We start from the raw sequence: 72,089 nt of genomic DNA on the forward strand, positions 1-72,089 counted from the left end.
CTTGAAATATTAAAAAAGCATTTAATAATTAGAATTTAACAGATTATTTGGCAAGAGCAAGGTCAAAGTGATCAGATTTCTAACTACTTTTCTTAGGATCTACTCTACATAAACTCTTTAGAATAATTCATAAAATATTTTAAAATTTTGTGATAGTTTTTATAGAAGTATTTTTAAAAGGTAGAATGATAGCTTTATCTTAGATTTGAAGATAAGAACTAATATTTTTATCTTAAGCTATGTTTTTTTAAAAAAAAAAACTTTCAAAATACAGTTGAATTAACTAGTCTTCTCAGAATGCCTGACCAGGTCACTGATCTTAAAAAGGCCAGAGCAATGAGGCCTGAAAATAATCAATGAATTTGGTTTCTAAACATGGTTGTTGCTGGGCGTGATAGCAGACCTGTAATCCCAGCAGCTGGGGAGGCAGAGGCAGGAGGACTGCAAGTTTGAGGCCAAACTCAGCAACTTAGCAAAGGCCCTAAGCAATCTGGTGAGAAACTGAAAGAAAAAATAAAAAGGACCAGGGATGTGGCTTATGTGGTTAAGCATGGCTGGGTTCCATCCCTCGTATTAAAAAATTTAAAAACTTAAAAAAATAAGCATGGTTATCTCCTCTAATCTTCACTCATACAAACATAACACAGTTCCAATTAAAAGAATTTAAGTTATATACCAAAATCATATAAGTAATTTGAGAAACTGAGAAAAGATGTGATCAAATATACATGACATGTAGGAAAGTCACGTTTGTTCATATACATGCATATATGACTAATTTTGATATCACACAGGCATGAGAACACTTTTAGCTGATAACTAAGTTGAAAAGCTATGCAGTATTTTCTGTCCACTGCTAACATGGGCAAAATGCTGACCCTCCCACATAGGTAAGGGAAACAGATGGTTTATTTTCAAGAAATCCCTGACAGTGGGTATGATTTATTTCACATATTCTGAAAACATCTGTCTTCTTTGCTCTTATTTCTCTCACCTTCTGATAAACACTGAAGCCTAATGACAAAATATAAGTCGTCCTTTCCTCCTTTATGAAGCACACTGAAGACAAAAAAGATCAGTCATTTCACATTCATTTTAGCAAAGCTGTTTTATGTGGCAGTTATAACACAGACACTGCAGTACAGCACAGTGGTGATTTCACAGCTACAACTTTCTCCAATTAACAAAATATTTCTTTATAAAAATTTGTGCAAGAGGTTTACATTCACTTCTTCATGTGTTATAAGATTGTAACAATGGTCACAGTAGATGCAAAGACAGAAAATTACTTATCTTAAACATCTGTTCTGGGGCTGGGCTCACAGCTCAGCGGTAGAGCACTCGCCCGGCATATGTGAGGCCCTGGGTTTAATCCACGGCACATTAAAAAAATGAATAAATAAAGTAGTGGTATTCTGTATAACTAAAAAAATATTAAAAGGGAAAAAATCTGTTCTGCAAAGACAAGAATTCCACTTGGATTTATTCAAGGTTCAGGCTTCCTGGACAGCTCAGGTCCTTGGTGTTGCTGAGCCTAATATCCCAAGACTCCCCGAGGTCTCATGGTCACATAACCAAGGGCCCATAACAAGGTCCCAAGCTGCCCCAGGGTTCACCACAGAACAAAGTGTACTCCACAGTTCTACTTCAGGAAACTTGGGTTTCCTGTGGGCAATCTCTTGTTCAGACAGATGCTCAGGTGACAGCCGCAGGAGACTTTCTCCACTGGTGCAGGAAAGCTGCTCAGGTTTGTGGCCTAGCTATTGTCAGAACTGGGGTGGCTGCAGCACAGGGATGGACTCTCCTCTGAGGGAAAAGTAAAAGGAGTAGGAAGAGATTCAAAGAGGCCTGTGCAATTGTTGACATCCACACAGGTAATGATCTCGAGCTGTCCCAAAAGTACCAAACTGACTGTTGGGAGTCTGCCCTATGACATAGCATAGGCAGAACACCCAGAATCTGGCCCCTCATCTGAATGGATTTAGCTGAGACCTTTGGGAAGACAGTCCCAGCAGCCTACATTTCTCACTTACAGGTCTGACTAGGATTTGAAGCCAGAACTAGACAGGCCAGGTGTGTCCCTCAATAACAACTTATTCCCTGTGAGATTTATGACTGTAAATGCTTGGGCTTCACCCTGCGGTTCTAAGTTAGTCTAACTGGAGGTCTGGATATTTTTTTTAATTTGTTTTTTAAATTTTTCGGGTAGTAATAACAGGCAACCAAGGTAGAGATCCCTGAACAGCAATTCAGGAGTATCAGGGCCCCTGCCATTCCACTGCCATTTCCCCACAGTGGGGAAGACACCCTGGTTGCTAAACCACCTGGTATAGCCAAGTCACCTCCATAAGGACAAAAGGGTGCATCCAAGAGGGGATGCATCCATCTGTGCTGTTTCCAGTTACATCTGCGATGAGACAGGGGAGGGAGCATCCACTGGGGTGCCATCTAAGGCCAGTCTCACCAGATTTCAGTGAAAATCCCAGAAACAGGGAGTTTGTCAAGCAGTGCACAGGACTGGTGTGGAAGGTGAGAAGGGGCAGGGTTCTGACACTGGGCGTGAAGATATCAGAGAAACTTCTAGAAGAGTGCAATCTCATGAAACTCACATAGTCCGGAGAGGACTCTCACTTCAAAGCATTTGTGACTGACATCTACGCAGAGAGCTTCCTTCCAAGCACTGCCTTAAGGGCTGCAAAGTTACCTCTTCAATGCAGAAAACCAAAAGCCTGGACTATGGCTGTGCCAAGGGCTGGTGCTGAGGAGGGGGGATTTTACTTGTCCCAAGGCCCAAGCATACCCTCTCAAAAACATGCTTTCAAAACACACTGCCACCAGGAACATTCTGATGGGTTCCCAAGTGGTCATGTGTTGCTGGTCTATACAGAATCGTCAAAAAATGACCAAAAAAGAAACAAATGACTTGTCCGAGTTGACACAACTGTCTGATGATTTCTAAGCAATTTAACCTGCATACGGTACTTTAACAGAACAAAAAGTTTATTACTCCGACTCTGATGGCAGAGTGGCCTGCTCCCCCTGAATGGCCTCACCTGAGAAGGAAGTCCAGGTGTTCTGAAACAGGCCATCAGGAGGGAGGCTGAGACCCGGCCAGGAAACCAGCACGTGCTTGTCTGGCCACATGCCCGCAGCTACTTGAGATTATGGAAGCTGAGAAGACAGCAAACCTGTCTCCCAGGCACACTTGAACACAGCTTCAGAAACTACGCCAGGTTTTACTGCTAACATAGCTGATGATCCTCTATGGGCAGGACTGGGTACTTTGTATTTATTTTAAAAATGATTTTGTGAGCTGGGAATGTGGCTCAGGCGGTAGTGCATGCATGCGGCCCGGGTTCGATCCTCAGCACCACATACCAAAAACGATGTTGTGTCCGCCGAGAACTAAAAAATAAATATTAAAAATGCTCTCTCTCTCCTCTCTCACTCTTTAAAAAAAGATTTTGTCTGACAATCTTAGGAGCAAATTACATTGTCATTGACCCGATGTCCTCTAATAGATATGCGTGTGTGTGTACACACCAGGGAAGTGTCCCAGGTTGAGGTGAGCACAGATATGAGGCTATGATCTGCCCAGGATAACTAGTGACATGCTTGGAGGCAGGAAGTCATCCCAGCATTGGCCAAAAACAACCCATCATGTAATTACGTTTATGTAATTTTGGGTGTCAGAAAACACTAATGAAAGGACTACTGGGACTAAGGAAACCTGACATTTAATTCTTAACTGGGGGCTGGGGATGTGGCTCAATCGGTAGGCTCGCCTGGCATGCGTACAGCCCAGGTTCCATCCTCAGCACCACATACAAAGATATTGTGTCAGCCGAAAACTAAAAAAAAATTAAAATTCTCTCTCTTTAAAAAAAAAAAAAAAAAAAAAAATTCTTAACTGTATTAGGTAACCATTCCTGAGTTGAGCTTATTTCCTCAGCTGTAAATGGATCTGCAACCTTTCCTTTTTACGGTGGCTTGGTGAATACCGTGGAGGTCTGGGGAACACTGTATGGCATGAAGTAAGGTGCTGTGCAAAGGAAGACAGACATCAAGTATTAGGAAAGTTCTGAATTCCAGGAAATATTTTCAAAAACTAAATCACATCACATGAAGGTGTTTTGGGGAAACCATCTTTCTAGTACTGAGGAGGATTACACAGGGTGGGGCGCAGCTCAGTGCTAGAGCACTGGCCCAGTGTGTGGGGGCCTGGGCTGGATTCCCAGTACTGCAGAGGTTGAAGGCTTTATATAAAGAGGTGTTTAAGAAGAAAACATCACAAAAACACAAAAGTGAGGCAAACTTAAAAAACTATTTTTTTAACTTCAAATTTCTCAAGGGTTCTGAACATCATTTACTATGAATGTCCAGGATCCAACCTCTATGGTCACCTGGCCATTTTCACATCACAGTGGAAGAGCGTTCTGTGGGACCAGCAGGGGAGGTGATCTTACTATATATTCTTTGTAATTCCCACTGTGTGCTTGAATACAAAAACCATAGGACATGTCTGCAATAAGAGTTTTTTGTTTGTGTTTTTTTTTTTTTTTAAACATCAACATGTATGAATGCATGCTGGTGAGCATTTGATAACTGGTCTATTCTAGCTCTAAATTCATTGTTAAAATTTCTTAAGACCAGGTCACTATCATATCCTCCCTTCTGGAAGGCTACACTATGACCGTCTCCTCAGCAGGATGGAGAATGACCCTTTGTGCTCTGCAGGAGATGCACACTCCACTGCTTTGGGCAAGGGTGTCTGCTATGACAGACAGAACCTGCCCTTGTCGGTCCAGCAGCAATTTGGCGAGGGCCTCTGGACCAGCCAGAATGACAATATGACTTCTGCCACACAGAAGTTTTTTCTCACTCTGAATCCCAAACAAAATTTGTACCTGATTATTAGACAAGACCTAAATTAGGTAAGAGGCAGCAACCCAAGGTGAGACTATAAAAAAACATGGCAGCATCTTAAGCTAAAATGTAAGAGAAATAGTGGCAGAATTGAAGTCTGACTGTAGGTTTCTGTCATGCTTATATGAATGCTATAAAGGATCAGTTTAACAGCTGGCAGCAATGGCCATCAAGCACACAGATTAGATGGGAGAAAGGATTACAAGGTTTGGCAAATAGCTTGCATGGGCCAAGAGTGGTCACAGACTGAGTAGCAAGTATTGCATCTGTTTAAAGAACGGACCTAAGAGGTCATTTTACAACTCTTTACTGGATGATGAAAGCATCTTCCTCTCCTCATGGGCTGCAGGCATGCATCACGGCTTCTGTGCCCTGGGACTCCTCTGACCAGCAAAACAAGGGTTTCAAGTCTCCTCGTGAGCTCCACCTGTGTTACACTGGACACCACAACATCATGGAAACAGAAGACTCTTCAGGAGATAGAGCAGAAACTCCATGCAAGGCTCTGGGAGCAGCTGCACAGGCTGGGAGAGTTCCTTATCAGTTAACAGGCTGGCATGAGGAACATGGCACTGACGTGGAACAAGGGTTAAAAACAGTGAGATCGTTCATATACATTTGAGAACATTCAGAGTTTCTTCCTGCCCATAGCTGGGATGTCATAAAATCCTAATGTGCTTCCATAAATTCCAGGTGGTTTTCCCATCTCACCCACCGTAGCTTACGTTCAACAGCTCCAGTATCTTGTAAAAGTGGCTACTGGATCAGCCCACATATGTCTTTGTCTGAGGAAGTTTGTCTCATCTCTTCCTCACCCTTTACAGAAATAATGTCACAGGGAAACCCAAATTCTCCAAAAGGTACACACAGTCACACTGATAATCACTGGGTGTTTCTAACTCCTCTTAGAAACTGGCAAGGAGACAAGAGGCCTGCTGCCAATCACCCACCCTCATCCACCTTCGTAGATAGAGACATCATAGCAACTGTGATTCTATACTAAGAATGCACAAGGCAGAGGCAAAAGCAGCACTGGCCTGTCTGGGTGTGGGCAGCAGTGCGTTGACTATCTGCCCAGCCACACTCTTCAGTACCTTTTGGTTATCCATAACTCTGCACTGGAGCTGCAGATCTTTGCTGTGGAGAACTTGGATGTGATGGAGCTGCTCCAGTAACTTTTTTCACAGTACTGAATGTTAATAATGAGAATGATTTCTAATCAATTTAAACTGCACACAGTACTTTAACAGAACAAAAAGTTTATTACTCCCACTCAGTAGTTCCTGGGGGCTTTGAAGTTAAATCATACATAATTCGAGAAATACCAGGAATCTTCTTAATCTCAGTGACCATCTTTAACACCACCTGTGATAAAAAGAAAGATTACAAACACAAGAGTCAGATTCCACTGCACATCCAACAATCCCAGAGGGCGTGCTTTGCAATTTAACATTCAGATGTCATCTAGTTTTACTACCATCCTTCATGAACATGGAATGATCTCTGAATAATCTTACAGAGTGAACCTATCTCACTCTATAATAGATATTAGTGACTTCAAATCAGTACTACTCAGTGTAGTCCACGGACAGGTACTGGAAGACAAGAGATGCCCGCCATCAGTCCACAAGTGCCTACATATACAGTGACCTGACACTGCTACGGCATCCAGCAAATGGCTCTACAAGTCACCTGTGGCTTACACGTGCAACTCTGAGCCACGCAGGGGACACTGATGCACTATCAACAGTCACTGTAAAGTGCACAGGAAGAGAGGATGGCCTGGTCACTTGATTGGCCAAAGATTCAGCAAATTTAAGCCACATTCCCCACAAGCCAGCTATTCAGCTAGAACCAGGACCTCACATTAAAGTCTGAGTTTGATTTTCAGTTGCTATTATGTAAGGGGCTCCTTTGGCCCACTGTGGTGGAAAGACAGAGGGTGAAAGAAAATGATCAAAATTGGAACTGGAAGCATGACAGGCAGAGCCTTAGGCGGTTCACACCTGGCCATGCACCATCAAACCTCATCCTTACAAACTCCTCTTCACTCCCAGGGTTTCCTGCACTTGGAGAAGTACAGGGGCTGGCAGGATTAGATAAAATTGTAGATTACAGTTGGTGACTTTCTACATAGCAATCAGACATCTACAGGGCATATTAAATTTAAGGGTCTTTTCTGCTGCCAAATATTAAATGGTCAAATAAACGAAGACAGGAAAAAAAAAAAAAAAAACAGAGAATCAATCCCAAAAATATCAACTTCAGCACAGCCTATTCAAGTCACCATATCATGGAATCACGAGGTCCTGAAATGCACATTAGAAAGAAACATGCATACCTCCACAGGGATCTCGTTGCCAGGTGTCGCAGGCACACCAGTCATGAAGTCACTTGTGATGAAGGTTCGAATGACCACAGACCTCTGGCATGAAGGCTGCTTCTGAAGTGGGTCTCGATCGAAGTGCAAGGGGGTCAAAATCACTGGCATCTGGCTGATTTTCCCAGAATACCCTAGGGAAACAGATATGCAGAACCAATCCACACACCAGGGAAAAGAACCTAGTTCTGTGACTCTGCCCACACAAGGTCAGCATGGGCACCCCCAGGCAAGATAGTCATCAGGCACTGGGTTCCTCCCACAGGGCTGCAGACTCAACCACAAATACAAATTCACCGAATTTAACCCCTACAGCACAGTTCCAGAGAAGGGACATCTAGAGAGGGAGAGTGGATTCTCATCCAAGGCAGTCACGCCATGTCCCATCCTCAAATCCTGAATCTGCAAACAAGGACTTGGTTGGTGCTCCTGGGAAAAACCAGGAGGTGCCTCCAAGCTACTGGGCACATCTCCATCGACTAAGACACGTAACCACTTTTTATGTGTGTTTCTGTTTGAAGACACCTCATTATTGTAGTTTAAAACCAATAGCACTGTAACTCAGGCCTGACTAACCCACCTAGCACAAAGGTTTTCTCGTAGGGTACATCAGAGCTTCATTGGGTTCAGGACCATGACAGTACTCAAGCAACATGCTCAAGGGTGACTTTACATAGCAAAATCATTTAGCAAAGCACGAAAATGTAAAAAGCATGGCACCGTCACAGTGTAAAGGACACCTGTTTACAGCCTGAGAATGGAGGCAGGCAGCGCTCTGCCTCCATCACACCTTGGCTACTCTGGGAATGAGCAGGCAATTCAGACTTTCAGCTGCTCTGGCTGTGTCTGCAAATAGCCACAAAGGTAAACACATTTTATTTAAAGGCAACATCAATGAACTATCAATAATAAATCATAAAACAAAAGTATTAAAAATCAAAAGCTACATCCTCCTGCTAGATACCGTAAGGCCAAGCTTCCCAAAACAGTGGGAGTGCAGCAGCCAGCAGAAGGAGCAACTCACCAGACTCCCTGAGGATGTTGTGAGCCTCAAAGTCAGCCTGACGCAAAGTGCTGAGCACCCCTGTTGTTAAGAAAGTGGGCGTCACGTCGGTAGGAGGTTCCTTAACTGGTGGGCCAAAGATGTAGACAACTCTAGAAGGAAAGGGGAAGTTCACGATCAGAGTTCAGTAGGAGAAGGGAGGCACAGTCCACCACTTTTCCACTTGCCTATGACCTCCGACTGGCTTCAGCTCCCAACAGCCAGGACCAGGACAGGCGTGGGGATTGTGAGTGGATCTTCAAATACACCTCCCTCCCAGTGTGCAGCCTGGATACCAGCACTCCATGTGCATAGGTTTATGTGACCACTACAACCTTTTCACATAATGTACTGGTTAGAATGTCCCCCCAAATTCATGACCAGTCAGAACCTGTGGGTAAAAACAGGTGTGCAGATGTCATCAAGACGAAGTCATATTAGACTTCAGTGGGCCCTAATCCAATGACCAGTGTCCTATAAGAACAGGGAAATTTGGATTTGTGTTGTTTTTTTGGGGGGGGGTTGTTGTTTTGCTACAATGCTAGGGATCAAACTCAGGGCCTTCCCCATGGTAGGAGAGCATTTTACCAGTGAGCCACCTCCCCACCCAAGAACAAGCAGTGTGGAAACAGACACACACAGACTAAAGTGTGCCACAGGAATATGGAGAAAGACACTGGACTGGACTGCCACAAGCTGAGGACCAGCAGGACACCACCACATCCAGGACCACCATAGATGCTTGGAAGAGGCAAGAGCGGATCTTTCTCTGGAATCAACACAGAGAACATGGTCCAGCCAGCACCCTTATTTCAGACTTCTGGCCTCTAAAAGGATAGGTATCTGCTAGGTTAAGCCCACCCAGTCTGTGGTATTTATTACAGGTAGCATCAGGAAATCAATACACATAGTTAACAAATAAATAGGTTTGTGGGAGACCAACCTCACACGTGACTGAGTCACACCCCCCAACTGGCTGCTGAGGCGCTCAGTCACAGAAATGTGGCAGAGCTTTCCCCACCCTTCTTGGGTTTGAGGGTCGATGTCTCGTGCATGGGTGTCTCTTGCTACAGCCTCATGAGTGAAGCTATGCTGACCTGTTATAATATAACCCCTTGCCCTGTTTAGATAGAATCTTCCATGAAAGTGCCTTGTGTGTGTATCCCCTTCTCTTACTGTACTCTTGGGTGTGGCCTACCCAGATGTCAGTCAACCTGCTGACAGTGGACTCAGCCCCCTGGAACCTGACCCCCTTGCCTCATTTGAATACCTTCTCCTCAATAAAAGGGGTCAGCGTGGGCTCTCGCTCTCTCTCTCTCTCTCTTCCTACAGACCCTTAAGGTCAGAGGAGCCGTCACAGCGACCTCAAAGAAAAAGGTATTTGTGTCTCTTGTGTGGTTATTTTGCGCAGCCCAATTAGCCCAATTTAACTGGAGTGACCCCTGAGCCTTTTAGTCGAGTGAACAGAAACCTAGCATAAGTTCTTTATGGTAAGACTTCAGAAATTGTAACATGCTAACATGCATTGGAAAAGCTCGAAGGTAAGACCAATTTCTTCAACCTAGTTAGCCCACGTTTTTTAACCCCATAATGAGAAGAAGTGCTCCTAGATTTTTATTTCCACACTATTAAAAATGTCACTCAAATAGTACTTAGTATCCTGCTACAATTTTCCCAGAAGAGTATCTTACTGACACTTTAAGGAAATATCTGTTTGAAAGACATGAAGACGCTGCAAGTGTTAATAAGGGTTTGGAGCATAACTTGAAGAAACCGGGACCAGAAAATTGTAACAGCCCAAAGTGTGCCTTGCCAAGTCACAATCTTTACCAGAAAAACAAGAGGGAATCAGGCAGAGATCTGAGTGCACCCAGTTTTCCCTATGCCAACCACAGCCAGCAGATAACTGCCGCTGGTCCTCAGGCCAGTCTACCATTAGCAAAGAAAACAAAAGTTTAATAATGTCTTTGCTTAATAACCACATGCAGCAAAATATACAAAAGAAAACTTTAGATGAAAACTACCGCTACCCAACTACTTCACTGACTCCCTCCAAACACACTGTAGAAGAAGGTTTTGTCCCTAGAAAGTAAGCCATACCTCATGTAAACACTGTCACTCCTAAAGCCCGTAAACCATCACAAAGGAGAAGGGAACTGGTTGAGAGCCTCAAACCTGCACTTTTCATCTTCTACTTTCCTACAGGAGAGGCTGCAACAGTGGACATGAAAATAGATACCCACACTGTGCAGATGAGTAAAACTGGAACAGTCCCTCCATGGGCAAAGGTTCCCTTTCCAAATTAGGAAAAAAACATCATGAAAACAGAAAAATATTTTAAAATTCCAATTTCCAAAAAGGAACTTGGCAAAACATGTAAACCCACTGAGACTCAAGGGCTTGCTGGGTTCATGTTTTAAGATCTAGTTGTTAACTTGCTGACCTTTTTTCTTTTTCTGAGGGGTGAGGGAAGAAAGGTCAAGAAAGGAAGAAATAGATAAGGGAAAAAGTAGCACCTGAAAGGCTAAAGCTTATAAGTAAAAGTGAATGTGCATTAGCAAAGAACACAAGCATGAGAAGAAGACTACCACTAAATAGGGAAGAGAGGTGGGAGGGAAAAACAGGGAGAAGGGGAACTGCGCGGAAGATGGAAGGAGAACCTCATTGTTATTCAGAATACATATATGATGTTGTGATGATAAAAAGGAAAAAAAAGTGTGTCACATTAGATGGGATAGAAAGAAATGATGGGAGAGGAGGGGAGGAACAGGGGGGATAGGAAGGGCAGCAGAATAGAATAGACATTATGATTGATATATGTATATAGGTGACTCTATGACCAGTGTGATTCTGTAATCTATACAATTAGAAAAATGAGAAATTATACCCCAATGATATGAATTGCCAAGATCATTGTAATGTCATGTGTAGATAAAAAAAAAATCACAAGACATAAATAAAAAACATGCTACTTATTAAAAGCAATCAGAAGACACTTAGAAATATGTTCCCCAGGTGCAGTGGCGCACACCTGTAATTGGTAGGCTGAGGCAGGCAGATCGAGAGTTCAAAGCCAGCCTCAACAAAAGTGAGGCACAAAGCGACTCAGTGAGACCCTGTATCTAAAAAGAATACAAAATAGGGCTGAGGATATGGCTCATTGATCAAGTGTCCCCGAGTTCAATCCCCAGCCCGTCCCAAAAAATAAAATGTTCTGACATACAAAGTTTATAGAGACTATTAGCATGCTTCAGAAGATAAATTATAATGTCCCAAACAACTTTCCCTATAACTCCTCATAACTATGCAGACTCAGCTAAGTTAATGCTAACGGGGAGTTTTCTCATTTCTATAGCAAACTTGAGGAAAATGAAACCCCAAGTGATTATTTTGGGTTGTTAACTGCCTAATACACATAAAAAATTGCAAAGTGCTAACAACTGTGAAATAAAAACATTTAATTAACAATCCAGCACTAAACAAGTGACAATTTTAAACTGTAGGAGTATCGGGAATAGTCTATAAACCATCTGTTGGTATTTCTAATTTAAGACATTGATGTAAAATGAAAGGAAAAAAAGATCTGAAAACTGCCAATCATACACTTCAATGTTACTATTTAATGATATCTGCCACAAGCCTATTTCTTTTAACTTTCCAATCTGGTATGTAATTCTAGAACCCAACAAACTTTTTTGCAATCTCCCTGGAAAACAGCATGTTACCATGAAACTGAGTTCATACCACTAATATGGAGACCCATGTTGTGGTCCACACATAAGGTGTCCCCCAGAAGCTCATGTGTGAGACAATATGACAATGTTTGGAGATGAAGCACTCACTGGGTATGCAAGCCTCGATACTCAGCAGTTAACCCACTGATAGGAATGGACTGGGCAGTAGCTGTTAAGCAGGTGGGGGTAACTGGAGCAGGCAGGTCACTGCAGGGTGTGCCGCTGGCAGTTATGTCCATGAGCAGAACTCTTGCCTAGTGTCATGTCCTGAGCTGCTCTCCTCCTCCACCCTTGTCCACCATGATGTTCTGCCTCACCTTGAGCCCAGGGCATTGACCATGGACTGAACCATGAGCCAAAATAAACTTTTCCTCCTCTACATTGTTCTTTTCAGGTGTTTTGGTCACAGTGATGCAAAGCTGACTAAAACAACATGCTTTAAAACTACCTTTAATATTTTATACTAAAATTAAAGTTCTTCCTATTTCTACTTTAAATAACAATAAATGAGGGCTGGGGCTAGGGCTCAGCAGTAGAGGGCTTGCCTAGCATATGTGAGGCGCTGAGTTCGATCCTCAGCACCACTTAGAAAATAAATAAAGGCATTGTATCCAACTACAACTAAAGAAAAATATTAAAAATAAATAGATGATTACATTGGGATGATTAAAACACGAGATAATACTCAATATCTACTTAACCCTAACCAAAGCATATAACTGAAATATAAACAGAGTCACTAGCTTTTCTTTATCTACACTTGAACCTTTTGGTCTTTCATCTAATAAGAAGACCTTAAAACACTGTCCTTCCTCGTACATCTCCGTGCTTCCCCCAACCCCACCTCCTGCAGAAGATACCTGTTTATGTTGTGACACATCCGAGGAATGAGCCGGGCAAGGAAGATGAGCGATTCCCAGTCAGGTTCATCTTTACTGGAGATTCCACAAACATAACTGTAGGACCGACAGTCACCCTGAAAAGAGAAATGTAATCCATCATTTCTAGTAGCTTTATAAAGCCAAAAAGTAAGCCAGAAAATGTTTTATGTATACTGACACTAACAGCATTTTTTGGTTTTGTTTTTTAAGAACATATTTACAAATAAAAGTACATTCTAGATGGTTCTTTAAAGATGGTTCTTTGAAGAAATCTGGGGGCTGGGAATATATATAGCTCAGTTGGTTAAAAAAAAGTGCTTGCCTTGCATGCACTAGGCCCTGGGTTCAATCCCCAGAACCACCAAAAAAAAAAGAAAAAGGAAAAACAATGATGTGAATAAATCCCATATTAAATTCCACCAGTTTAAAGAGAGCACCATGGTAATTTCAAGAATTTAACTGAAATATGCCAGAGGTCCACTGGGATTTAATTCCAAATGCCTGCACAATTATGGAGAGCCAGCTTGCTTAATCTAGAAGACAACATCTACCAACATTTATTAGGTAGATTAAGAATTTAAATGGTAGACCAAAAAAACCTTAAACATTTACTTAAAAATAAAAAGTTATAAACCTTATAAACATTTACTTAAAAAGTTCACATCACAGTTGAGAGTAGAACAGTGGTTTCTAAACCTGGTGTAATACTTTCACATTTCATTTTCCTAAGCAATTCCTACTCCAGGATTAGTGTAAGCAGCAAATGGCAGAAAAGTTCTACCAGTCAGGGAACTCGCACAACTCACCTGCACACCCACAGTTTTAATGGGCAGCAAGAAGGCACTCAGGGAATGCAGGCTTGTAATCTGCATCAGCTTCTCCTGATCCTCCTCGGTCGTGCAGGCCTTGACTCTTTGTAACAGTGTATGAGGCTGAGAAGAGCAGACACGGATTCAGGCTTCAATCAATAAGGCATCCGTCCCTCACGCAGCTACACTGACCAGCTCCTAACAGGGCCCATGCGGGGTGTCTCCTGACCTGCACATGCCACACACTACACCAGAAACTCATTCCTGAGAGCTGGGCCATGAAGGAGGGAAGCCTCAGGTACGAAACACAGACAGAATTTACACCCCTCAAGTCACCAGCAAGTGAAACACCTAAATCCAACTTGTACCTTATCCCTAATAACTTTTGCAACAAGATCAATTTTTTTTTGAAGTATAGCTCTGTCCAATTCTTTTATTTGCTTGTCTTTCTCTACTTTTTAATTTCATTCCTCTCCAGAAATTAGTAATATCTTATAAACACTATACTTTTCAGATTTATTGCCCATAACTTAGTAGAGATTAATCATTCATTCAAGCATCTATCCTGCAGTTCACATTTGTCCCATTTTTATGTCTATTTTCCCTTTTTTCACTCTCCTTTGAACTGGGGATTCCTCTTGGCTGATTCCCATTCACTGCTGGTGTGCGTGGGTAATGGAGATCAAACCCTGAGCTTCGCATCCAGCAGGGTTCACAGCCCTTACTGGTTAGGTTTAACCCACCGAGGCCCAAGTTTTCAATTCTATAAACATAATAAATATTCAAATATTACTTCACAGTTGACATAAGTAGCAGATTTGTTGCCTGATTTACGTTTCTACATGTGTTCTACATCTGGGACAATGGAACAAAATGAATTGAGGTTAATTCCTCTATTTTAGTACTTTGTCTCAAGTGTTAACAGTATATTGAAAAAGAGAATCATCTCAGTCCTGGCAAATAATTCAAGTATTTTTTGATGCTTTGAATATTGTTACACACTTGGAGAGAGATTTTTATTTTTACACAGTCCATGTTTGTTTCAACTTTCCCATTTTCCAATTTCTTTGCTTACCAATCCTTTGCATATCTAAGACCTTTCTACTGGAATCCATCCCTCTGCTTCTCCTGTACTCAGTTACTTTAGATCAGTTGTTCCCAACCACCACTGCAGAGGCAAATTACATGGGATGTTCAGGTCTCATCCCAAACCAATTAAATAAGAAATCATAGGGAGATTGGCCAAAGAATACGGCAAAAGTTCTCCCCAGATGATTCTAATATAAAGCCAGGGTTGAAAACATTGCTTTTAACTCCTCAACTAAGGGACTATTAGTAACAAATTCTGCTTATCTGAAAATGACTTTACTTTGCTCTCTTCTTACAAGGCAGTTTAGCTGCATATCAGTTAGTAAGTCTTGCTGTCACTCTGGCTTTCAGTAAAGGGGTCTTGCCTTTGTAACCGTCCATCTTCTCTGCAGCTTCTTCCCTGGCAGCTATAACTTCACAAGGACACGCCTCCTGGGTGTCACCTCTGCTTGAAATGTGTCATGATGCTGAATCTGAGACACTGCCTTCCATCAGCTTGGAAAAATTAATTAATTCTTGTCTACTATCTCCTTCTCTCCTACCCATATTTCTTTTTGAGGACTAATCCTACTTTGGGGCAACTTCCTAATATCAACCTTTGAATTCATGAATTCTGTTATAATCCCAGTTATTATTTTCACTCCTGGAACTTGGGTTTTTGGTTTTCTTTTTAATCTGCCCATATTTAGTAGCCAACCTCTTATTCCCTCTTTTTATCAGCAATGGGTTCTTTTATTTCTATTCATTTTATACACTGTTTGCTAATTTGGTATCATTTATTCTGCCAGTATTTCTGCTCTTATTCATGATGCCTTACTTCTATATGTATTTGGTAGTTTTTTGATAAGCTCATAAGTATGGATCTCTGTCTATGGGGATTTTTCAGCGACTAGCTGAAGATCATTTCAAGGAGAATTCAAATTACTACCAATCTAGGTCCACTTCAAATTAAAATTCTTATCTTGCAGTTTTCAGAACAGAGGTATAAATTAACACCCTAAAATTGCAGGACTAGGAGACTCTTCCACTCGCTCTCAATTTGGAGCTGAAGTGTTGCTCAGTGTGAAGACCTGATTCATTTTCCAGCCTTCATGGAACAGTTCTCCCATTGAGACGCCAATTCATAAATGGCCAAAGCCCTAGATCACAAGGGATTACTGGCTGCCTTCAGAGAAGGAAACAGCTCTGGCTGCTTGAACTGATGCTTCCAATTCATTCCTGACTCAAAGTATTTTCCTTACTTTTTTCCAATACACATGAAAGAATACTTTAAAATGCTTCAGTGTTTCAGAATATCATTTTATCTGCATCTAAGTCTCTGTAGAATACTTTCTCAGTCATTTCAAAGACTTATATTACTCTAAATTTTCTTTCTTCCCATTTTTATGATTATAGACATAATAAAGTAGTCTTTATATATTCATACATGACAATATAATTTGGTCAAGACTGTTCTCAGTAATTCCCCTTTTGCTCCCCTAATGGCCTTTCCCTCTGTGCTGTTCTTCCTTCTGTTTCATGAAAACCTACCCTGCTCCTGCTCCATGACCTTCCTTCCTTTCCAGCTTCCACACAGGATAGAAAGCATACCACCCTTAATTTTCTGAGGATGGCATATTTTGCTTAACATAATACTCTCTAGTTCCATCCACTTTCCTGCAAATGCCATATTATTCTTGAATGGCTGAATAAAACCATGTGTGTACACACCACAATTTCTTTAGCTATTCACCCACTGACAGACACCAAGGCTGGTTCCACAGTCTGGCTACTGGGAATTGTGCTGCCATAAACATGGAATGTGTACATTCCTCAGTGTGATGACTTGGATTGTTTTAGATAAATACGGAGAAGTGGGAAGCTGGGTCACAAGGCCATTCCATGCTAGGCTTTAGAGGAACTTCCATACTGATAACCACAGTGGTTGTACGAATTTACAGACTCACCTGACAGTGTAAAATGTTCCTTTTCTCCACATGCTCTCCAGCACTTATCATTGTATTGGGTATGGATGAGACAGGAATAAACCTGAGGGTATCATATTACCACATAGCTTCATCCTTAGACCTTTCCATTTTGAGATAAGGTCTTGCTAAGTAGCTGAGGCTGGCGTGGGACACACAATCCTCTCGTGCTACCATATCAAGCTGTTTTTTTGTATTCTTGACAGCTGCCATTCTAACTGGAGTGAGATCAAATCTCAGTGTAGTTTTGTTTTGTTTTCTTTTACTAGAGATTGAACCCAGGGATGCTTAACTACTAAGCAACATACCCAGCACATTTTTCTTTTTTGAGACAGAGTCTCACTAAGTTGCTGAGGTTGACTTTGAATTTGCCATTCTTCTGTCTCAGACTCCTGAGCTACTGGGATTCCAGGCATATACCCCTACACCTGGCTCTGGCTGTAGCTTTGATTTGCATTCCTTTGACTCTCAGGTAAGTTGGTCACTTCTATTTCTTCTGTTGAAAAATGTTTAATTAAAATTTCATTTGCCTACTTATTGACTGACTTGTTTCTTAGTATTAATTTTTTTTAAATTCTTTGAATATTCTAAATATTATTATTAATACTCTACCAGAAGAGTAGCTAGCAAAATTTTCTCCCACTTGGTTATGTTCTCTCTTCACTTTTTTTTTTTTTTAGTTATAGATGAACACAATTCCTTTATTTTATTCATTTATTTTTAATGTGGTGCTGAGGATCAAACCCAGTGCCTCACATGTTCTAAGCAAGTGCTCCACCACCAAGCCACAACTCCAGCCCCACATTCTTGTTTCTTTTGCTGTGCATAAGCTTCCTAATTTAATGCCATCAGACTCACTAATTCCTGATATTATTTCCTCAGTCCAAGTCCTATTAAGGAAGTCATTACCTACAACCATACTTTGAAATGTTGACTCTACATTTTCTTCCAGAGTTGCAAACTTTCTTGTCTAATCTCTAGGTCTTTGATATATTTTGAGTTGACTTTTGTGCAGGGTTAAATAGGAATTTAGTCTTATTCTTCTACACATGGATATCCAATTTCCCCAGTACCCTCTGTTTTAAAGGCTGGGTTTTATCCAATATATGTTCTTGGCACCTTTGTCAAGGATCAGATGAACAGATGTATGAATTCCTCTGTGTCTTCTATTCTGTACCATTGGTCTACGTGTCTGTTTTTATGCCAGTAGCATGCAGTTTTTGTTACTATTGCTCTGCAGAGTAATTTGAAGTTGGGTATTGTGATGCCTCCAGCATTGCTTTTTTGGCTTAGAATGACTGTGGCTATCCCTGCATCTTTTATTCTTCCAAATAAATTTTAGGACTATTTTCCCCCCGTTTTGTGAATTCTGCCCTTGGTATTTTGATAGTAACTGCACTGTATATAGCTTTTGGTAACATGGCCATTTCAGCAGCATTAATTCTACTTATCCATGACATGGGAAGTCTCTTGGTCATTTTTCCAGTGTCTTCTTTAATTTCATCAGTCTTTTAACAGTTTTCATTCTAGAGATCTTTCACCTCTTTGGTGTTGTGTTGTGTTTTGTTTTTTAATTCCTAACTTGGGGGGGGGGGTTGAGGCTATTGTGAATGGGACTGTTTTCCTGGTTTTTTTCTCAACAGATTTGTTATTGGTGTATAGGGAAACTATTGATTATGTATGTTGATTTTATATCCTGTTGCTCTCAATTTCCAAATAATGAAACTCCACTTAATTGTAAATACAAGAGTATGACATTCATTTCCTTACCATATAGATATGTCAAATTATTACCTTCTTAACACTTGCAGAAAAATCAGCTACTATTTTTAAAATATTGTTGGTTTCAGGAAAGTCCTTACAAATATAAGGTTCTTCAGCACATATCACTCTGATTGCCAGGCCAGGACCTAGGAAATAACAATAGTATTTAATATAAATTTTTACATTTAATATAAAAACACCAAAAAAATTAAAATGCCATTATTCCAAAAATATAAAATTCTTATAAAATGAAAATCATAAGGGAGCTGGGGTTGTGGCTCAGTGGTAAAGTGCTCACCTAGCACACGTGAGGCGCTGGGTTCGATTCTCAGCACCACATAAAAATAATAAAATAAAGATATTATGTCCAACTATGACAAAAAAATGAAAATCATAAACTTTTGTTTTGTTTTTCAGTGTTGGGGATCAAAAGCAGATGCTCATACATGATAGGCAAGTGCTTTGCCACTGAGCTATATCCCTGGCCCAAGTAAAGTTTTTAAAGAATTTAATTTCAGGATTGGAGGTATAGATCAGTAAAAGAGCCCATGCTTAGCATTTGTAAGGTCCTGGGTTCAATACCCAGTTCCAGAAAATAAATTTCAAATCACAAAAATTTTTGATAAAGGAATTCTCTAACATACACAAAATTAAAGAGAATAGTGTAAAGAACCACATGATATTCATTATCCAAATTCAACTACTAAAGAAAAATAGTATGCTCCTTAAAATAAATAATGACAGTGTTTAATTCCAAGAGTTGTGAACCAGTAGTATTTCTAGTTTACCAAATACTTTCTCTTTTTTCTATTTTACTAAATACCAAATACAGGTGATTAAAAAAAAAAAAAAAGACAGGTATACATGGATCTCATAAAAACTAGATTCTGTTGCTTTTCTACAACAGAAAAAAACATGACTTAAGGTATCTGGTTGTAGGTGAAACCATAGCAATTAACTATCAATCATCCTTACTCTCATTCCTCAGCTTATTTTAAGTTGTTTTTAAAGCAGCAAAATCCTTTTGCCAGAGAAATTTTATAGGACAGAAAACACAAAATATAAAGTAGATTTGGAGAAAATCAAATGATCCTACATGAAATGACAACCAAGGACACAGGACCACTTGACTACCCTCCACTAACATTAACCAACCATCTTTCACCAGCCTACAAGTTGGGGACTAAAGACGTAAAATTGTTAAGCTTGATAATGTGCTATTCACCACATAGGTTAGACACTTTAACTACTGTTTGTGGAGGCAGTTCAGTGATTAAGAACAGAAACTTTGATGTAAAGACTATTGAGGATATAACCCTGACACTAAACCTTCTATTTTGTGTAACTTAGGGCAAATTAGCCTCATCCTCATCTGGAAAACAAGGTAATAAATACTATTTTCTATTGTGAGGATCAAATAAGAATGTTTAAAGTATTTAGCAGAGTGCACAGCACATCAAAAGTACTCATGAAATAGTAGCTATTACTATGTTTTTAATTAGACCATTCTCCCAACTTACCACCTTACACATGACTACAGAAAGCTAAAACTGAGATTTCAAGACTTGCCCAAGCTCAAAACAAAATAGGTTAAGATTCTCAGTCCTAACAAATACCTCTATTTTTTTTTTGTGATGACAGTCAAATGACTATCTAGAATTTTGTTATTATTCATGAATTAGTTACACAGAGCATTGTGCAAAGAGCTTTGCAGGTGAATGAAGCAGTCCAACCATTCAGACAATTCAGACATGGATAATAATGTAAGAGCACCAAGCCAGCCACAGTGGCATATGCCTATCATCCTAGCTGCCAGCCTGGGAAACATGATGAGAATCAAGTTTATTTTCACTTCTATAGTACACATCAGGATACATCGTATGAAGAACATATAAATCCTACCTCAACCATTAAGAATCGAGTAGCAATGTTATTAAAATATGCTGGACTCCCAAGGATCACTTAATATCTAAATACAAATATAGTAGAAAATGAGAATTTAATACAATAAATTTAGTAGATATGCAACAGAATTTGTTCTCAATCCTTTTCTTCCTCATATTAAAAACTCCTCAAAATGATAAATTATTATTTTTTTTTAAAGAGAGTGAGAGAGGAGAGAGAGAGAGAGAGAGAATTTTTAATATTTATTTTTTAGTTGGCAGACACAACATCTTTGTTGGTATGTGGTGCTGAGGATCGAACCCGGGCCGCACCACACGCATGCCAGGCAAGCGCGCTACCGCTTGAGCCACATCCCCAGCCCTCAAAATGATAAATTATTCAAAATTGACTTTTCTTTATCATGAAAATCTAAAGACAAATCAAATAAAATCAATTCTGTTTTTTACCTGGAAATGGATGTCTGGAAACTAAATCTTCAGGAAGTCCAAGTTCTCTGCCTAAAATTCTCACTTCATCTTTATGAAAATCTTTCAGAGGTTCTATTACTTTTCCCTAAAGGAAGGTGGAAAAGCCAGTCAACATAGTTAGCAATCAAAATGAGACAGAAAACAATGGGAAATAAGTAAATAGTGTTCCTGTTGGCATTTTCCTTAGCTTAAAGCATTGTCTTTAAAAACACATCTTTTCAACTGGTGATGTAGTTCAAAGGTAGAGCACCTGTCCAGCATATGCAAGAACCTGGGTTCAATTCCTAGCACCACAAAAACAAAAACATTCACTTCTTAAAGTATTTCCTCCTATGTGCATACAAGGAATCAGATGAATATTTCAGTGGTATATGTACTTTTCTCTAAAATACATTAAAAACTTAAAATATTTAAAATAAAAATCACACACCTACCATCACTCATCTTGCCCTCAAGGCAAATAGAAAATATCACACAATATTTCAATATTAAAATCCTCCAAATGAAGCTGGGCACAGTGGTGTACACTTATAATCCCAGCAGCTCCGGAGGCTGAGGCAGGAGGATCTTGAGTTCAAAGCCAGCCTCAGCAAAAGCGAGGCGCTAAGCAACTCAGTGAGACCCTGTCGCTAAATAAAACACAAAATAGAGGTCACATCATCCTTTGCAGGACTCAGGCTCACAGCAGGCCTAGGTTCATCCCCTCTAGCAGTGGGGCAGACACCCACCGGGGCCCAGCCTCTGACACAGGACTGCCTCTTCCGACCAGCAGACAACTGTGGGAGGTTCAAGCCTTAACACAGGCTCAAGACTACCACAGGAGCCCAGGCCTAGCCCAGATCTACCCACACGGAATTGCACAGGACCCAGGTCCAGGTGTGCATTTATTTATGGCCTGATTTTCTAATGAAGAAAACCTGATTGGCAGAAGCCCTTATTGCATTTTAAAAATACAAATCAAATTGTGTCACAGCAAGTCAGTGGGCTCAATTTAAATGCTTTTCTTTCTTTCTTTTTTGAAAGATAACACAGATATTTTTATTTTTCTTATTTTTAACTAATGTAAAAGAAAACTTGCTTCAATTACTAATGATGACAATGTATTGTAATAACCAAGCTGTTTAAAAAAAATTACAAAACAGGGCTGGGGATGTGGCTCAGTGGCCGAGTGCCCAAATTCAATCCCCATTACGGCCTCCCCACCCAAAATTCTCCAAATGATAAGATGAAACATCAACTCACAAAATGGGAGTATATATCTAATTTAAAGACTCATAACTGGGATATATATAAGGAACACTTACAAATCAATAACTTTAAAAAGGTCAACTAAAAATGAACAGACATTTCTTCAGGATACATAAACGACCAATATACCCATGAAAAAGTATTTAACATCATCAGCAACTGGAGATATGCAAATCAAAATCACAATTAGGTACCAATTCACACCCACTGGGATAACTAAAATCAAAAGCAACCACCCATGGCTACCACCAAAAGAACAGAAAATAAAAAATGTTGGTGATTATGTGGAGAAACTGGGAACCTTCCATAATATTAGTTTGACTGAAAAATGGGATAACTGCTATGGAAAATAGTATGGAGGTCCCTCAATAAAGTTAAAAATATGACTATCATGATCCAGTAATCCCAATTCTGGGTATATGTGCAAAACAACTGCATTTACATGTATGTGTTCATATGGCACATTAACTGATATTATTTGACAGATGGAGTAACCCAGATAACCACCAATGAATAAATAAACAGAATGTAGCACCTGCACACAATGTGTGTTATCCAGATGCAAAGAGGAAGATGATGCTGTTGTGCCCCACTTGGATAAACCTTAAGAACATTATGCCAGTTCTGCAGGACGAAGAAGTTTCACAGATCCGATTCACAATAATATGAATGTACTTAACTCTACTGAAATGTATACTTGAAAATGGTTAAGATGGTAGATTTTATGTATTTTTATCACACACACAAAAAAAAGACATTTAAGAACAAATCTTGGTGAGGATATAGAGAAACTGGGACCCTCACACACTGCCAGGGAGAAGGTAAAATGGAACAGCCATTGGATAGCAGCCTGGCGGTTCATCAAAACTCGGAACAGAGTTACCACATGACCTAGCAATTATACTCCTGGGCACACCCTAGAAAAAATAAAATATACATTCACCAAAATCTGTACACAGCATCACTTTAACACTAAAAGGTAGAAATGACCCAAAGGTCCACCAGCTGATGAATGAATAAATGCAATTCTACATGATGAATATTAGCAATGAAAATAAAGTTCTCAAAATAAAAATAATGAAAATATAATGTAAGTGAAAGAAGCCAACCACAGAAGATTGCATATTGTATGATCTGATTAGACAAAACATCCGGAAGGGACGAAACTGTAGAGACAGAAAATAAATTTGTGGTTGTCTAGAGCAGGCAAGAGGAGGCAGGGGAATGGTTCAGGCAGAATTCAGGTCAACTGCTGAGTATGAGGTTTCTTTGGGGGGTAGCAAAAATGTTCTAAAATCAGATTGTGGTTATGATTGTTGTACAACCCTGTGAGATTTGGGAGGGAAGAAGGACGGGGAGGAGGCAGAGAAGGTACCGGCATCACTGTAAGTCAAGAGTCCTCTCAACCTTACCTCTTCTCTCAACTTTCTGATGAGCTCTGTGTCATTGTGATGGGTTTTGATGAGCTCAGCTTTGCCACTGGCAACAAGGGATGCACTTTCAATTAGATCAGGTCGTAAAGTACCTTGGGCAAGGAAAACCTCCTCTGGCTTCAGATTCATCTCTCCAATTACCTCATTGGCAATCTATAACCAACAAGAGTGAAACAGCCTTAGAGATGAATCTTCTTAAAAAGACAGCAACATTTTATACTTAAGCTGAATGATTCAGTCTTTTGCAATACCAACCAGGATATTAAATTCACCAGCCTTTAAGAATATATGCTTCATCATTCAAAAAGTATGTGAACTTCAGGAGCTTGAAATCTAGCTAGAGATACCCAATAAATTAAAATCCAATATCACCTGAAAACATCTATTTTTAAATTTTAAACAATAACCTGGCAACATACATGTTTTTAAACATCACAGTTTCTAATAATTTGTAAAAACAATATGTAAAAGTCTCAGCCACAGAAACAGACATCCAAAATTAGCAATTTTTTTATCCGACACAATGACAAAAAACCAAAACACCAAAAAAACTAGAACAAATACCAAGATCCACATAAAAAATAGCCCAGGGTAACAAAAAAGAAAGGTACCTTAACAAAAGTGTCACCAATGATTTTTCTTTTCTCCTCAGGACTTGTAGTCATATTTAATGTTTTGCTAATTCTTTTTCGAGGGGTCCTGTCTTCATCTGATATTGGTAAAGTAGTTGTTCCATTGTAGAAGGAATGAGCAGCATTAATCACTAAGGGAGAGGAGATAAGTGTTTTAACCAAGAGACTAAAAATTATAAGTAACAAGTTAAACAACAGAAAACCTAGGTGGCTCCTCTGATCTCCCCTAAACCTGCCTATTTGTTCAAGAACTTTCAAGCGGGGGCTGGAGTTGTGGCTCAATGGCAGAGCGTGTGCCCTTGAATGTGTGAGGCCCTGGGTTCGATCCTCAGCACCATATAAAAATAAATAAAGGTATTGTGCCCATCTACAACTAAAAAAATATTTTAAAAAAGAACTACCAAGCCAGCCAGGCACAGTAGTGACCACCTGTAACCCCATTGGCTCAGGAAGCTGAGGCAGGAGGGTTACCAGTTGGGAGGCCAGATGAGGCAACTTAGCAAGACCCTGTCTCTAAATAAAAAAATAAAAAGGGCTGGGGATATACCTCAGTGGTAGAGCACCCCTGGGTTCAATCCCCAGTACCAGAAAGAAGAGAATAAAGGGGGAGGGCACAGCTCCATAGCAGGAGTAAAAATAGAAGCAGGCCACACAGGCCTCACCAATGAATCTATGGGTCTTTCCCTTTTGTTGGTCCCTTACCCAAGCAAAACACCTCCAAACTCCTGTTTACCAGCCTTCCAGCTATGGAACAGGGGATGTGCTAGGAGGCAATCAGTCTTCAGCATACATATTTTTACTTAAACCTCTTCATAGTACTATACCCAGTACACCAAGCCAGAGAAAAAAATCCAGTCTTCCAACAGGGAAGGAAAGCAACACTTTGCTCCTATATTCAGGAAAATGATGTACTTCTCATATTTTCAATGAACTACTACTTAGGCTCATCCAGAGACCTGTGTCCCAAAGAAGCCCAAGGCTTCCAACTCCTGAGCCTCTCCAAAGTCAATAGTGATAAGAGCCATAGCTGAGTTGGAATGGCATTTTTGCCAGAAAGGAGTGGTTGAGAGGTGATGCCAGCAAGCCATTGAGATGATGATGATTATGTTAAGCTGTGTATTCAATTGTATATTAGACCCCTGCTGTCCACCTCAGCCTGCTACTTTGGAGTTCTCTCAGGGATTCCTAGAGAGTTCCCATTGGTTGGGGAAGTGCCGGTTGGTGTGTGGTGTGTCCTGGGCCGCTTGTGTGGCTGGAGTTCGGAAATAGTTTGTTCCTGCTTGAATGGCTCATGATTTGTGCCCAGCCAGACTGTGGCACAATAGCACAGACCTGCTTGCTTTTGTTGTAGGCTTTCCCCCATATCCTCCCCAAGGACTCTGAATTCCTCATACTACTACACCAACCACCAAGGACACGTTTGTGTGGGTTATTAAAACTTCTACAATTTGAAGACCCTCTTCAAGAAAGAGAATAATAAATAAGATACCTTAAATATCACAAGTCACACTAGAAAGGCTAACAAGAGCTTGGATACACACAGAAATAATTAGAAATCATATATATACCACTAAATCCAAACTAAATATATCTCCAGCTCAATGTTTTCTTAGCCTGATCCCAAAAGGCCTATAGCCAGCCATGCCTGTACCACCCACCAGAGAATAAATTTGAATGGACAGAGATAATAAAGTCAACCAAATACAAATTACTAAAATATTTGCCAATTTCACAAAAACATGGTCTTGTGAAGATGCTGCTGGGGTTCTCCGCAGGATTTTGCAAGAGGGCTGACTAGTCAGGGCCTCTCAAGCTTAACTCCCTTTCGCTTAGCTGAGGAAATCCAGCAAGGCCTGTTTTCTACAGTCCAACAAATCCTGACTGTTATACCTGTTCCTTATCTTGCAACACTTGAACTTGCTTTATGTGTGCACTGCTATTTTAGTGAATTTCGAAAAGATAAAATTATGAAAAACCTTTTTTGAAAAGTTTTTAAAAGAAAAATTATTAAGTAGACTGTGTCTACTTCATACTTACCTACAAGTCTTCATTTTACACTCAACCTTTTGCCTTCAATTCTAATTAATTAAACAATATTTACAATTTGTATTATTAAACTACTGAACTCATTTCACTGTAACCATCAATAATACCTTGAGTATAAATGATATCTACAAATGTCAATATCACTAAGGACTAGAAGTCTACTGGTGGTTACGATTGCCGTTTAAAAGTATGAGAGTGTGGATTTTTTTTTTTTTAAATATCTTTTTAGTTGTAGATGGACACAATACCTTTATTTTATTTGTATGTGGTGCCGGGGATGGAACCCAGTGCTTCACTCATGCTAGGCAAGCACTCTACCACTGAGCCACAACCCCGCCCCCCCCCTTTTTTTTTTTAAGATGAGGTCTTCCTATGTTTGCCCAAGCTGGATCCAAACTCCTGGGCTCAAGTGATCCTCCTACCTCAGCCTCCTAAGTAGCTCACACTACAGGTACATATCACAGTGCCCGGATGACTACACACCTAAATCCTTCTTCTCTGTACAAGCCTTCCTGTTTGCAAAATAATCTGTGTATTTGTACCTGTTGTAGGAGGGCTTGGGCATTCTCATGCAAGAATAACAATACAAAATCATTTGGGGAAATATAATTTAAGAGGGAGCATGACTAGAGAACAGAATGACAGCTACAAAATGGTTAACTTACCCATTTAGCATAACTAGTAGAAATCAACACTTCTGAAAATTTATACAGGGAACACTCCTGAACCAGAGGTAATTATAGAAATACGAAACATTTTCAACTTCGAGCTTATGGGAAAACTACAACTGATTAAGGCAATGTGCTCCGTTAAGCACAAAGCTGGGTCCCATTAAACAAATCCCGACAGGTAAATTCACTTTCTTTGGCCCATTAATACCTTTGACCTGAATCCCAAGCTTTTTGAGGGCTTCCTCCACGGACTGGCTTTCTCGTTTCCTCATGAAGCCATTATCAATGTGCACAGCAATGACTTGATCTTGGTTCAACGCACGATTCAGCAAAGCTGTACAAACCGTTGAGTCTACACCACCACTGAGTAAAACCTACAAAGGAAAATAAAGGGGGAAAAAATCAAACTGAGCAAAATAAACAGAAAGAAAATAAACACCAACCCTTCCCCAGATCATCCCTAGAAGCACGGTTTATATTAAAGATATTAACAAGTGCTGACAAGCAATGCAGCACACCCGACTCACCCAGTCAACACCCAAGGCTGTTAAGAAATTCAGCTATGGATTCCAACATCACCCACATAACCATGTAGCACTGTCAGATGATAATTGCTTACCAAGACTTTTGATGTGCCAACTTGCTCTTTGATCTCCCGAATGCATTCACGTTCTCTGTTCTGCACAGTGAAGTTCCCACTGCACCCAGCAATATCATAAAGGAAATTCTTCAATATTACTTTCCCATTTTCTGTAAGGCCAACTTCAGGATGAAACTGTGCTCCGTATAATTTTTTAGACTCATTTGCTATACCTTTATAGAAAAAATAATCACAAATTTTTTTTCAGGTTGCAAAGACTCAACCGATACCCATAATTCATCCTCAAAATCTCTCTAAAAATGTTTAAACTAATGTACTTTACTGGACTTTTATAGTTATATGGAAAGACAAAACACAAAACAAAATAACAATGCCACAATCTTTAAGGTTTTTTTTCTTTAATATAACAATAAGCTATAGTACACTGCAATGAGTCTTCAAGATTGTTTCACAGTACTGTCACTTCTCCACCAATACTTTATTTTTTTAATATTTTTTTTAGTTGTAGTTGGATACAATACTTTTCCTTCAACCATGTATTTTTATGAGGTGCTGAGGATCGAATCCAGGGCCTCACACACACTAGGTGAGCGCTCTACCACTGAGCCACAATCCCAGCCCCTCCATCAATACTTTAATTGTCATGCAGTTAATGCAATAACTTAATTTTGGTTCTTAGTCCCATATGGCTTTCACATATAATGTGCAATGGCCAATTTCTTATATAAATGGAATCTCACAATTAGCATTTCAGAACATTTTAAGTGTTTCTCTTGAATGCCATTCCAGTGTCAGTCCTTCCCCCACTCTTCCCCTCATTGTACTGTCACCTTGAAATTAGATGAAGTCTTTCCTTTGTTCAAAGCCTCACCTAACTAAAAAGAGTGGAAGACTACAATGGGTCAAAAGACCTGTGCTGTGGACCACAATTACCTAGTCTCTACCTTGTACCACTTCTTCCACATTACTATGCTCTATGTTGACTTCCTTTTTTTTTTCCCTCCTTGCAGGGGGAGTCGGGGGGTACCAGAGATTGAACTCAGGATCACTTGACCACTGAGCCTCATCCTCAGCCCTATTTTGTATTTTATTTAGAGACAGGGTCTCACTGAGTTGCTTGGCACCTCGCTTTTGCTGAAGCTGGCTTTGAACTTGTGATCCTCCTACCTCAGCCTCCTGAGCTGCTAGGATTACAGGTGTGTACAACCTCACCTGGCTGCTCTATGTTGTATTAAATGTGGTCCCATCCCAGGGCCTCTCTACTACTATTTCTTCCTTCATCAGATATCAAGAGTGGTCACTTCATCTTCTTCAGGTCCATTATGTCTTATAGGAATACCTTCTCTGAATATCCTAGATAAAACAGTCATGTGCAAGCCAGGGGTGGTGGCACATGCTTGGAATCCCAGCTTCCTAGGAGGCTGAGGCAGGAGGATCTCAATTTCTTAGTGCTTCAGCAAAAGTGAGGCACTAAGCAACTCAATGAGACCCTGTCTCTAAATAAAATACAAAAAATAGGGCTGGGGATGTGGCTCAGTGGTTGAGTGTCCCTGTGTTCAATCCCCCCACTCACATTAAAAAAACCAGTACCATTCCTAATCACCTTCTGCAACACCCCCCCACCTGTTTTCGATGTTCATACTATCTAACAGCTCACCTATTCTGCACTGTGTTGTCTACCCTCCCCACTCCCCAGGTTTCTGCCCATTTTGTTCATTCCTGATCCTTGACACCTAGAATGTGCCTAACACTAAATAGGTAGTCAAATCTGTTAAATGAATAAAAACACTGAGCCCACCCTCCACTGTACAGCTTTTACATGAAGAGGACAACTGTTCCTGATCACTCCTTTGCTAAAGTATGAGTTCTTTGAGTAAGTACAGGCAGATTACTCGACTCAGTTCATCCATGACAAATCATTTCTCAACTTATCAATTAGGTTTGATAACTCAAACAAAAAGAGCTTCATTGGGCTGGGACTGGGGCCTAGTGTAGAGCACTTGCCTAGCACGTGGGGTCCTCAGCACCACATAAATAAATAAATAAAGGTACCATGTCTGTCTACAACTAAAACTACACATATATAATAAAAAAGAGCTTTATTGATAAACCCATTTTTTTCTTTTACTGATTTCCAGGGATATCAGTGATTATTTATATAACAATTTTTAAGTAAATAAGTCCAAACTCTGAACTGCCAAAATCCCTCTTCCTCAAACAAAGTCCAGCATGAAAATAGTTTCTAGAAAGTACAAAACACTGAAGTATAAAGACTTGAGGGACATATAGGGTTCCTGTGTTTTATTAAAGCCCATTAATAACATAAAAACCACCCTTATATGGACACCCCCAAATCTAGGATACACGCTAGATTTGACCCACAGGTCATAGCTGGCCAATCCTGGTTGAGAAAAAAGTCTTGAGTGCTTTGGTATTTTGTAAAAATCTAAGACTTACATTTAAAAAGCATTAAAAACAAGCAACTGTGAAAACAGCATGGAAAGAGGAGAGGCAATGTTTCCTGAGTTATGCAATACAGTGATCTATATTTGAAAAGCTTCTACTAGGACAACCTTTGTCAAAATGTTTTAAAGTAAGCTAATGTGATTTCTGGATAGTTCTTCCAATATTAAATTCCCTACTAATTAACAGTTTATCCTACCACATCTGCAATATCTTTAAAAAATAAGATCAAAGAGGACAACACACAGAAACATATGCATACTCTGCAGATATGTAGATGAGATCTACAAATGTAGATTTCTACCTGCTACAATGTTTCCAGAACGTGCCACAACCTTAAATCCATCAGCTACTTTGTCAACACTATCTCCATGAGTAAGCAGAACAATTTCCTCCTTTTGAAGGCCCCTAAACATAAAAAAGTAAAACATCACAAATCTCAATTATAAGTGATTAACAGACTCTTTTGCTTTAGAAATGACATGCGTGGATCAAGAAAATAGATGCAAATATATATACAGTGCAACACAGTTGGAATTCAAATTTATTACATATAAGGCAAATAAAGGATATCAAATCTTAACAAAAAACTAAAAAGGAAATCCATAAAAACAGAATATGTGAAGTGGTAGTTTAACCACACACAAAATAATTTCTGGAGTCTATGAAACAAAAATTTCAACATTACAACACAAATGGGTTTAACTTAAGAGAAATATTTCAAACACCTTCATGCTTCACTCAGTAGCATGGTAGTCGTACCAAGAATGACAGTACTAACACTGATACTGCTATCCTACAGCTGAATGTAAATACAAATATATGTGTATTGTCAGTTTAAAAAAAACATAACTATTGCAATCAGTAATCTAAATGTTCAGCTTAAGAGTAAGGAGATTAAAAAAATTAGAGTTAGGTAAAAACTATAATCTGTCATTTTAATTAGAAATTATATATACTGATAATTTTCTCTTTCTAAAAGAAAACATACTGCTTCACTCCATTCATTGAAAAGTCCTACAAACAATAATAAACTTGTAGCAATATGGACCTCCAGTGCCAAGTGAATCAGGGACAATTAAGGTGGGAGGAGCTACTATAGATAAAGAGACTTACATAACATTATACACATATAATGTGTAGATTTTCTCTGGACCCTGAGTTAGACAGACCAATATGAAAAGATACTGCTTACATTACAGGAAAATTTGAATGAAGACTTGGTATTAAATAATGGTAGGGAATAGCACATGAACCAGAAAGACAGGAAAAAAGATCTCTTAATTTATGTATAAAACTTCTTGTGCCGGCACAAAGCGTAGAAAATCCAAAAAGAAAAAGAGAGACTAAAATACAAATGTCTGGTCTTTTAAAAAAACAATGAAAATTCAAGCCAATCAATGATTTGAGGAAACTTGTAAGCAGCTAGTTCACTTTTGGATGGGTGGGGCCGGGGAGAGAAAGGCAGGTTGAACCCAAGACCCTGTGCATGTCAAGCACACACTCCCCTCACCAACAAGCTGCACCAGCAGCCATCATTCATCAAGTTTTAAATAGATTAGAACTACAGCAATCTTATCACCTAGCAACAAAACCAAATGCATTCATAGAATCAAAAAGACTGTACCCAGGCCACAGTTCTGCCTCCACATAAAGAAGGTGAAGGAGGAATAAAGAGTCCGAAAATTGAATGGCTTGTTAAGAATCAAGAAACAAAGGAGTGCATGCCTGGGGCGGTGGCATATGCCTGTAATCCCAGCAGCTCAGGAGGCTAAGGCAGGAGAATGATGAGCTCAAGGAACTAAGCAACTCAGCAAGGCCTTGTCTATAAATAAAATGTAAGAGAGGGCTGGGGATTTGGCTCAGTGGCTAAACACCCCTGGGTTCAATCCCAGGTACCAAAAAAATTATCGTGGGGGGGGGGGTGCAGAAGGAGGTTTGTGCCTGCATACAGTAGACCCAGGACAGTTTAAGTCATGACTTTCTTGCCACATGCGGCACACTAACACATAAGATCCACAAATGCTGGCATCACATGACAAGGTGCTAAACCACACAGGTGCCTTGAGGGCACGTCCTAAATATTCTTCTTAGTCCTAACTAGCTTCCGGCTAGCCTGTGCTGCCTTGACATGCACCTGGGAGGCACACACAGCAAGCACAGGGGCTGCAGAGGATGAATTACACAGTCTCCAATTTTGAACAACAATAATATCAACTTTTTAGTTAATCTACAACCATTATTCTTCTAAAAATACCTGAACAATGAGCATGTATTGTCCACACTGATGTTGAAGACTCCATCTTCTCTAACACTTTTTTTGTGCACCGTACCTCCAAATACCTTATTCATCATCTATTCAAAGAGAAAATTAATTGATGTTAATGTGAAAAGAAAAACACTCATTGTTATGCTGATTTAATCATTTATATTCTGTTTTCCAGATTATTGTTATATTTGTACCCCCAAAATACAGGGAGTTTGATAAATGTAGATAACTTTATATTTTACATATAATTATATAGTCATTAAAAAGCATGATTATAACAAAATTGGATTAGAAATTTGACCTGAGGTTAATTTCTGTTAAACACTGGAAGACTTTCTACTTAGTATACTTTAATTAATTCATCTTTTAAAAATAGTAATTTTGGTATTTAAATCACTTTAATTTAAAAAGTGACTGAAACTGGGCGTGGTGGCTCACATCTGTAATCCCAGCGGCTTGGGAGGCTGAGGCAGGAGGATCACAAGTTCAAAGCCAGCCTCAGCAATGGCGAGGTGCTACGCAACTCAGTGAGACCCTAACTAAAACCCAAAACAGGGCTAGGGATGTGGCTCAGTGGTTGAGTGTCCTTAGTTCAATCCCTGAGTCTTAAAAAAAAAAAAAACACAGTTACTTTGAGCTGAGAAGAAAAGCAGAAATCACAAATTTAGACAAGTATAAATTCCTCCAAGCTTTTAATTCTTTGGCACCAAAGGAGCCATCTTAAAGCTACAGGAACTGTACTGCAGATGGGGTCAGCAAGAAAATCTAGCCTTTCAATCAGCCATCTGTTCAAATCCCATACACCTACAGACTTCTTAATTCAAATGGTTTCTTCATTCCACCCTTCCTTATGTTCACCTTATTTTTTTTTTTTTTTTGTATTGAGGATTTAATCCAGGGGTGCTTCACTACTGAGCCACATCCCCAGCCTTTTTTATTTTGAGACAGGATCTCACTAAGTTGCTTAGGGCCTTGCCAAATTGCTGAGGCTTGAATTCAAGATCCTCAGCCTGCCTCAGCCTCCCAAATTGCTGGGATTACAGGGTGTGCCACCATGGTAGGCATTCTTTTTATTTTTTCCCATATAACCCGAACCCTCCACCCACACTAAACACACGTAAGATTGTGCAAACCTCAAATCTGCACTGCCAGACTCGCTTCAACTCAGTCTGCCTTCTGCACAGCAGAAGCCTAAGATGGTGGCCTGACAGGAGCCACAGATACCTGCCCTCCAAGGTGAGAAAGGCAAAACACAGGCTGACCAGCCCCCCACAAAGAAGCAGGCAGAGAGCTAAGGAAACATTCCTAAAACTCGGAGGAGTATTTTTCAAAACCCTGAGCAAATGCTGCCACCTCTATAATCTCTCCTAGGGATTCACACTAAATCTGACCACAATAAAGCTTCAGATTACATCCAGCAGTAAAGGAACACACTTTGTCTAACCTGGGATTTTTCAAACTAAAAACTCAGACATATAAAACTGACAGCAGACTGGTTAACATGCAATTTAGGAAACACTGGTGGTGCCTTTGGGGTTTCTATTTTGTCTCTGGGGAGCAGACACAGAGTCTCTCTGCTTCCTGGGTGCTACTTCTGGAGCTGCTTTCCTCCACCACACCCTTCTGCCATCATGTGCTGTCCCACCTAAGACCCAGAGCAATGGAATTGATTGAACTCTGAAACCAAGAGTCAAACTTTTCCTCCTCTAAGTTGTTCTTGTCAGGTCTTTTGGTCAAAGAGACAAAAAGCTGACTTATCTAATTTTTTCTTTCACCTCTCATTTTCCCCATTCTCTAATCTAGTCATTGAAACTAGTAAAATTGTCTGCAGGTCTCTTCACAGTCCAGGGGCCTATTAAAGTTTATGGCCCATAGCTGTCCTTTAACTTTGCTGAATCAGAATGAATACTTTCTTCTTTAGCATCAATAAACCTCATTGTACTTCTGCCTTCCATAATTTGCAACTATAATTAGAAGACAATTGAAAAACCAAAATAACTAAGACTGTTGGAACTCTACATAACTCAGGAGTCTCAGGAATTCCTACAAAGCCCAGGGCTTGCAACAGCACTTAAAACTGTTCTACTTGGCAGAAAGCTTTTGTGCTTCTTTCTGGTTCTGTTAATCAGGACTGAAGGGACAGAGGGCAAGCAACCAGGAAAGTGTGTATTTGGAGGAGCAGGGAAACTATGTACACTAAAAAGTACTTTGTAGTTATATTTAGGTTTTAATATTCTGACTTGAAGTATGGATTTCTGAAAACACCAAAGTTTCATCTCAAAGAAACCCTATAGTTCCCCAAGTCTACCACCTAAAATTCAGGTCAGCTCCTCTTCTCTGTCTTAAGACAAAGTTCTACAATAAGGCTCTGAATGGGGGAAAGAAAGGGAGGGAAATTCTAACAACAAAAATAACCGGACAAAGCAGTGCGTCACATCTGATGGCACATGCCAAGTTCCAAGCCAGCCGGAGAAACAGAGCAAGACCATGCCTCAAAAATAAAAGTGACGGGAAGTTATACTCCTTGTATGCATAATATATCAAAATACACTCCAGTATCATGTACACCTAAAAAGAACAAATAAAAAAATGAAAAATAAATAAATTTTTAAAATTTAAAAAGTAAAAATGACTGCAGATGTAGCTCACTGATAAAGCTCCCTGGGTTCAAATCCCCAGTATCAAAAAACTAAAACATAATAATGTCATAAAACCTTGTGGGAATATCAAAGGAGAGGGGAAACAAAATAAATTGCAATCTGGATTACAATTCACACAACAAGCAAAAGTTCCATATTCGGTATCTACAAAGAACTCCCACAAGACAATTAAAAAGGCAGTTCAGGGCTGGAGCTGGAGCTCAGTGGCAGAGCACTGGGTTTGATCCTCAGCACGACATAAAAATAAACAAAATAAAGGCATGCTGTCCGTGTAGATAACTACAAAAAATTTAAAAAAAAAAAAAAAAAAGCAGTTCAGAAAAATGAGCAAAAGTCACAAATAAGCCTTTACAGTAAAGAGGCGGCATGAGTGGCAAATAAATACACTAATAAGGAGAAATAAGGAAAAGAACATCCGGACTACAATATCTTCCCTAAAAGTGCAATACAAAAAAAACTAAGTTCTGGTCATGGCAAGGGTTGACAGGGATACAGACAGAAGATATTTTTATATACTACTATAAAAAATGCAAAATTAGAAGATGACCAGGAACACAACTCTGTCCCGTATGTTGAGATGTAGAAATAATTTGTGTTATATTCAAATGAATTCAGTGAAAATGAAATTATAATTAAATGTATTAAAATGAATAAACCTCAAAACTGAAGCTGAAAATACAGGCAGTATGATTTCATGTATATAAAGGTCAATGAACAAAACTAAACATATTATTTAGAGATATAAACATGAATATGGCTATACAGGAAGAGAATGGGGGCTGAGGTTATAGTTCAGTGGTGGAACACTTGCCTCGCAAGTGTGAGACACTGGGTCGAACCTTAGCACCACATAAAAATAAACAAAATAAAAGCCAGGCATGGTGGCACACCCCTGTAATCCCAGCAGCTGAAGAGGCTGAGGCAGCAGCAATGCCAAGGTGCTAAGCAACTCGTGAGACTCTGTCTCTAAATATTTAAATACAAAATAGGGCTGGGGATGTAGCTCAGTGATCCAGTGGCCCTGAGTTCAATCGCCAGTACCAAAGAGAAAAAGAGAAAGAGGGGGGCGGGGAGGGAGGGGGAAGAGAGAGACAGAATGGGTAAATTTCTGCCCAAAAGCCTAATTCCATTATCATACTATGGAAGTTCAGATAATCATAAAAGACAACATTTTTTTTTAAGAGAGAAAGAGAGAGAGAGAATTTTTTTTTTAATATTTATTTTTTAGTTCTCGGCGGACACAACATCTTTGTTGGTATGTGGCGCTGAGGATGGAACCCGGGCCGCACGCATGCCAGGCAAGCGCACTACCGCTTGAGCCACATCCCCAGCCCAAGACAACATTTTTTTTTACACATTTAACATCAGCAGGCCGGCTTCTCTCACCATGACAGAAAAATCTGGTCTTGTAATTATACAGAAAACTGATGTAACGGGGAAGTACTAAGCCACTGTCTCTTACATTAAGGGATCCAATGACCTACACAGATTTCCTAACAAGCAGATTTTTTTTAAAAGCCTCATGAATGCCCCCCTTATATAATGTTATAACCCTCCCAACATTCCAGCAGCCATCCCACTTTAATTACCAAGTTGTACTACATAGTTAAAGTGGACCACTCAGGACCCGAGATCAATACATCACAAGCTGAGTGGGACAAAGGCATACAGAAAGAAAAAAGCCAATTTACAATATTCAACTTAATCAGGATGCGAACTCTTCTAAGACTACAGATGGACTTTTCAGAGAACATTAAATTAGAAAAAAAAAAAAAATAGCGGGTACACAGTGGCACATAGGAATGAGACACAAGGATGGCAAGCTCAAGGCAACCTAGGAAGACCCTGTTGCAATCTTTTTTTAAAAAAGGGCTGGGCACCCCTAGATTGATTTTTCCCATATTACCACCAAAAACAAGGCAGAGGATACTAAATATTTACTATAAAATATTTATTGGCTAGAAGATGACTCAGCAATTTAGCGAGGCCTTAAGCAACTCAGTGAGACCCTGTCTTTAAATAAAATATAAAAAAAGGCTTAGTGGTTAAACACTCCTGGGATCAATCCCTGGTACCAAAAATAAAAATATGGACTGGAGTTGTGGCTCAGCAGTAGAACCTAGCATGTGTGAGGCCCTGGGTTCGATCCCCAGCTCACCGAGTAATAAATAAATAAATAAAATGTATTGTGTTCAACTAAAACTAAAAAATACTAAAAAATAAATCTTGCTTCTGACTTTTTGAAAAAGGCAAAACATGTAACTGTAACATGTCAATTAATAATAAATTACTTAGAGACTAGTTTCCTAGCTAACTCAATTTTCAGATAATCTAATGAAGTAAGATACATTGTTAAGTTTTCTTAAGTAGATAACCGTTTTTCTTATAATCACCAGTAGTAACTTTTTGTAAAATTATCAATTTATATTCCTATCCTCTTTGTAAATAAATCTTGATCAATATCATCTCTGTTAAGTGAGAATTTCACATGTTACTGACTCATTATTATTTTTCTATCATCCTAACCAATGACATTGAACTTATCTGGTAAACATATACTGTATAAACTTAAAGCAAGCTATATAAAGGCCCAAATCTAGAACACTTTACATCACCAAATGTTGGCAAAAATGTGGCACAGAACTCTCATTTTAAAAAATGAAATGCCTGTTACAAGGACTGGTATGTGAAAAATGTTGCAAAACTTCAAAGATCATGACTTATGAATCAGAGAATTTGTAGGGAAAACAAGCTCTACAAATGAGAACATCATGCCAACACATTTAAGGATGGTTCAACCCTATTCCACATGAGAGGAATCATAGCAGAGAGAAATTATACCAATGTAAAAAAATGTAACAAAGTCTCCAACAGCTTTTTACACCTTACTCAACACCTGAGAATTCATACTGGTGAAAGATGATACAAGCGGAAAAAATGTCACAAAGCTTTACGCCACTGCTGAAACATTACTAAACACCAGAGAATTCATATCCAAATTCCACGTTATTGTTTCCTTTACTGAGAAGAAGCTTTTTAGTTTGAATCCATCCCATTTAATAATTCTTGATTTTATTTCTTAAGGAGTCTGATAAAGGAAGTCAGGCCCAAACCAACATGATGAAGATTTGGGCCTACTTTTTTCTTCTATTAGGAGCAGGGTCTCTAGTCTAATGCCTAGGTCCTTGGTATACTCTGAGTTGAGTTTTGTGCATGGTGAGAGATAAGGGTTTAATTTAGTTTTCTTGCATTTAATTTAATTTAATTTAGTTTTCCCATCACCATTTGTTGAATTTCTCCAATGTATGTTTTCAATGCCTTTGTCTAGTATAACTATTTACGTGGGTTTGTCTCTTTGTCTTCAATTTTGTACCATTGGTCTACATGTCTATTTTGGTGCCAATACCATGCTGTTTTTGTTACTATAGCTCTGTAGTATAGTTTAAGGTCCGGTATTGTGATGCCTCCTGCTTCACTTTTCTTGCTGAGGATTGCTCTGGCTATCCTGGGTCTCTTATTTTTCCAAATGAATTTCATGATTGCTTTTTCTGTTTCTATGAGGAATGTCATTGGGATTTTAATTGGAATTTTATTAAATCTGTATAACGCTTTTGGTAGCATGGCCATTTTGATAATATTAATTCTTCCTATGCGGTCTTAATTTCAAACTTTCTTCAACCTCCAAAACCACGTACATGTAAGTAAATGTAGTAAGGCATTTGTCCAAAATATATGCCTTAGACAACAGCAAAATATTTACCACAAAGACAAAACCTTGAAACTTAATTTAAAAAAGTCCTTGTCAAGACCTCACATCTTGATGTATATGAGAATTATTAAGAGAAAGAAGGCATTTAAATATAGAAATTGGTTAACTGCCTTTAACTTTTGCTTAAAATTCATTAGATATCACTAGACAATGTGTCTGAAATGCTCACAAATTGCATTGTATACTGCAGACAGTTCATCTCTGAATGAATATAAAAAAAAAAAATCAAAGACTATTAAGTATCTTCACTTTTGAAATTGGAGGAAACCTAATTCTTACAGTCCATTATTTCAAAGGAAGACTTGTCCTGATTATTTTTAACCTGTGTTTTCGAAGATTTTATAGATTTTTAATTTTAATTTTTGTACGGAGGATTGAACTCAGGAGTGCTTAAACACTGACATCCCCAGTCCTTTTTTAAAAGAAGTTTGAGATATGTCCTACCTAATTTGCTTAGGGCCTCAGTGAATTTCTGACGCTGCCTTTGAAACCACAACTATCATGTGTCAGCCTCCCAAGTCACTGCAATAGGCACCTGCCATCATCATACACAGCTAACTGTAAGATTTTACCATATTCACATTATTATGCTATTTGTTTTTTTTTTAAGAGAGAGTGAGGGGGGGGGACAGAGAGAGAGAGAATTTTAACATTTATTTATTTTTTCTTAGTTCTCGGCGGACACAACATCTTCGTTTGTATGTGGTGCTGAGGATCGAACCCGGGCCGCACGCACACTAGGCGAGCGTGCTACCGCTTGAGCCACATCCCCAGCCCCTTATTATGCTATTTGTTACTAAAGAAAAGTAAATGTCAATATATTCACACACAAAAAAGGTAGTTACTTTTCTGTAGATTCCCTATAAGGTCCATTCTATCACACTAGTATAGCAATTCATACACAGCAGTAATATGCAACCCAACTAAATAGAAATATAAATCATGAAAAGAATAAAATATAAGTGGACATCATAGCAAATTTATAGATGTACCTGCATGCCATAGCAAATCCCAAGAACAGGCTTGCCAATGGTGAATATTGCTGGGTCAAACCAGGGAGCATCTTCTGCATACACAGAATTAGGTCCTCCAGAGATGATAATGGCACTGCAGATTTAAGGAAGAGTCAGTGGATACTCCAGTAGAAACAATTTCTTTATATTCTCAGCAATTTCCCCTGAGATCCAGGAGAGGGCGCTAATATCAATTTTGCCCCATTTTCTAGGCTCTCAGAATTTAGGCCAGTATAATAATTGGGCTAAATACAACTTGCAGAGCATCCTCTGGGTTTTACTTAGCAGAGGAACTTTGTGAATAAAGAAGAGGTACAAACTCAGGTCTATGTTCCTCACTTGGACACTGATCTTATTTTTATTTGGCCCTCAACGTTCACTCAAAAAAATTAAATCATTTTAATAATGAGTATCACTTAAATATTCATATTTCTGACAACACCAGGCACCACTCCTCCAAGCTACAAGAGTGTAGTCACAGCAGCTTTGTTCCTTCAGACTGCACTGTGAAGGTTTGCCTTACATGGTGACTCACAACCAAGGCATACACGCTCCCTGTATGAAACTGAAAGTACCAACAGGTTTGCAGCTAAATCCAATTCATCTAATTCAGTTTCAATTAAATTAATTCATCCAATTCATCTAAAAAAGACAAACTGCAAGATCTAACCAAAAGTCTACATAAACCTGGGTTAAAATTTACCCTTTACCTAGGGGCTGCCAGCCATGTAAAGACATGAAATATACTGCTAAGCTTCTAATAATTCAAAATAACATAAAAAAGCAACTCAGTGGGCTGGGGTTGTGGCTCAGTGGCACAGCGCTTGCCTCACATGAGGCACTAGGTTCAATCCTCAGCACCACATAAAAATAAACAAACAAAATAAAGATATTGTGTCCAAGTATAACTAATTTTTTTAAATCAACTCAACAAGCTAGGGCATGCAAATATATATTAAAAAACAATAATCTTTGGGAGCTCAAAAATCACTCTCTTAACTCCGTAGGTAACATGAGATATAGTATTCAATGTTTCCTGTAAAACAGAGGTGCAAGACAACCTACTCAGATAATAAATGTGAAGGGGTGTACGATTAGCCCTACATGTAGATCTGTAACCTAGATCCTTAAAAATATAGAAGCTTAAATTCTATAAAACATTTTTACCATTCAATAATATTAGTAAGTTACTTTTTAGTTTTGTAAAGGGTAACCTCCACTCTGGGACCATCCATGATCCTTCATTAACTTACTGAACAACTCAAGGAGATAAGATTCTTAGTACAATTAAAAATATGATGGCCTAAAGCCAGGATAAAACCTAAGCAGTACTTAAACCAATTATGAAACGTCTTATCTCAATAAATCTTGAGAAGAGCTTTCCGAGTTCTCAATTCCTACTCTATTTTGAAACTAACTTGCAATTATAAGGCACAACAAGCCATAAGTCATTATAAATACCAATGCTATGTATCAGGCAGATCAAGATCTTTAAAACAATTAGAATGTCTCTCATGCCACAAAACTAACATTTATTGTATAAAGGGGTAATCAGAGAGCAATGCCAGCAGGAGGATGACAGTGACCTGAAAGGCAAGGTGCTGTAGCTCTTCTCCCGTTGCAGAGAGCATCGCTGGGTAGCTGCACCTAGCAACTGTTAGGAAGTATGCTTAAGAATTTGGTGATCAAGCATTTGGGTCTCCATATTTTAAAACCTTTGTAGTCTGAGTTAATTTAACCGGGTATTTTTCTGTGTTTCAAATGAGGTGAACAATGAAGCTTGGGTTTGACAGAATGTTTCTGATTTCTCAATTCTTACTGGTAAATCAAAGACAACAAAGTTAGATGAATTCAAGGATTCCTTCTTGCCCTACAATACATTTCAGAGAGAGTCATCTTTAATCTGTATCCTAAAACTAGAACAGAGTTAAGTTTAAGCCTGCCTTTTTGATTTCCAATTCATTCTACTTCAGAAACCAAAAATCTCACAGGATAGCATATACATATCGGTGAGGTCTTCAAAAATTCTTTGAACCATTTTTCACTTGAAAAAATTAATTTTTTACCGCTCAAGCGGTAGTGCGCTCGCCTGGCATGCATGCAGCCCGGGTTCGATCCTCAGCACCACATACAAAGATGTTGTGTCTGCCGAGAACTAAAACATTAAAATTCTCTCTCTCTCTCTCTCAAAAAAAAAAAAAAAAAAACACATTTGGGGAGAAGCACAGCACCTCCAATATTAGATTTAAGGACAGTTACAGGCAAGAACTGCAGCCGCCTGCTTCTGGAAGACTCTTAACCAAGAAAGGTGAGCATGCCATAAGAAAAGGCACAGCACTCACCAAAGTGAGGCACTGAAGGAAGGAACCACATATAAACCAAATGCTGCCTAACCACAAGGGTACAAGATGTTGCAATTGGCCCTTATATTAGACAAAGATCTACAATTTTTTCTTTGCTTTTACCCCAAATCAAAGTCATGGGAAATTTCTTGTAAAACCACTCTGCATGGTTTTCATTAAAAAATTCAGTGTCCAAGCAAACTAATAACAAAATATTCCATCCTACAAAGTCAAACCCCTCTTAAAAACATCAATGAAAAGTCTACCGGAATCCTTGTTCCTTTATGGCAAAGGCCGGTGTTTCCAAGGGGAATATTTCAGACTGTACGAAGAGTTCCCGCACTCTCCGGTCTATGACTTTCCCATACTGAGCACCGGCGTCCAAGATGACAACAGCTCCTTCGTAGTGGTGGCAGCCATCCTTGAGGTCTCCTCCAGCATTCTCCAGCTGCAAACATTGACACAAACATCTGAATTATGAAAATCACAGCTACTTAAAATCACAGCTACTTAAAAAAGGGGGTGGGTGGGATGGTCACTATCAGCTCCAAAAACACACAGAACTGTTATCTTAGGACAATGAATTGCCAATTTAATTTTTCTTTTCTCTTTTTTTTTCCTTTTTTTTTTTTTTTTTGAGGACAAGATACTTTATTTATTTTATGCAGTGCTGAGGATCAAACCCAGCGACTCACACATGCTAGACCAGTGCTCTGCCATCAAGCTACAACCCCAGCCCATCTTTTAAAGGGAAGATTTGAATATTGCCAATATTTGTTATTGGCATCCAAACCAGATATGAAGACCAATGGAACAGAAGACACAGAGACAAACCCATGTAGTTATAGTCATCTGATACTCAACATAAGTATCAGATGCCAAAAACATGTTGGAGAATAGACAGCCTTTTTAACAAATGGTGCTAGAAAAACTGAATATCCATATTTAGAAGAATGAAAATAAATCCATATCTCTCACCCTACAGAAAATTCAACTCAAAGTTATCAAAGACCTAGGAATTAGACCAGAAACTGCAACTTTCTGAATAAACATAGGGTCAACACTCCAATACATTGGCACAATCACTGATTTCCTTAGCAAGACATTTAAAGCTCAAGAAATAAAATCAAGAATCAATAAGTGGGACAACATCAAATTTATTTTATTTTTATTTTTTTAAAGAGAGAGTGAGAGAGGAGAGAGAAAGAGAGAGAGAGAATTTTTTTTTTTTTAATATTTATTTTCTAGTTCTCGGCGGACACAACATCTTTGTTGGTATGTGGTGGTGAGGATCGAACCCAGGCCGCACGCATGCCAGGCGAGCACGCTACCACTTGAGCCACAGCCCCAGCCCCCACAACATCAAATTTAAAATGTTCTGCACAGCAAAGGAAAGAGCATGAAGAGAAAATCTAAAGAAGAGAAAAATCTTTGCCAGCTACTCCTCTGAGAGGGAATTAATATCCACCATATATACAGAACCCAAACTTTTAACACCAGAAACAAATAGCCCAATCAATAAATGGACAAAATAACTAAACAGATATTTCTCAAAAGAAGAAATACAATGGCCAACAAATATATGCAAAAAATGTTCAACAACTCTAACAACCAGGTAAATACAAATCCAAATTGCATGGAAATTTCATCTCACTCCAGTTAGAATGGCAATTATTAGAATACAAATAATAATAAATGGTGGCAAGGACATGGGGGAAAAGGTACACTTATACAGTGCTGGTGAACTACAAATTAGTACGACAACTCTGGAAAGCAATATGGAAATGCTACAAAGGACTAAGAATGGAGCCAGGCACAATGGCGCACTCCTATAATCCCAGAGGCTCAGGAGGCTGAGGCAGGAAGATCACAAGTTCAAAGCCAGCCTCAGCACCACTATGTTCAATCCCTGGTTCAAAAACAAAAGCTAGGAGCAGTGGCTCCAGAGGCTGAGGCAGGAGGATGGCGAGTTCAAAGTCAGTTTCAGCAATGGTGAGGCGATAAGCAACTCAGTGAGACCTAAATAAAATACAAAACGGGGCATGGGATGTGGCTCAGTGGTTAAGTGCCCCTGAGTTCAAATCCCTGATACCAAGAAAAAGAAAACAAAAGACTTAAGAATGGAATCATGGTAGTGTGACCCAACTATCCTATTTATCCTATTATCCTATCCAAAAGAACTAAAATTGCCATACTATGGTGATACAGGAACATCAATTTTTGTTTGTTTCAGTACCAGGGACACTTAATCACTAAGCCATATACCCAGCCCTTTCTATGTTTTATTTTTAAGACAGTGTCTCACTAAATTGCTGAAGTTGGCCTCAACTTGTAATCTTCCTAACTCATCCTACCTAGTCTCTGGGATTACAGTTGTGCACCACCATACCTGCACAGAACATCAATTTTTATAGCAGCACAATTCACAATAGCTGAATTATGGCTTCAACCCAGATGCCCATCAACAGATGAAAGAATTAAGAAACTGTGAAACTGTGGTATAAATACACAATAAAGTTTTAGTCCATCATAAAGAATGAAATCACGGCATTTGCCAGTAAATGAATGGAAATAGAGAATACTATGCTAAGTGAAATAAGCCAGACTGGAAAAAAATCAAAGGTCATATGTTTTCTGGTCACAAGGGGAAGCTAGAGCAAAATAAGGGTGGGGAGGGTTGGCATGTAGCTCAGTGGTAAAGCGCCCCTGGAAGGAAGGAAGGAGGAAGGAAGGAAGGAAGGAAGGAAGGAAGGAAGGAAGGAAGGAAGGAAGGAAGGAAGGAAGGAGAGAAAAGCAAATATTAACTTGCTTGTACAAAATAATAAATAAATCTCAGAACAAAAAAAGTTCCAATATTATTAATAAGATCAAAACAATGATGTATCTGCCAATATTTCTGTTCATTTAAAATTTCCTAAATTAAGGGCTGCTCATCTAAAATTTGTTCAAAACAGGATGTCAGAAACCTTAAGTCCTAGCTGGGCATGGTGACCACAGACTCAGGAGGCTGAGGCAGGAGGATCAGGAGTTCAAAGCCAGTCTCAGCAAAAGCAAGGCACTAAGCAACTCAATGACACTCTGTCTCTAAACAACATACAAAACAGAGCTGGGGATATAGCTCAGTGGTTGAGTGTCCCTGAGTTCAATCCCCAGTGGCAAAAAGAAAAAAAAAAAAGAAAGAAAGAAAGAAAGAAACCTTAAGTCCTAGATTCAGTTCTAATGAGACTAAAAAGACTAATCTAAGTCCTAGATTCAGTTCATAATGAGACTAATCCTGAGATTAGTTCTCCACATTTCAGATGAGGTGAAGATGATTTAAATTACATGGCATACTGTGAGGTTTTATTTATTTTTTTAAAGTTGTAGTTGGACACAGTACTTTTATTTATTTATTTTTATGTGGTGCTGAGGATCGAACCCAGGGCCTCACGCTTGCCAGGCAAGTGCTCTACCAGGGAGCTACAACTCTAGCCCCAAAATGTTTAATATCTTTAGCAATAAGGGAAATGTAAATCAAACCTACACTGAGATTTCATCTCACTTCAGTCTGAATGGCAAAAATCCAGAATACAAATAATAACTGCAGGTAAAGATGAGAGGGGAAAGGCACACTTAGTCACTGCTGGTGGACCCTGAATTAGTACAACCACTATGGAAATCAGTATGCGGTTCCTCAAAAGACTAGAAATGAAACCACCAGGGCTGGGGATGTGGCTCAAGCGGTAGCGCGCTCGTCTGGCATGCGTGCGGCCCGGGTTCGATCCTCAGCACCACATACCAACAAAGATGTTGTGTCCGCCGAAAACTAAAAAATAAATATTAAAAATTCTCTCTCTCTCTCTCTCTCTCTCTCCTCACTCTCTCTTTAAAAAAAAAAAAAAAAAAGAAACCACCAGATGACCCAGCCCTGCCACTCCTCAGTATTTATCACAAAAAATGTAAAGTAAGCAGAGTGCAGTGGCACACACCTCCAATTCTATACTCAGGAGGCTGAGACAGGAAGATTCCAAATTTGAGGCCAGCCTAGGCAATTTAGAAAGACTGTCTCTCAAAATAAAATGAAAAGAGCTGAGGATGTAACTGGGTAAGTGCCTCTGGGTACAATCCCCCATATCAAAAAAAGGAAAAAAAATCCATTTATTAAAAAAAAAAAAAAGAATTTTAAAATCAGCATACTATGTTTAATGCAGTATGATCCACAATAGCCAAGTCATGGAACCAGCCTAGATGACTGTCCACAGATGAATGAACAAAGGAAATGAAGTATACGCACACAATGAAGTTTTATTCAGTCAAAAAATAATGAAATGTGGCATTTGCAGGAAAGTGGACAGAACTTGAGAGCATTGTGTTAAGCAAAATAGGCCAAACTCAGAAAGTTAAGAATTGTATGTTTTCTCTCAAATGTAGAAGCTAGAGAAAAAAATGCATGAAAGGCGGGGAGAATCTCATGAAAACAGAAGGGAGGCCCATAGAGGAATAGGACTGGAGAGGTGTGAGGAAAGGGCAAGGGGAGGCAGCTCGGCATAAACCAATCAAATATGTGTGTATGAATATGTCACAACTATCCCACTATCATGTTTAATTATAACACACCAATAAAACTGATTTTAAAAAACAAGTAATTTATGACCTCAATTTTCAAGAATTTTATAATAGCCTTGTTATTAGCACAATTATTAATTCAAAAAATAATCCTAACATATATACATTAGGTTTGAACTTTAGCCAAATTGTAAATACACTTCACTAGAAACCAGAGCCAGACTCAGAACAGCAAGTGGTCCACAGTGAAGTGACTACGCAGACCAAATCACCCAGGACTGTCCAGTGTATCTCACAACTTAACATTTGTCTGAGATCTTCCATTTTTAACAACATATTATCATGTAAGATTGCATTAAGGCAGGATGAGAGGAGCTTGCTGGACTTTCACTATACATTTCCACCTCCTGCCAATGCCTCAGCCCTCTTTAACTTCTGGTTCAGTCTGAGAGCCAGACAGACAACACAGCTCTTTCTGTATACAATACAGCACACTTGGACACTGGCATTACACTAGGGGTAGCTAGCTACCTGGTCTCAGGTGAGAATGGACACATGAGAATTTGCAGTGCCCACGAGACAGTGGGTCCACCTGCCAGTTGTGGCAGAGCCATTCCACAGCGTGCAGATGCACAAACCCTCTAGGCCATCATATTCTGGGTGGAGTGGAAAAGGTCAGATTTTGAGAAATACAGATAGGAAAGATGCTGAAGGCTCCTGTGCATTGTACAGAAGAGAGTAAACAAAGCACTCTTGCAACAGGTGTTTTGCCATTTACTGAATTGCCTAAAGCCACAATTATTTATTTTGTTTGATAATATTTTATTTTGCAGCGATATTTATCAATTATTTCCATACTTCTTTTTATGCTTGTGTCTCCATTTAGGCACTGAGAGTATATAGTCATGCTGCTACAACCACTTTCTTCCTAGCACATTATTTTACTGAATAATCTTGAGTATAAAGACTTAACAACAAAAAAGTATCACCTGGATCCTCAAAACATAAACCTGAAGCCATGGCAAGGGTCCAACAAGAAAAACAACTGTTAAGGTATTACTATAGCAAAGCTATATTTATTAAATCACTGTGATTTTGAATACAAAAAAGTCTTTATTCCACAACAAGCACAAAAAAATAAAATTCTACCTAACCTGTCGTTAAATATATGCAAAATTTAAAACTATGAAAAAATTCCTTTCTTGATTCAGAATTATGTATTAACCCTGAGGGCTTCACTCATTTTAAGCATCTATATAGAGTTTAGATAGAGGCAAAAAAAAACAAAATTTAAGTACCATAAGAGTTTATTTTGCACAACAAATAATCATTCCTTACTTCAAATAGTATCCTCCAGATTATACTTCAGTTTATCTTCAAAATAAGTATAGGACAAGTATATATTTAAAAAACATACCAGGAGCTGTGGCAGATGCCTGTAATCACAGGTTGAGGAAGGAGGATGGCAAGTTCAAAACCAACCTCAGCAAAAGCGAGGCACTAAGCAACTCAGGAAGACCCTGTCTCTAAATTAAACATACAAAAGAGGGCTGGAGATGTGGCTCAGGGGTCTTCGATCCCCAGTACCCCACCAAAAAAATAAAAAGAGCTAGGGATGTAACACAGTGGCAAAGTGTCTAAATTCAATCCCTTATACCAAAAATAAATAAATAAAAATAAAATAAAACCCCAAAATTCTATAATTTTATAAAAATAAAACCTAAAATTCTTGGGTTGGGGATGTAGCTCATTGGAAAGGAACATGACTACCACATACAAAGCCCTTCTTGTTCAATCCCAGCACTACACACACACAAATTTTCTTAAAAAGACAATTAGTTTTCCTAAGTGACAAGTTGGCCTACTCTAAAGGTAATGTCATCTGAGGTTCCTGGAAAACTTTCAAAATCTTTCAAATCTAAGAACATACTACAATAAAAAAAACATTCTTTTTGCAATATACTTATGGAACAAAACAAGAAGGTAAAAAACTCCATCTTTGAACTTTGAAATTTTTTTCACATAACACATTATTATAAAAGGTGATAACTGGGCTGTTATGGCTCAGTGGCAGAGCACTTGCCATGCACTTGTGAGGCACTGGGTTCAATTCTCAGCACCACATAAAAATAAACAAACAAAATAAAAATTTTTTAAAGGTGATAATTGTTTGATTCCCAATACATCCCAGATAAAAAATCCAGGTTATAGCTCCATTAAACTTAAAACCTTAGTTTTGGAAGTTTCAACTTTAAAGTTAACATTATTAGGGCTGGGGATATAGCTCAGCGGTAGTAGAGTGTTTGCCTAGCATGCATAAGATCCTGGGTTCAATCTCCAGCAAAGAAGAAACAATAAAAATTCACACTGTTAGATAACATTCAAGAGTCTATATTACCCAACCAATAGATAATACCTTTAATCCAAGCCTCATACACACAGTCATAACATCTCAGGGAAGGTACCACCCTACTCCAATCAAGAGCCTTCAGCTTAGACAAGGGGACAAACAGCAGGAAACTAGACAAGTCATACAAACAAGCCCACTGATAATGCTGTCTTCTTTATATACAACCTTGCCTTAGTGAGAAAAAGTACTTCGAGAAACACTCTCTATGCTTTTGTTTATATGAAATGAGATCTTTAATTTAATAACATTACATCAGTTCCTTAACTATAAACAAACTAGTCTGCCTTGAGGTTAACCAAGTAGCCTGGAAGAGAAAAGAAAAATAAGCTAGATTCTAATCCCAGCTATGACATACAGGTCCTTCCTTCCCAGCTCTAAAATGCTATGTACAAAACCAAAGAAAATATCCGAATTATTTTACAGCATTTAGGTCACTCCCTAGTCTGTACTGTACAAAAATGCCATTTTAGAAAACTCTGATAAATGTACCAGAAATAGAAATCAAATCCGGCCCTTTCCCAATTTTTAATTTATAAACTAGGATGTGCATATAATGTACAGAAGCATAATTAATGTCCCTTTTTTAAGCCAGAATTAAGTTCCTCAGTATTTTACTGGTATTTTAGTCTCATGGGACAGTGGTTCAGTGGTAGGCTCTGGAAAAGTGACTCCTACTCAGACTTCCAGGTGGGTCTCTTAGAAAATCTTACTTCAATTATTTACTGTGCATATTTCCCTATATTTAACATATCTTTACTTTAAATACTTAAAATCAGGCATCAGGGATTCTCCCTCGCCCTTAGTACATAAAAATTACAGATTTGATTAAATGTGTTAATTCCCCAATTACTCCTCTTGAAAATGCTTCCAACTTGATCCACATCCAATTTTCAAAATACTTTTGTGAAATGGTTCATTACATTATAAAGATATCGAGAGCCTTGAAATAAAACTTAGTTCACCTTGGGCTCAAACCTATCAAACTGATCAAGATTCTCTTTAAAATTCCCGGTCAAGTCAAAACAAAAGGAGGGGGCCTATCTTAACGTCAGTCTTCCTCTTCTGGAACGCACTAGGTAATTTTCAAAGCATGAAAATTAGGTCTGAGTCCTTCTAATGCTAACAGTTGATTCATCTGTGAGCCTAAAGATGGATCTTTCCGCGAGTTGTAAAGATCAAAATTAGGGCAAGTGGAGAGAGCTGCACTCGGGTTCACATCAGCTTCTGAGATATGAAACTAAAGGGTTGAGCGTCTCGTCTGGCTTTAGGATCGGAGGAAGCGCTCCAGCCAGCCTGCGCATCACCAATACCTCATGACCGGTCTCGTCCGTTCAGCAAACAGGTCGTGATCAGGTACCGAGCGCCCGTCCTCCCACAGCGGCCCCACCAGGACCTGCAACCAGGACTGGACACCGCAGCCCGCTCGGCCAGGTCACCTCCATCCAAGCCAGCCTTCCACGCACCCCAGCGACCTTGACCCACGTGCTTCCGAAAGCCTGGCCACAATCGTGCACCAAGCACACCTTGCCCCGGGAAGGCGCACCTCGCACCCGGGCCAAACGCCTCGAGGCGGGGCTGGGCGGACTCCGGGCCACTGAGCCCCACGCCGCGCGAGAGGTGGCGGCAGGCTCGCAGCGGGCAGGAGGCCGGTGCCCGAGCAGGGCGCGCGGACGGGGCGGCCCCGGCTCACCTGCCAGCGCGCGGGCCGCGGGGAGGGGCGCAGCGGCAGAGGGCGGCAGGCGGCGCGTGGCGGAGGAGGCCGGCCCGAGGCGGCGACCCCGCCAGGCTCGGGCTCCGAGGGCCTCCGAGGGCCCCCGCCGGCCCTGCGCCCCCGCCGGCGGGAGCTCGCCCGCACCGACTCGCAGGCGGAACCAACAAAGCGCCGCCGCTCCCGGAGCAGGCTCGCGGCGGGTGGGACGGGGGGCTGCCCTGAGCCAGGCCCGGCGCGGGAGGTGAGAGGCCGCCAAGGCTCGGGGTCGGGCCCCGCGCCGCAGCGGGCGGGAAGCGATGAGCGCGCCCGAGGCTGACCTTAGAGTCTCCGTTGCACAGAGCCATTGGGGCCGCAGCGGCAGGCGCACGAGACACGCTGTGAGCTGCCGGAGGAGCGGACGCCGCGGAACGAGGCCGAGCGCAAGGCCTGGAGGCGGAGAGCGTCGGGCCTGATCCGCGCGCGAGCCCAGCGCCACCGGAGAGCAGCGCCGCCGCGCGCCGCGCTCGCTTCCGCCCAAGCACGGGGAGGAGCCGGGGAGTGGTACCCGCCCCTGAGTGGGCGGAGCCACCTCCGAGGACCGCCCCCGCGGCCACAAAGAAGCGGTCCCCACACCGTCCTGGGGAAGAGTTCGCAGGGCCTCACGTCCCTCGCCTCCGCTTGGAGGAGGATCCCTCTCGCCTGCGCCTGGGCCCCTCCAGCCGCAAGGCCCGGGAGCTGCCCTGCAGCGCTCAGAGCCCCGCGCAGGCAGAGTGGCGGGCCCGGGAGGGCACGCCTCTGCAGAGCTGCACTGGAGGCCCTCGGCGGCTGCCGGATACCGGAGGGGCCCTGGCCGCGTCCTGCTTCGAAAAGTCTCGTGGTCAATCAGGGGGCATCAGTGTGGGATTGGACCATTCGATCCATCCAAAGGCCCATAGCCAGGAGCGGTGGCACACTCCTGTAGTCTAAGCGGCTCGGGAGCCTGAGGCTGGAGGACCGCTGGAGGTCAGCCTCAGCAATTTAGGGAGACCCTGTTTCAAAATAAAAGCTTTGCGGCTGGGGTTGTGGCTCAGTGGCTCGTGTGAGACTTGATCCTCAGCACCACATATAAACAAATAAAGACATGTCCAATTACAACTAAAAAAAAGATATATATTTTAAAATATATAAATGCATAAAAAGCTCTGGGTGTAGTACGGCGGTAAAGTGCCCCTGGGTTCAATCCCCAATGGATGCCGGGCTGGGGAAGTGGCCACAGCAGGAGCAGCATTTCCAAAAGAACGGAGTTGGGGAGCAGCTTTTGGATAGGCTGCTGAGCCAAGAGACTGCTCTTGCAGCTCTATTTATATAGCAAACAAACTTTTTATTTTTATTAGGATCTTTGGAGGGAGCGAGCTGCAGCCCCTCTACCTACCTATCAAAACAAGTATTGCCTTGAATTTCGTTATCCAGGGACTCAAATTGGGGTCGAAACGACACTAACAGTTTTGTTTTGTTTTTGGTAGCGGCAATTAAACTCAGGGGCCCTCGACTCTAAGCCACATCCCCAGCCCTATTTTGTGTTTTATTCGGAGAGGTCTCCCTGAGTTGCTTAGCACCTCGCCTTTGCTGAGGCTGACTTTCAACTCGCCATCTTCCTGTCTCAGCCTCCCAAACCATTGGGATTATAGGTGTGCGCCACCTGACTGACACTAACACTCTCGAAATTCTTCCCCTAACAAAACCTTTCTACAAATACCCAGCTCTTTCCATACAGGGGGCTCATGCTTTGCTACCCGAGGAGCACACCTGCAATCCCAGCAGCAGAGGAGGCTGACAGGAGGATTGCAAATTCAAAGCCAGCCTCAGCAATTTGGAGAGATCCTGTCTCAAAATCTAATGAATAAATAAATAAATAAAATAAGAAAGGATGGGGATGTGGCTCAGTGGTTAAGCACACCTGGGTTCAATCCCTGGCACCAAAAAAAAAAAGAGAGCGATCCAGAGAGAAATGCCCATGCTTATAAAATCCACCTTAATCTAGAATTGGAGTTTCTTAGCCTGGCACTGTGAGCACACCTCCTAGAGTGAGAAAGGATAGTAGGAAGTTGGAGGCCAGGCTCGCACCTTAGCCAGGTCCTAAGCAACTTAGCTAGACCCTGTCTTAAAAAATAAAAAGGATAGAGGATTTAACTCACCCTGCATTCAATCCCCAGTGCCAAAAAAAAAAAAAGTTTTTAAAAATAAAAGAATTGGTATTTCTATCTCCCTGATACAGAGGAGAAAATCAAGTTTGAGTGAATTAATATGCTTCTCAATACAGAAGTAAAGGTTACCCAACCTGGAAAAGAATAGGTTTAGACTCAAAATATTCCACCTACCTTTTTTTGATCTGAAAAAATGAATATTGGAGCCCTCCAAAGTCATGGATACTGGGTTGTCTTGGTGAGTCTGTGTGAACAATCTGGAGAATACTCTGGTAGCCAATAGGAGCGTCTCAGCTTGCCTAAATGTTCACCCCTGAGAGCATGGAATGTGAGGTGATGTGCTGACATCGAGGATTGGCTAGCTCTCATCCATATTAGATAATGGATACTTTAAATGATTTCTAGAGGTCACTTGTGTTTATTAAGAATTTCAGCATACACAAGGATCCCTGTTGGAGTTCCTCTTGGACTTTGGACTCTGTTGACCTCTGCTGTCTTTAAACTATTTCCCTTACAGTGCTCCATAGTGGCATCTTTTCATACTATGATTACTCTTTTTTTTTTTTTTAAGAGAGAGTGAGAGAGGAGAGAGAGAGAGAGAGAGAATTTTTAATATTTATTTTTTAGTTCTCGGCAGACACAACATCTTTGTTGGTATGTGGTGCTGAGGATCGAACCCGGGCCGCACGCATGCCAGGCGAGCGCGCTACCGCTGAGCCACATCTCCAGCCCCACTATGATTACTCTTAATTGCCTTTTTTACCTTATCCATATCCTCCCTAGTCGTCATTGTAGTGTTCTTCAGTATTTGCATTTCTAGGCCCCTTCTCATCTTAACTCTTCACCTGTTTCCCTTTAGCACTTATTTAAAAAAATAAATTACTCCTAAGAGGCTTCTGAGATCTCTTTTCTGAGCTCCAGATCTATTTAACTGTGTATACTCTCAGTTGGATATCCCAACATTGTTTTGGACCCCAAACACAACAAATACAGCACACTAATTTCTGTCCCCAAATTTTTGTGCCTACTTTCACTGGCGCCATGATATTATTACCAAAACTCGGCCTTCATAACCCAATGCCAATCCAATAACAAGGACACAGTTTTGAGAAAAAGGAAAAAGAAGTTTTATTGCCAGGCACAATGGTGCACGCCTATAATCTCAATGACTAAGAAGGCTGAGGCAAGAGATTGACAGGTTCAAAGCCAGCCTCAGCAATTTAGTAAGGCTGTAAGCAATTTAGGGAGAACTTGTCTCAAAAAATTAAAAAGGGCTGGGGATATCTCTCAGTGGTAAAGTACCTGGTACCAAAAATAAATAAATAAAGTTAGTTTCATTGCTTTGCAGGCAAAGGAGAAACACAGGAGACTTCTGTCCCAGAGGTGTGATTCTCTCCATCAGAGAGATCAGGGGATTTTTAAAGAGGTGATTCAAAGGATACATTCCTGATATTCCCTGTCCAGATTTGTAATTTGAGAGGTAGTCATTTCCTAGATCTGCTGGTGCCATCTCTTAAATCTGAGTTACTTGGTTGGAGTGCTAGGTGTGTGCTTAAGGACAGATAATTTTGCCTAGGATGGGAAAGAAAAGTAATCCTGTTTCCCTTGAGATTAAGAGAGGGTAGGGATGAGGGAGGAGAAGGGGGAGAGGAAGAGAAAGAAATACATACTTTTGTTTTTTTGAATTTTTAATATTTATTTTTTTTTTTAGCTCTCGGCGGACACAACATCTTTGTTGGTATGTGGTGCTGAGGATCGAACCCGGGCCGCACGCATGCCAGGCGAGCGCGTTACCACTTGAGCCACATCCCCAGCCCAGAAATACATATTTTTGATAAAGACCCTTTATCAAGTTGAGAGCATTCCTTACTGAGAGTTTTTATCAAGAATGGATATTGTGCTGGGTTTGGGGGCACACACCTGTAATCCTAGCAACTCAGGAGATGGAAGCAGGAGATTGCAAGTTCAGGGACAGCCTGGCCAATTTAGCAAGACCCTGTCTCAAAATAAAAAATAAAAAAAGGACTGGGGCTGTAGCTCCATAGTAGAGTGCTTCCAGGTTCAATCCCCAGAACTGAAAAATAAAATAAAATTTTAAAATACTAGGGACTTGGAAAGTAGCTCAGAGGTAGAGCACTTGTCTAGCATTCGAGAGGCCCTGGGTTCCATTCCCCAGTGCCACACAAAAGAGATTGACCTTGTCCAACTCTGTTTCTGTAGCCACAGATAACTAAATAGTTTTGTTTTTTCATTTTGTTAATGTGGTAAATAGGGTGATTGATATTTGACTATTAAACCAGGCCTACATTTTTGGGATAAACTTCAATACATCTTTTTTTAAAAAAAAAATTTTTTTAATTGTTGATGAACCTTTATTTTATGAGTTTATTTATTTATTTATATAGTTAGATGCAGTGCTGAGAATTGAATCCAGAGCCTTCACATGCTAGGAAAGCACTCTACTCATTGAGTCACAACCCCAGCCCTCAACACATCTTGACATACTTTCATTTTTATACGTTGGACTTAATTTGCTAAAATTCTGGTTTTGAATTTTTGCATCTACAATTGTGTAAGTCAATTTTTTGTCACTGTGACAAAATACCTGACAAGAATAACTTTGAGGGGAAAAATTTATTTTGGCTTAGGGTTTCAGAGGGTCAGTCTATGTTGGGCCTGAGATAGGGATTTAGGATAAAGAAAGAGAAATAGGGAATCTTAAAGGATCAGGGGCTGGGGCTAGGGCTCAGTTGTAGAGCACTTGCCTAGCATGTGTGAGACACTGGACTGGGTTCGATTCTCTGCACCACCTATAAATAAATTAAATAATAAAGGTCCATTGACAACCAAAAAAAGAAACACCCATAGCAGAAAGCATAGTTCTAAATCTTGAGCAAGAAGCCCTTGGCCCATGCCCTTTTAAAATGAGGAAAATACACAACGGCAAGGGAAAACTGGCGGAATTGTGCAGTTCTACCTTGGATCCACCTCTGGTCAGCCCCTGGTATAGCCCTTCTATAAATATTGGATCCTCAGTCCAAGTGAGGGGTGCTTCTCACTCTCAAGACAGCCCACACACTCCCTTGAATGTGTATCTATTATGCTCGAATTCGGGACTCACCAGAGTACTTATATCCAAGATGGATATAAGCAGTGAAAGGGTAAAGTTTCTAAGCTGCAAAGCCTGAGTTAAAATGTAAAGGACTAGGTATTGTAAAGTTTCTGAACTGCACACAGAACCTGAAATTCCTGAGGCAGTTAAGACAATGCCCAGTACTGACCATTTAGTTGTTTAATAACCTGGACCCTGTGCAGCTTGGCACGTAGGCATCTCAGGGCCCAAACCAATCAGTTTGAATGTACCCCCCTCCTTGGGACTGACCTATCACCCCCGCCCGACCTGTTCCCACCAATGAATGGACTAATCATGTTTGAGAGTTGTTGTTCAATCCATTCACCATTCATTGAACATCCCAGACAACAGTATGATGCACATTCTTCTCAAGTACACACAGAACCTTTGCCAAAATCAGCTGGATTACAAGCCATGAAATAAGGCTCAAGATATTTAAAGGGTTCAAGTTGTATAAAATATATTCTATGATCACAGCAGAAATAAATTAGAAATGAATGACATAGATATAGCTGGAAAATCTCCAAATCTTTGGAAATCAAAAGATAAATAATATTACCAGGGGTCAAGAACATCATTGACTTGGTCAATGATGCTGCTCAAAACAGATGCTGACTTTCTGTTCACTTGTTCTACTCATTGGTTAGAGAGGAGTGTTCACATCTCCAGCTGTAATTGTGACTTTTCTTATCAACTTTTGTTTGATTTATTTTGAACCTTTGTTATTAGCATCCTAAATGTTCAACATTGTTGTTGACCATGTTATCATTATGAAATGATGTTCTTGACCCCTGGTAATATTATTTACTTTAATATCTACTTTATTCAATATTAAAATAGCAATGCCTGCTTTTTTTTTTTTTTTTTTTTGATCCTGTTCTGGGGATGGAACATGCCATATGCTAGGCAAACACTCTACCACCAAGCTACCTCCCCAACCCTCTTCATTTTGAGACAGGGTCTCACTAAATTGCTGAGACTGGCCTTGAATTTGTAGTCCTTCTGCTACAGTCTCCTAGGTGGCTACCACACCAGGCTGTGCTTTCTTGACTACTATTGGCTTGGTGTATCTTTTGCATTCCTTTAACTTGTTTGCATCTTTATGGTTAAAGTGTTTCTTATAGGCAGTATATAGTTGGGTCTTGTTTTCAACCTATCTGTCAATTTCTTTTAATTGGCATGTTAAGGTCATTTATATTTAACATGATTACTGATATAATAAGGGTTATGTTTGTGCTCTGGAGACTGTTGAGGAAGTCAGCTGGGGCAATCAAAGTGCTCTCCTTTTTTTTTTTTTTTTTTTTGTACCAGAGATTGAACTCAGGGGCACTCCATCACTAAGCCACATCCCCAGCCCTATTTTGCATCTTATTTAGAGAAAGGGTCTCACTGAGTTGCTTAGTGCCTCATCATTGCTGAGACTGGCTTTGAAATCTCCATCCTCCTGCTTCAGCCTCCAGAGGCACGGTGCCAGGTATGCTCTCCTTTTTTATTTCCTACCAGGGATTGCTGTCTTTTGTTGCCTATTGTTCAATACCTTGAAACCATTGTTCCATATATTTTCTCTGAGTGTTAGGTAATAGCTAGCAATGAGCAGTGAAATGCAGGCAAGGTCACAAGTATTCTTTAAGGGTTCTTTTAGGGTCTTCTTTAAATTACTCACAAAGTAAATGAGAAAGCAAAGTGTGGTAGTTAATTTGTAGAAAACAAACAGAAGCAAAGAAGCTAATGTGGAAGGCACATCAAGAGAAAAGGATTCATGGGACTAATTCTTGACAGAATCCACTGAGGTTGGTATGAAGCTAGGAATTATGGCTAGGGTGTCTCCTTTGTCTGGGAAGAAAGATTCCTTTAGTAGCACAGATCACTAAGGTAACTTCTGACCAGCAATTGACCCCAGTGCCCACACTAACATGGGTTGACTTGTAGAAGAAGTTCCCTAAATAGGATGGCCACCCTGACAGTTCCAGAGAGGACCAACTAAAGTCGAAAACTCCACCACCCAAGGTGAAGAGGGAGATAAACAAAGAGCAAAGAATACAGAAGGTGTCCCCAGTTCTCCTGGTAAACATCAAACAGTAATAAAATTGGGGACCGCTTGTCTCTGGGTCCTTATCCACTTGGAGATGGCCCCCTTAAGATGCTTTTTGCATAAGCTTCACTTTTCTTTTTACTTTATTTTCCCCTCAATTTCACTTCTAATAAAGTTCTCTTGCATGACTTTTGGTGTCTGACTTTAAATATTCTGTCATGGGGAACACAAGAGCCGAGGTTTGGAGTTTCAGCTCCCTGCTTTCCTGTGACATGAGTTGGTTGTTTTAGGCAGGAGGGTAAATCCAGTCCCTGTTATTACATCTTCACAGAAGTCTGGAAATCTCTTTTAATAGTTAATTGAACCGGGTGTGGTGGCGCACGCCTGTAATTCCAGCGACTAGGGAGGCTGAGATAGAAGGCTCACAAGTTCAAAGCCAGCCTATGCATCTTAGCAAGCCACTTGCAACTCAGTAAGACCCTGTCTCTAAATAAAATATGAAAAAGGGCTGGGGATATAGTTCAGTGCTTGAGCACCCCTGAGTTTCCCCAGTACCAAAAAAAGAAAAAGAATTAATTGAAACATTTTAAATGTATAAGTTCCTCCTTCCCTTACCTGCCATGTAGATATTTTTTTAGGACTGAGATTCATAGTTATTGATCATAAAGAAGCCAGAAGATTATAAGTGGGTTAGTCATTTATATATTACTTAAGTGAGTAATTTTTTCCTTAGTCATCAAAACAGTTCAACCATGTAGATAAATTTAAAAGTGAGAATCGGGATGAATTCAGAACAATTCAAGATAGGCAGCATACAATAGTGATGCTATGTGTGTGTGTGTGATGCTGGAGATTGAACCCAGGGCATTGTGCATGCTAGACAAGTTCTCTACTACATTCCCAGTCCAATGGGGTTACTCATAAAGGTAGCCATGGCTTCTGGGATGCTAACATTTTTCGAGATACATTTAATAAATCCCACAGATAAAACTTTTACAAGACTCTTCAGATTTGTACCATGTCATGAAATATTTATTTCAGATATAACTCGTAGTAATTTTATTTCATCTTTCAAAATGCTTAACATTTTCAATCTCCCATTAACCAAAAATAAGTTAACATCTTTTCAACTTACGGAAAGCGACATCATGAATTACTCCGAGGTGATTGTCTTTAAATGCAAGTGTATATTGGTCGCACCAATCATCAAACACAAACAATTAATGCAAAAAGTGTTGGGTGTGCTGGAACACCCCAACTAGCATTTAATGCACACTAATTAAACATTATAAGCAAATCGCATAATCCTGTGGCAATTAAACACTACCAGCAAATAACAATCCTAGGGCAACACGAGCCCCAAAGTACCTCTAATGCCACGTGGCTTTTTTAGCCAAAAAGCAGGTGTTATCATTGTCCAGTGGTTCTCTCCAGTCAACGGTAGACATCAGGGAATGGTGGAGTCAACCTGGGGACAGTGAGGCCTCCAGTCTCACTGATGTCCTTGGAGGGAAGCTCTCTGATGTGGCTGGACAAGTGGTTTATATGCAGTTCCCAGTTGGTGCTCATTGTTATCACTCTCCAGAATTGTTCTGTCTGTATCTAGATGATGGTTCTTATCAATTGCATCCAGCCATGACTAAGCCTACCTGTGGCTGCTGTTCTTTTTTTTTTTTTAAAGAGAGAGAGAGAAAATTTATTTATTTACTTATTTAGTTCTCGGCAGACACAACATCTTTGTTTGTATGTGGTGCTGAGGATCGAACCCGGGCCGCATGCATGCCAGGCAAGCGCACTACCGCTTGAGCCACATCCCCAGTCCGTGGCTGCTGTTCTTTACAGCCAGCAATTGTGAGTCCCAGCATGTCCCAACATGTCTATGGCAGATGATCCTTACAAAAAGATATTAGATATTAACTTAAAATGTGGAAGGATGTATGTGATTTTTCAAAATTCTTTTAGGGGAGTCTATAAGTTTTTTATTGAAGATAACCACAGATCTCACCTCTGCTGAGAGCCTTTCGAATGGCTCCCCACTGCTCTCAGGGTGAACTCCAGACATCTGACAGCGCTCATTGGGTAGTTGGATCCACTGCCCCTGTTTGCCCAGCAAACCTGCTCTCTTACCAGTGCTCCCTCACTCCAGCTTCTAGCCACATTACACTACTTTGGTTCCTTAATTGTGATATGTTCTCTTGACTCAGGTCTTTTGCCATAAATACTTTGTCTCTGGGACACATTTGTTTGCCTTCCCACAACCCCGACTTCTTGGGTTACATGTCTCTTCCCTCTCTGCTCCCATAGTCTTTCCCCAGCGTTATTGTTCATCAGTGTCTGCTGCTGTGTTCACTTGTCTTGAAAGGGTAAAGTTTCTAAGCTGGAAAGCTTGAATTAAAATGTAAAAGATTAGGTATTATTAAGTTCCTCTGTTACACCCAAATTCCTGAGACAGTTAAGACAACGCCCTACTGGCCATTTAGCCTAGGGCCCTGTGCAGTTTGTCACAGGGCCCGAACCAATCAGTTTGAATGTGTACCCCGCTTAGGAATGACCAATCACCCCCGCCCGATCTGTTCCCGCCAATGAATGTGCCAATCACGTCTCAGAGTTGTTGTTCAATTTTCCCGCGCCTCATGATGATTTGTTCTGATGTATGCAAAGCCTCCCGCCCTCCCCAAAAAGTGTACTTAAGCACTGCTTAACCCCTGCTCGGGGCTCTGGGCCGCTCTCCCTTCTTGAGTGAGCCTTGAGCCTCAGCGCACTGAATTAGGATCCTCTTCAATAAACTCCCTCCTGCCCATTGCATGAAGCTGGTCTCTTGTGGTCTCTTTTTCCAATGATTTGCCGGATCCTTACAGTCTCTGGCCACAGACAGACCCTGGAAACAGTGCTCTATCACTCCAGCAACAATAAGCAAAATCAGAACCCAGAAGCCCATTTCTAAATACTACTCTCCAGTAAGAGAAACCAGGGCTTCTTGGAGAAATGGCAGAATTCAAGACCAAGGCAGGGACAAAGTGACCAAGGGAAGATCTGTTGTACCAGGAAGTAAGAAAATGCCAAAGAATGATGGGGATATGTCAAAGGACACAGAAGTCAGCTGAAAAGAGTTTTTTGCTGATCAAATCTGAGATAATATAACAAGATAAACAGTAATTAATATCCACTGAATTCATTACGAATCCATTAGTTTATGCCCACATAAATAAATGAATGATTAAAAGAAGAGAAAGCTTTTTCTTATACTGGAATGTCAGCTAACAAAGACAGAGAGAATAAATGAGCTAGAGAATCATCATTTTGCAACCATCACAAAAAAAGTTTGGGGCTGGGGTATAGAACACCAGCCCAGCAAGAACAAGACCCTGGGTTCAGTTGCCAGCACCTCAAAAACTTAAATGAAAACAATACATTTAGGCCAGCACAGTGGCACACACTTATAATCCCAGCTACCCAGGGGCTGAGGCAGGAGGATAACAAGTTCATGACCAATTTAGTAAGACGCTGCCTTAAAATAAAATAAAAAAGACTGGGGCTGTAGCTCAGTGGTAGAGTGCTTGCCTAATGTGATCAAGACCCTGGATTCAATCCCCAGCACTGAAAATGATAATAATAATAATAAATTAGGAAAAAATAATAATAAATTAGGAAAAAATAATAATAAATTCAGGCAAGAACATCAATGAAATTAGTAAACTGGTAAAATAAGTGAATGAAAGTGGGATGAGGAACAGGTTTTATTTACATTATCTCACAGTGAAGCCAGATTTAAAGTTAGGTAGTCAGTGTAGTTAGGTAAATCGGGTCTAATATCGAGTGAAATCTAAAATGGAGGCCATGCTGAGAATGACTCAGGGAAAACAGGATGACTCATGGAATGTTAATGAAGTCCCAAAAAGGCCCTAGGCCAAAGTCCACCTCAAAGAAATGTTAATGGAGCCCAGGAAACAGCCCCCAACAGATTTGGAGATAGCCCATCCCAAAAGTCCTTCCTGCCCGTTTGGCCCACCTGTGTACTAACCCTTCCAACCTACATTCCATCATCAAAACTATAAAAAGGGGAAACAACCGCACTTCCACGGATTCCACCTCTTGGGTCCCCTTCTTCCAGGAGAAGTCTTTTCTGCTGTCCTTTAATAAACTTATAATTTCTACTCTGACCTTGCCTCGGCGTGCTTCTTTGGTGTTATTCTTCAACATCGGGGAAGCAAGGACTCATCACCGGTCAACAGCAGTAACAATGGTGTAACTTCACCATGGCAGCCTCTCCTTACTCAAGTGATTGACATTAGCATCACCAGTAAGGAAACAGATCACCATCACATGTCACCAGCAGCTGCAGTAACAAAGGCACAGCATTATTCCAGTGGTTCTCTGCCCAAAATGCATAGCCTGAATCTAATGAGCAAACCTCAGGCACATCCAAATGGAGGTAAATCCCACAAAATAACTGGCTGGTCGTGGTTCCAGTAATCTATAGCTCTGCAACAACCACCTCTAAATCCATAGTTTTTTTTTTTTTTTTTTTGAGTGAGAGAGAGAATTTTTTAATATTTATTTTTTAGCTTTCGGCAGGCACAACATCTTTTGTTTGTATGTGTTGCTGAGGATCGAACCCCGGCCGCACGCATGCCAGGCGAGCACGCTACCGCTTGAGCCACAACCCCAGCCCATAAATCCATGGCTTAAAACTGCAAAAATATTTGGCTGAAATTTGGACAGGGTTCAGCAGGGGCAGCTTCTCTCTGCGGTGTACATCCATAGCCTGGCAGCTGGTACATCCACAGCCTGGCTCACCAGGCCTCAGCTGGAATGACTCACTAGCAGGGAGCTGGGATTGCCTCCAGGCTAGCACAACCATACCTCTGACACCTGGGCTAGAACAGCAGGTATTAGCACCAAAGCCCTGGCTGGATGCAAACTTCACAGATCAGCCAAAGTCTTTATTCAGGAACAGAATCATGCCTTCGAGGGACCCAATTTCCTGGTGGAAAATGAGCTATCAGCCCAAGGGGAGTCTATGCTTACGTAGGTTACACTGAGAGGTGACTTAATGAATAAGCTTGTCAGTTTGGGGCACTTAGGAATTTAGGGTTTGTTTCATTGGGTGAGATGGGGAATCCAGGGTGAGCAGTCAATTTGTGCACTCAGGAAACTGGTTTGTGAGTGCAAGGGTCCGGTGGAGAAAGAGACCACACAAGAGACTAGCTTCATGCAATTGGCAGGAGGGAGTTTATTGAACCAGCATGCTGGGGCTCAAGGCTCACTCAGGAAGGGAGAGCAGCCCAGAGCCCAGAGCAGAGGTCAAGCAGAGCTTAAGTACACTTTTTGGAGGGGGGGGGGCTTTGCATACATCAGAACAAATCATCGTGAGGCACGGGAAAATTGAACAACAACTCTGAGACAGGATTAGTACATTCATTGGCGGGAACAGTCTGGGCAGGGGTGATTGGTCACTCCTAAGCGGGGTACACATTTAAACTGATTGGTTTTGGAGCCTAGATGCTTACGTCCCAAGCTACTTGGAGCCCTTAGCTATTAAACAACCAGGGAATCAATGGAGATATTTACTGGGCAGTTCCAGCATTGTCCTAACAGCTACAGGGATTACAGGTTCCAGGGGTAGCAGAAGAATTTTAACAATACCTAGTCTTTACTTTTTAGCCCAGGCCTTGCCATTTAGAAACTTTACAATGCCCTGTCTTTTACACTTTAACTCAGACTTTTGCAGCTTAGAATCAGCTTAGAAATTTTACCTTTACATGAGAATTTGAAAATTTGTTCTTATTGGCCAATATTTTTACTTGGAGAAGAATGGAGAGTCTGGGGTCAGTGATCAGTGCTTATGTCTTTCCCTTCAGGGTCCCATTGTATGTCACTAGGAAAGGATTTCTTTGGGGAAGGATCAATGCTTTGGCTTCCTTTCTAGGGATTGTTCTATCACTGGGAAGGTATCTATGCCATCAATGTGCTGCTTTCCTCTTCACTCCCTTTTCCCAGGCCACACTATTTTGAGGTTTGTCATTTTCCATATTCAACACTCCAGACTCTGACAGGGATATTGAATTGAGAAGGTGAGATCTCTGGTTGCTTCCTGCTGGGAGGGGGCCCTTCTTTCAGAGTCCTGGAAGTAAACATGGGGTGCAAGCAGAGGGGGAGGTGCAAGCAATGTCAATTCTTTTCGTGAGGGTCCAGAAGATCAGGCAGTGAGTAGTGGAAGGACAGATGTTTTGAGATGTTTCCCAGCAGTTGTGGCTGAGCTAATCACTTTATTAAGAAACTGTAAAACTGAAACTAGAAGAAAAGATATTATAACAACATGAAGATTAACTGGTTTGCCAGGTTAGGGAAACTATTGTAGCATACAAAATAAAAACTAATTAGCTTACTAGTGTTAGGAGAATAATTTTAACATGAAAGGTGAAGATTAACTAGTTTATTAGTGTTAGGAAAATGATTTTGGCATGTGATATAGCTGAGAACTCTATTATTTTCAATTAAGGCCCAATCAAATTTAGGGTGTTCTCCCCATGATTTCAGGGATCCAGTTCCTTTGAAACATAGCAAGCATGATTAATCTTGGAATTATACTTTCCTGATGGTTTATTTATTATTTATTTATTTTTTAAAGAGAGAGAGAGGAGAGAGAGAGAGAGAGAGAGAGAATTTTTTTAATATTTATTTTTTAGTTCTCAGTGGACACAACATCTTTGTTTGTATGTGGTACTGAGGATCGAACCCGGGCCGCACGCATGCCAGGCAAGCGCGCTACTGCTTGAGCCACATCCCCAGCCCCCTGATGGTTTAATAGTTTCCACCCTGCTTGACAGATAATGCAAAATAAGACCCAGGATACAATAACAGTACAGTTATAGCTAGTAACCCAGCTATATTCGTAGGAAGTATTTAAAAGGGTTAAGGGAAGAAATTCCTTCAGCTGAACTTCTCCGAATCTCTTAATTATCAAAAGTAAGTATTTTGGCATTAACCATCACCAGGACCTGAGACTATAATTTTAACACATCCAAAGAAGCATTATGAAAAGGATCAAGTCACATGAGATGATTGCATATGCTTTGCCATTGAATCTCAATGTCATTTATGAAACTCTAGTAACACAAAAGTGGGTAATATTATAATGGCACTGGTGTCTCTGAGCCCACTGTAAATCTTGTACTTGTTCTCCTAGCCATGTAACAGAATCTTTTAGTTGCTGGACCTTGCTCAGCATTTCATGATCAATATGTACTTGAGTTTGCCATATTTCAGTGTAATTCTTATGAGTTGCTGAAGGTAATGCGTTGTTTGGTGTAAGGTCACGTCTGCTATGGAGGCAGAAACAATGATGCCAACCAAACAACCACCAGCTATTAACCATTCGTCAATCATTTAGTCCAGTGCTTTAAATGTCTTAGTCTCTCTTGCATAAATGCTGCTGAAGGTATTTGCTGCCACAGTTCTTTTAATTTTACAGAGAGCCAGGTGGCTTACTGGCCTTTTCAGAATCATAACAGTTTGTCCTGGGCTCTGCCATATGGTTTGATTGACACAATGCTGCAACATACAGTTTTCACATTTAACATAATATATATTTTGTGAGGTATTATACTGTATTTGAATGGGCTCAGATAATGAAACATATGGATTTAATATACATTGCTGTGAGGTGGAATTCTTTTTGAAGGAAAAAGTTAAAGTTAACAGTTTTTGATTTATCATATTGAGATTCACCATTCTAGACCTGAAAAAGCTCCTAAGTTAAACCTACTTACAACATGGAGTCCTTAAATGGCCCAAAAAGAGCCAGAGAGAAATGTAAGCCTGGCCTCTTGATCCTGTTGATTAGGGACATGATGAGGCCAGGCTTGAGGCTTGGTGTGGTAGTAATATGAGTTATTGAGAGAAATACAAAGTGGAGGTTGGAGGACAATCCTGAGTAATTAAACAAAAATTGTTGGGTAGATCAGTAGGTAACAAAAGACCAGGCAAAAAGGTGGTAGAATTAAGATATATTGAAGGGGGACTATTAAACCATGTTACTGTGTGAGCAATAGAAGGCTGTGGAATATTGACCCAATAAATCTCTGTGCCATTAGCCATGTTCATAGTTGTGACTATTATGAGAATCAATATGATAAACCTGTTAACAGCAATAGTAAATTGATCTATTTTCCCTATTCCAGGTGGTGCTCGAGCCATTTAACCTTGTCTTTTACCGCCCTGATTGATTTACGTAGAAATAGCATTCTTCCCCAACTGGTTTTGCAAGATGACAGAGGCCAGGGAGTCCAATTGATTCATAAAATCAGTACCAAATGGATGGATGACCTGTTGGACTGCTACAATAACCAGTGCTATTTTTATAGTGAATACAAGGTCATAATCCTGCTGCTCCTGTGGTAACCCAAGTGGATGTTTTCAGCCTTATGAGTAAGGGAATAATTGGGGTAGGGGGGCTCTAGGCTTTGGTTGTGGGGTTAAATGTCAGTTAGAGGAGTAAGGAAAAATAAGGTACACAGGCGAGTTTAATTTTGGTAGGCAAGGATAAATTTGAGCCTTGCAAAGAAAAAAACTCAGAAATTTGGGGGTATCAGGGCTGTGGGACTGACACAAATGGACATCTTAAATTCTATTTAGAACTATTGTTTTTCTTCTCAAATGCCCTGGTATGGCTGTATTTTATAACTGTGCTAGGTGTTCAAGACCAAGCTGGTCAAATTTACCTTGTTCCTATCTACTGTTAAGAGTCAGCTGAGTTTCCACAGGGGTCACTCTTAAGGAACTTGAGAGCAGCTTCTTTTTTTTTTTTTTAATTTTAATTTTTATTTTTTTTTAAAGAGAGAGTGAGAGAGGAGAGAGAGAGTGAGAGAGGGGGGAGGGAGGGAGGGAGAGAGAGAGAGAGAGAGAGAGAGAGAGAGAGAATTTTTAATATTTATTTATTTTTTAGTTCTCGGCGGACACAACATCTTTGTTGGTATGTGGTGCTGAGGATCAAACCCGGGCTGCACGCATCCCAGGCAAGCGCGCTACCGCTTGAGCCACATCCCCAGCCCAGAGAGCAGCTTCTTATTCTTTCAGTGCCATCTGCTAGGTAGGGTCTCCTTGATGAGGTGAATTCCCTTGGAAACATCAGGGGTGTCTCCCTTCTCCAATGACCTGACTTTTTGCAGCAGATGCACTGATAAGCTTTCCATTTCTCCAGTGGTCTCATTAATCTCCCTAACCAGGAAGTCATGTGGCCCAGTGTTGTAAAGCCCTTTAGAGAAGTTCTCTTGTTCCCTGGGTTCAGGCTGACTCAGAGGGCAAGAATTAAATATTGGTTTTCTTGGCCCTTTTATTTTAACCTTAATCTTTAAGCCTTGGCCTTAAACATCCATCAAGCCAATATCACCAGTCTTAAAGAGTACTGGGTTTTAAATTCAAAGTCCATAACCTTACAGTCATTTACCCCTTATAATTAACTGGGTCTGTATTAGTACTAGAAGTTAGTCTTATATCCTATCTGTCCTATAGGTGATGGCTTATTATCTCAAATTAACCCAGATTGTGTGTTCTTGAAGCAGTATCTCTGCAAAACATTAACAGGAAACAGTTAACGAATTTTATAAGGAAAATACAAAATGAAATTAAGAAAAGTAAAAACATATTTAGTTTATGTAATAGCTGTCTTGAATTTTGAATGAGTTGTACATTGTAACCCTGTTTGAGATCACAGTAATTTTTACAACAAACATCATTCTTTTGAACACAACTTTAAATGAGCTGAAGTCTGGCCTATTTTGGAGGCATTCTAACATGCAGTAAGGTGGGAGAGAGAGCCTTATCTCAGGTAAGGTGGGGCTCTTGACAAATCTTAGGTAAAATATTCTAGTTCTGAAGCTAATATTTGCCTCTTTCTTAAATGTCATTTTGCAAAGTTAGTATATATTGCTTCCTGAGTGTATATGAATGTGAGCTAACACAACATTACATTTAAAGCATGAATCAAAGAAAGGCTGAGAGAGCTTTTGACTTTCCTTTTGTGTGGAAAAGTGGAAAAATGCTTTCAAGTTTCACAAAATTGGCTGGGGATGTGGCTCAAGCAGTAGCGCGCTCGCCTGGCATGCGTGCGGCCTGGGTTCGATCCTCAGCACCACATACCAACAAAGATGTTGTGTCCGCCAAGAACTAAAAAATAAATATTTAAAAAAAAAAAGTTTCACAAAATTAACTTGTGAATAGATCAGGCTTTCATTGTCTTTTAGAAATATTTACATTCTTACCCCAGTGTAAAAGGTAACATAAGATTCAGGTCTACTTACAGAACTTTAAATGATATAAATAAATCCCCAATAAAATTTGCAATTTGTTTAACCACAAAGTAAAAAAAGACCATCGACTCCAATTCTGAATCAAACTAAAGCAAGCTTGTATTTGTGTATACAGGAGCTGGCCAGGACTGTCTCTCCCAAAACCCCGGGCTAGGTCCCAGCTCTCCAGAAACATGGTTTCATAGCACAAAAAGTTGCAAAGGGGGGGTATCTTGAGAACTTACAGATAACAGGGTTTTGACAAGCATAATACAAAGGCAGATACCAGATTAATGATCTAAATGGCATGATATTTCAAGGTAAGGAGTAAATTCAGATCCCAACATCAGAATTTATGAGGCACTGCTAAGGTTTCAGAGAGGGTTGTTATCTGCTCAGGGGAGCCAGGTGAGTTCAAGGCATGGGCAGGAATTCCAAACAAGTTTAGAAATTGTAGTAATTTATAGTAAAACAGAAATTAACTTTTCATGACTTTGTGATAAGATGGCTCCCAGTCTTGAGATGGAATTAGGCTGGGTTCATCATTCTCCCTTTGTCTTATGTGTCCCATTCAAATCTTTCATAGGGTGGAGGACAAGCTCTAAAGGAATTTTAATCCCTCAGGGGAAAATCTCCAACTTCCAGACTTACTCAAAATTGGCCTCCTTGATCTGACCTGATTCAATCTACCTATCTATACTGCCTGTCCATCTAATTATAGTTTTATTTCCTCCTTTCTAATTTTGGGAATTTTCTACTACCCTAAGGAAAAGGAGTGATGACTGTTCTGGCTGCTTCAGAGCTGAGAGGTGGTGATGTGAGAAAAGGCAAGAAGTTTATAGTTCCCTTTTAGAAGTCAGGTTGGATTGAAGTCTGGTTGGGGAAGAACAGGTTGTAAAGTCTCTGGGGATGGGTGCTTCCATGAGAGAGGAACAAAAAACATGAATACTAAATAAATATTGCAGCCTCCAGAACATGTCAATGAATATCATGAAGACAACGGAAGTTAATATTTTCTCACCAGGAGGTATGAGGACTGAGAAGCTGTCCCCATAATAAGGCCAGAGGGAACAAGATCTTTATATAGGAATGTAAATCTTTAACATCTTTAGAGTTATCAGGAACGCAAACACAACATTTCACTTTTAACATTGCAGATGTCCATCCCCATGAGATGTAGTTAAGCTACTCAATGTTATCTGATCTTGTAAAATTTTCACTGGTATGACCTCAGTTTCTAGTACATAACCCTTTGGTTATTTCTGTTACTTGGGGTTAGATAATTATGTTAGCAAATATTGATCCTACGTGTGTAGGAGGTTAGGAAGAGCTATAGGCCTTAAACTGACCAAAACCTCTGACTTGGCAGTTTCACTTAATAATTATCAGGCCATTCCTTCCTAAGAATCTCTCTTTGTAGCCTCCAGTCTTAATTATTTTGGGGGGCAAACATAAATGTATTTCTTAAGTTATATTTAACTATTATTATTTATCTTTAAATGCCCACGAGTGGCTATATTTTAATTTTAACTGGTTTTGCTAGGTGTTAAGATGAAGCAAGTCAAACTTTCTTTTGTTTCTAATGTTAAGAGTCAGCTGAGTTTTCATGGGAGTCACTCTCCAGGGAAATTGAGTGTAGCTCAACCCCAGGGGTATGCATACAAAGAAGGTGGCCTTGCTATCTGTGATGGGTCTACACCCAAGCCACAAGGAATATAGTGGTTGGTCATTGCCTTGTGCATCAGGACTAGAAGGTGTGGCCATTCAGAGTGACTCCCCACAATCTATGACACTAAATACCACCTTTATTGGAATGGTGGGGTCAGCAGTTAACATCAGCACCAACACTATGCCACCATAAACTAGATCATGAATTAGCAGGTGTCTGCTGTGCAGTCCACTGTATTAATAATCACAATACAAATGGGTAGAAATTACATCAACTACATAATTCTATCAGATAGTGGAATTATAGCTTCTCAAGTGAAGAGAAAATAGAGTATGAAGCCAAGAGATAGTTTGAAATATTTAAAAAGTAGAGGAGAGGCAGGAAAAAGGTAGTAGATGATAGCTATAAAGATGGAGGAGTAGCCTGACACATGGCACATGCCTGTAATCCCAGAGGCTCCAAGGCTGAGACAGAGGATTGTGAATTCAAATTCAGCCTCAGCAATGATGAGGTGCTACGCAGCTCAGTGAGACCCTGTCTCTAAATAAAAAATACAAAAAATAGGACTGAGGATGTGACTCAGTGGTTGAGTATCCCTGAGTACAATCCCTGGTACCAAAAAAAAAAAAAAGGTGGATGAATAAAAAAATAACTGAAAGTAACAAAATAAAGCAGGAGAGGAAGATGGAACAAGAACATTTGAATATTAGTGGGGGAAGAGAGTGATGAAGGGCAATAAAAAGAACAAAAAACAAGGTACAAATATAAGATCAAAACCAATTAAACCCAACTAAAATTTTACCCCACCAAAGTCAAACCAAGGCCAAATAGTAAACAGGTGATGAAGTCAGCAAATAAAAGAAAAATTATATGCAAAAAGATCTATATTACACACACACACACACACACACACACACACGTGTCACAAAATCAGGCAGATTGGAAAAAAGTTTAAAAAATAGAAAATTAAAAATTAATAAGTCAAAAAAGGAAAAGAGGGAATAGGAAAAAAAATTCTTAATGAGGAACAAAGGGCTTGTTTCCACTGTGGAGTCAAACTGTTGGCAAGGACGGCTGTGCATGGCTTATGTTTTTGGGCCTTCCTTTGTTTTGTTTTGGGCTCTGTAACCTTGGGACCAAGGGCTAGGGTTTGTCAAGTCCCATTCTTTATGCAACCTGCCAGCCGTGGTGGGCAGGGGCCGGAGCTGGTTGTGGTAGCTCTCAGCTTCCAGCTCCCAGCGCAGGATGGAGCAGATGAGGGCTGGCACATGACGTACCCTGCAGCCAGCTGGGCAGAATTCTCTATTGGAAGCTCCAGGAGCTGTGGCTGGGTATTGCTGACCTGCTGATACCTGTTGGGGACCTAGGAAATGAATATCTTCCAAATTAACAAGTGAATCCTAACATGCCATTAGGGTGCCCTGGGAACCCTTACTGAAATGTAACTCTTGAAAAATTCTTTTGAAACCCCTTGTCCCTCCTGATCAAGAGAGTCACAGCCTTTTTGACAAGAGTCTCTTGTGTTTCTCCTTTGCTAGCAAAGCAATAAACCTTCTTTTTTCTTTTTCTCAAAACTGTGTCCTCCTTATTAAATTGGCATTAATTGACTTTGGGGACAGGGACCAAGCTTTTGGTTACAAATTTTGACATCCCAGGTGGGACTCTAGAGCAGCCCCCACTCCGCTTTCTTGGGGAGGCTTAGCACTCCGAGCAACTATATGTAGATGCCAACAATGAAAGATGAACTTTTTTGAGAGCTGACTACTGGAAAGTTAGGAGACAGACAATTGTGCCTGAGGTCTGACTGAACCAGAGAATCTATGCCTTTTGTGGGGACATCTGAAGTGCCCATTGGTGTAGGAGTCATAGTTAAATGGGAGTTGGGAACTTGGGGAGATTTTTTTTCTTCCATCTGGTCTATTTTAAAGTTTCCCATCTGTCAGCCATAGATTGGAGATTCTCTCTGTTTGTCTGTCATTGTATTTTTGTTTGTATCTGTTTCTGGACTTTTAAGACATGGGCAATAGTGT

General features: G+C 40.3%; 1 protein-coding gene across 1 annotated transcript; it reads right to left on the reverse strand.

The window, feature by feature from the left end:
• Window positions 1-672: 672 nt before the first annotated feature.
• Window positions 673-51,297, reverse strand: Gmps (guanine monophosphate synthase). The gene is made up of 16 exons (XM_077795298.1): window positions 51,092-51,297; window positions 42,375-42,556; window positions 39,746-39,860; window positions 32,313-32,410; window positions 30,360-30,463; window positions 27,611-27,804; window positions 27,200-27,365; window positions 24,254-24,405; window positions 23,622-23,795; window positions 20,941-21,046; window positions 18,620-18,735; window positions 13,770-13,895; window positions 12,943-13,058; window positions 8,331-8,461; window positions 7,268-7,440; window positions 673-6,291 (listed from the first exon to the last, which is right to left on the reverse strand). The coding sequence occupies exons 1-16, from the start codon at window positions 51,116-51,118 to the stop codon at window positions 6,190-6,192; spliced, it is 2,082 nt and encodes a 693-aa protein (XP_077651424.1). The 5' UTR covers window positions 51,119-51,297; the 3' UTR covers window positions 673-6,189.
• Window positions 51,298-72,089: the final 20,792 nt, after the last annotated feature.

This window comes from Urocitellus parryii, chromosome 2, assembly GCF_045843805.1.
Source record: "Urocitellus parryii isolate mUroPar1 chromosome 2, mUroPar1.hap1, whole genome shotgun sequence".
In the NCBI taxonomy this organism is placed as follows: domain Eukaryota; kingdom Metazoa; phylum Chordata; class Mammalia; order Rodentia; family Sciuridae; genus Urocitellus; species Urocitellus parryii.

Excerpts from the sequence above, each read along its gene's own strand:
- Gmps (XM_077795298.1), bottom strand. The coding sequence starts at position 51,118 with ATGGCTCTGTGCAACGGAGACTCTAAG. Across the intron at positions 21,047-23,621 it reads TCAGAAAGTTGAGAGAAGAG|GGAAAAGTAATAGAACCTCT; the intron begins GTAAGGTTGAGA and ends ACCTTCCTTTAG. Across the intron at positions 18,736-20,940 it reads TTCCAGACATCCATTTCCAG|GTCCTGGCCTGGCAATCAGA; the intron begins GTAAAAAACAGA and ends GTTATTTCCTAG.